General features: G+C 45.0%; 2 protein-coding genes across 2 annotated transcripts; one reads left to right on the plus strand and one right to left on the minus strand.

The window, feature by feature from the left end:
- Positions 1-27194: 27194 nt before the first annotated feature.
- Positions 27195-36613, minus strand: LOC147966229 (uncharacterized). Its single transcript, XM_087528748.1, has 3 exons — positions 36417-36613; positions 33830-33921; positions 27195-29810 (listed from the first exon to the last, which is right to left on the minus strand). Exons 1-3 carry the CDS (start codon positions 36543-36545, stop codon positions 29684-29686), a joined length of 348 nt encoding a protein of 115 aa, XP_087384874.1. The 5' UTR covers positions 36546-36613; the 3' UTR covers positions 27195-29683.
- LOC147966230 (uncharacterized) lies at positions 29821-31624 on the plus strand. Its single transcript, XM_087528747.1, has one exon. It carries the CDS (start codon positions 30384-30386, stop codon positions 31587-31589), a length of 1206 nt encoding a protein of 401 aa, XP_087384873.1. The 5' UTR covers positions 29821-30383; the 3' UTR covers positions 31590-31624.
- Positions 36614-72089: the final 35476 nt, after the last annotated feature.

A 72089-nucleotide genomic window follows, 5' to 3' on the forward strand; every position in this document is an offset into this window, starting at 1 on the left:
TGATCACGTTGGTTTCTTATAAACCACCCCTTCTCCAAAAATCTGTGTTGGATACCCTGAGCTAGTTGGTTAAGCTAAACAACAACTTGGAGAGTTGGAAGATAAAAGCTTGTTTGACTTAGTTCGTGTTAAGGGATATCTTTGTGTGTGTGTGTGTTGAAGAAAGATGATATCTTCATCGATTGTTCCTCGTGACCGGTTGTTGGATCTATTGTCTTGTCAAAACTTTGACTTGAGTATGGGCTATCATCAAGTCAAATCAGAACCAACGATATTCATAATGTTGTCTTGCTTGTGGCTGATCCCTCGAGCATACACCATTACATCTTTTGGTCTGACCAACATTAGCACCGTGTTCACATGATGGTGGAAGTCCAGTGATATGGAAATTCCGATGAGTTGTTGTTGAGCCCATCAGCAGCATTTTGTCTCCCCCATGATTCATGTTGAACATCAACCTAGTGTTGGAAACTTTATAATAAATGCCTTCGTGATCCGTTCATGAAGCTTATGCTTGGATGGAAGAAGTGACTTCCTCGAATTCATGTGCATTTGGTGCAAGTTGCCTCCGTGAGTTCGAGAAAGATTGTTTTTGTTTCCCCTGGTACCATCCCAAGTCAGTTATGCATGTGTGAATGTATTCTATGGTTTGGTAGATTAATTACCTCCACTCCATATGTATTCCCTAGCACACCAATGCCACTGATTGATTTGTTCAAGGCAAAGAAGTCTATGCTTGGGATCTAATCCATGGACTTGCGTAAGACTTCAAAATCCTTGATGATGGTTCCCCACCTGAACTCGATAGTGTTTTAAGACTACTACATGGTCATGCTCGTCTTGGATAGCGTGTTCACAGGCTTGTAGCAGAACCAGCTCATGTTTTGGAGCTTGCTATCGCAGTTCATTCCCCGAGAATCTCACAACGTCATCTCGTCAAATTGTGTTGCAAACTCTCATTCTCTTTCTAGACTGGATGGGTCTGGAATATCCTAACACCAACCAAATCTGAATCTCAGGCAGATATGATGGTTGGAATGTACCCCAAGAACTATAATATTGGTCTCTCTGTAACCGGTAAAGTGGATGTCGTGGCCAACACACCCAGCCGGAAGACCTATTACTGAAGTATCTTGATTGAGGAAGTTGGCCACCTCCCCATAAGGATTTCGTATGATTTACTCCAGAAGTTGTTCCCTATGGATCCTTTGTATTCCGAAGTCCGACCACTACTTGATGGTTATGTTGATGCTTTAAAACATGACCGTGGTAACCAGTACATCAAGGAGAACATCATGAGCGGAGTGCTAAATGTCTCTCGGTCGATCATCCAGATTTCGCTCCCTTGGCCTCGCTAAGGTGAAATCTGAGAAAGGGTTGTCTTTCTATGCATCTGCATTGTCCATCACTATACGTCAAGGTAGTAAGATGTGTTGCCAGGATCCTCGACACGGATGTTGGTAGAACCTTGATGAATATGGAAATGCTCAAGTTCTTGAGAGCACGCGCAAGCAAATCATCCCTTGCGTTGTCTTCAACAAGGTAGTTCACATCGTCCTTTCTAGCCCGAGTGTGTTGTTCTCCCGAACTCCCTCGAACGATCGTTTGTGACTGCCTTAGGCTGGCATAAAGAGTTTCAATGATATTTATATCAAAAGTAATTCTTTTTGCCACCCGAGGGAATAATTCTACGAGTCACCTTCCCCAAGGTGCTCGTTATGGTTTCATGGCAATTATTTCCGCGCCACCTTGACACCATCCACCATCTCTCTAAGCATGGAATTGTTGCCCACCAAATCAAACCTCGTTGTTTGTCCTTCCATACCTCTCGATGTGTTTTGTGTCTCAACTCGAGATGTTCCAACATCTCATTCCATGAGTTGATCTTGAGTGCTCGATCTTCGAGGAGATCGTGTCCTATGGAGTTTCTTTCTGTCGCCATCATGTTAGATAAAGATCTCAAAAGCAAGGACGTCCAGATCAATTGGAGCAATGAACCAACATCTTCGGGAAGGGTAATTGGATCGACAAGATTGTGATAGTTTTGTGCCCCTCTGTCCTCTTACCTCACGTCTTGAATCTCGAGACGAGATTCTTGTTTAGTGGGGGTGAGTTGTCACAGCCCTAGAATTGGTTGTAACTAGTTGCACAAGCATTCATGCATCATGTATATATTTATGAAAGTTGAATTGGGGAAAGTGGGAAGCCTCGGAAGTCTTTTACAAAAATGATCAACATTAAAAAAATTGTTTCAAATAAACCCAAGAAAATGTTCCTGTCAAGCTATAAAAATATTGGCAAGAGGTAAAACTCAAACCAATATTTTTGGAGTCCCAGACATATTTATTTTGGGCCTTTGAATTAATTCAATAACTATTTGCATTGGATATATATTCTTTATATAATTAATATATGTCCAATAATTCTGGAACATTTTATGTGGTTTTGTATATTTTAGTTCTAGCCACATAATTATATTTAGGATTTTATAAAATGGTTTGGTGTTAAAACTAAAACCAAAACAAATTGCAGAAAAGAAAATAGAAAACAGAGAAGAGAGAGAGTTTTACCTAGGCTTACCTGGCTGGCCTAGTGGACAGCCCAGCCCACTGGCCTGCACTATTGGCCAGCCCACCAGGAGCCCCACCGTCTTCAACCTCTGCCAGTAGGCAGAGGCGTGTCGACGTGCGCGCGCCCGAGCTCCACCTCCTCCTTCCGCCGCTTCTGGAGCCAGCCCCGAGCGTCACGCGGTCTCCTGCTTCCCCTGCACCTCTCCTCACTCTCCCCGTGCTCTTTCCCCTCCCCTGTCTCTCTTCCTCACGCGCAGTCCGAGCGCTGCCGTCACCGCCGTTCGCTGCTGCCGCAGCCACCGCCTCCCCCTTGCTTCCCTGGCCGGTCCATGAGCTCCGCCACGACGTCCTCGACCTCCTTGCTCCGCCACTCGTCGCCGGGCGCGCTCCTCTGGCCTCATCGAGCTCGTCCCCGACTGCCATCGCCGGAGATCCCCCTCGCCGCCCCGACCGCTCCAGCCCCTCCCCGAGCTCGCCGTTCGCCTCGTCGCAACCGCCGTGAGCTCCTTCCCCTGCTCCCCCTCTCTGCTCCCTCTCTCGCACGTCGTAGCTGCCGCACCGCGTCCACCCGCACGCTCCGCCGCCTGCTCTCGTCGCCGACGTGCTTCTGGCCAACCAATGGACCGGCCGTCGTGCCCAACCTCCTCGCCGTGTTGCGTAGAGCACGTAGGTGCCACGCTCGCGCCGCTACGGCCATCGCAACCGCATCGCCGCGCACACCCGAACGCCGGCCGCCGCGGGCGAGCTCCTCGCCGTCGTCTCCGGCCGCCCCAGCCCTTGCAACCACCACCGTTGGACGCACCGCATCGCGGCCATTCCAACGAGACCAGCCGCGCATGCTCTCATCGCCGGAGTCGCCCGGACGAGGAGCGCCGCCGCGTCCTGCTTAGCACCGGCGGCTAATCGTCGTTTAGCTGACGTGGCTGGTTTAGATTAGGCGCTAACTAACCCACACAGCCGCTGACAGATGGGCCCCACGCCCTAATTAATCCCTGTTTCGTTTCTGGTTAGGTTAGTTTAAACCCCAGCGGGACCCACGCGTCGGAATTGACTGTGCTGACGTGTCTGTTGACCGGACCCACCTGTCATTGACCCTAGGATGCACTGGCTCACTGACCAGTGGACCCCACTGGTCAGGTTTGACCTGGGCTGGCGCCGTTGACATGATGACGTCACCATGATGTCATGCTGATGCAGTATTGATTTTCTGGATTTAAAAAAATTCAGAAAATTGTAGAAAATATCCAAAACTTCAAAAATTCATAGTAATTCAACCGTAACTCCAAATGAAATAAATTATATATGAAAAATGATCAGAAAAATATGAAGAATCTGTTTATGGCACTTTCATACATGATTGAACAAGTTAACCTAACTGAATAGGATAAATCATGATTAGGGCAATTTATGAACTAGCATTTGGAGTTGGAGTTTAACCCTGTTTGAATTCCACTTCAATTAACTTGGCTTACTGCTGCATTAGGTCAATTTAGTTCCTTAACATGACATGGCATTCATTTGATTGTGCATTGCAGTGAGTGTTGGTTCTTTTGTGTTTGCTGGTGATTGTCCCCTCTCAGTAGACGTTACTTCGATGATGTGATCGATGACACCGATGAAGAGTTATACTATATTCAGAAGTGCCAGGCAAGCAAAACCCCCTTGTTCATTCCAATACAATCCCACTCTCTCGCTCCTGCTCTCTTTTACTGCATTAGGACAACAACGATTCATCTGTTACTTTCTGCGGTAGTTGAACCCCTTATCCTCTGCATGACCTGTCATTGCCACAGTAAATAGATGAAACCCACTAGCATGAGTAGGAGTTGTTTGAGCCCTGATGTGCCTACTCATTCATGCTTGTTTGTCATGCCTGCTATTGCTTAGAGTTGTGTCAGGTCTGATTCATCGGGGATGAATTGGAAAGTTGTGAACATGTCCTACTCTGTGTGAGCTAAGTGTGTTGAACACGATTTGGTAAAGGTATCGATGAGAGGCCATGTAGGAGTACATGGTGGGTTGTTTCATTGGAACCATCCTTAAGCACCGAGATCTGTATGTGTGATTTAAGAACCAGTTACTACCATGCATTGCGATCCTTAATTGACCCTCTCAGCTTCTTAACCACCCTAGTCCTCTGTCCAGGAGTTGCAACTAGTTTCTGGTGTTTGTAGGATATGTGTTGGCGGCCGTGCGTAGTGCTGACCCCAGGGGTGGGCTATGATGCGGTAGATACACCGTGGCCGGGCATGCCGGGCGCCCGTTTGGTGTCTTGAAACCCTGTACACATCGTTCGGGGCCGTATGTGGAAACCTCGGCCGGACTCCCTGCGGATGGAACCTAGATAGGCGATAAACCTGGACTAGAGACTTCAGTGTTTAGGTAGGCCGTGACCGACACCCTCGTTGGGCTTCTGCTTGAAGATTGCCGAGTCATGTCGTGTAAACGGCGGTAAGTGGTGAGAGCATGTGTGAAGAAGTACACCCATGCAGGGTTAACATCATCTATTCGAATAGCCGCGTCCGCGGTAAAGGACTGCTTGGTTGCCTATATAGTTCATAGATAACTTGAAGTGGATACTCTAAAACTCGCAAGATAAGCGTGAGTGCTATGGATGGCCTTCTCGTAGGGAGACGGGAGCGGATCCATAGTGGAGTATTGATATGGTGAATATGTGGACTCGTGTGCGCCACCTCAAAAGAGTTGCTTGCAGTCGTAGTTCAGGTTAGCCACTGAGTCAAAGATGGCTTGCTGCAGTTAAACTCCACTACCCCTTTTGTTGATACTGATGCATATGTAGTTAGTTCTGATGTAAGTCTTGCTGGGTACATTTGTACTCACGTTTTCTTAATTTATGTTTTGTAGAGAGACTTCAGTCTCGCTAGTAGTTCCGTGTGGACTTCGACGTTTAGCTTGATACCTCAGCTATGATCTTGTGCCCTCGACAGGATCTGGTAGATAGTCAGGCTTCTTAGCCTTTTTCATTTGTAGATGTCTGTACTCAGACATGTTAAGCTTCCGCATGTGCTTTGATTTGTATGCTATGATTGTTGGGTCATGAGACCCATGTTTGTATATCTCGCTCCTCGGAGCCTAATGAATAAATACTTGAGTCGTAGAGTTATGTTGTGATGCCATGTTGTATTTACACATATCGAGCATATTGTGTGTATGATTGAAATGCTTGGTATGTGTGGGATCCGACAATCTAGTTGTTTATCCTTGGCAGCCTCTCTTATGGGGAAATGTAGTCTAGTTCTTCCATGAGCCATAGTAGTCCGCTACAGCCCGGTTCACCGAAGTCCTGCTAGCCCAGCACTACTGCTCAGGACACTTGACTGGCCGGCATGTGTTTCACTTCGTTCCTGTGTCTGTCCCTTCGGGGAAATGTCACACGGTGACATCCGGAGTCCTGCCTAGCCTGCTACAACCCGGGTTCCCGGAGTCCTGCTAGCCCAGTGCTACAGCCCGGATTCACACGCTGCTAACCGACATGCTCGATGTGATTCATGTATGCCTGTCCCCATAGGTTGGTGCCGCTTTGGGTTCACGACTAGCCATGTCGGCCCGGGTTCTCTGTCATATGGATGCTAGCGACATTGTCATATACGTGAGCCAAAAGGCGCAAACGGTCCTGGGCCAGGTAAGGTGGCACCCGTGGGAATACCGTGCGTGAGGCCGCAAAGTGATATGAAGTGTTACATGCTGGATCGGTGTGACTTAGGATCGGGGTACTGACACCAATTGGATGTAAGTTATCATGAACTATTATTGTTGACATTACCCTTGAGGTAAAAGGTTGGGAGGCGAATCTATAAGTCCCTATCTTTCTCTGTGTCCGATTAAAACTTTGAACCCATAAATATCACGTGAGTGTTAGCAATTGTGAAAGATTAAATGATAGTTGAGTATGTGGAGTTTGCTAAACCAAAGCTTCGACGTAGACCCATCCTGAAAATAAGATGAATTGCAATTGTTTGATGACTGAGAATATAGTTTGTTAGTTTCAAGAAAGTTTATGATCTATACTTTAACATGTGAATAGCTTGTTACTTGATCATGAAAAGTTTTATGAAGATGAGCTACTGTTATGATATATAATGATGTTATAAAAAGTGATTGAAACTATCATTGATGAAACTTATGCACTTGCTAGCATTCACACTTCATAAATTATTTCTTTTATCATTTACCTACTCGAGGACGAGCAGGAATTAAGCTTGGGGATGCTGATACGTCTCCAACGTATCTATAATTTATGAAGTATTCATGCTATTATATTATCAACCTTGGATGTTTTATATGCATTTATATGTTATTTTATATGATTTTTGGGACTAACCTATTAACCTAGTGCCCAGTGCCAGTTTCTGTTTTTTCCTTGTTTTTGAGTTTTACAGAAAAGGAATATCAAACGGAGTCCAATTGACGTGCCAATTTTTGATGATTTTTATGGACCAAAAGAAGACCCTGGAGTAAAAGAGTTGGGCCAGGAGAGTCCCGGGGCGTCCACAAGGGTGGGGGCGAGCCCACACCCCCGCCCACCCCCCACGCGTGTGGTCCTGCCTCGTGGATGCCTCGGGCACCTCCTTGACGTGAGACCGATGCCAAAAATTCCTATAAATATAGAAACCTTGGAAAATTAACCTAGATCAGGAGTTCCGTCGCCAGAAGCCTCCGTAGCCACCGAAAACCAATCTAGGACCTCTCTGGCATCCTGCCGGAGGGGGGCTGTCATCACCGGAGGGCATGGAGGAGGATCCCGGAGGGGCCATCATCACCATGAAGGCCAAGGACCAAAGGGAGAACCTCTCCCCATCTGGGGGGAGGCCATGGAGGAGGAAGCACAAGGGGGAGAACCTCTCCTCCTCTCTCTCGGTGGCACCGGAGTGCCATCGGGAGGGGAATCATCGTCGCGGTGATCGTCTTCATCAACATCACCACCATCATCATCACCCTCATCTCTTTTACGCGGTCCACTCTCCCGCACCCCGCTGTAATCCCTACTTGAACATGGTGCTTTATGCCACATATTATGATCCAATGATGTGTTGCCATCCTATGATGTTTTGAGTAGATATCTTTTGTCTTTGGGTTGATTGATGATCTAGATTGGTATGAGTTGTATGTTTTACTTTGATGTTGTCCTATGGTGCCCTCCGTGTCACGCAAGCATGAGGGGTTCCCGCTGTAGGGTGTTGCAATACGTTCATGATTCGCTTATAGTGGGTTGGTGAGTGACTAAAACACAAACCCGAGTAAGGGGGTTGTTGCGTATGGGAATAAAGAGGACTTGATGCTTTAATGCTATGGTTGGGTTTTACCTTAATGATCTTTAGTAGTTGCGGATGCTTGCTAGAGTTCCAATCATAAGTGCATATGATCCAAGTAGAGAAAGTATGTTAGTTTATGCCTCTCCCTCATATGAAACTGCAATAGTGATTACCGGTCTTGTTAACGATTGCCTAGGACAATTCCGCACACCGATCCACCATTATTCCACACTCGCTATTTATAATATTTAGTAATATATTCTAACTTCATGATAACAGCACCTACTTTTATATTTTAGCTCTCCGATATCATAAAAAGTTGTCCTCTTCATACCCACAACCTAGTTTTATTTCTCGTTGCTAGTTGGAAGCAAATGTTCGGTGTACGTAGAGTCGTATCAGTGGCAGATGGGGCTTGAGAGAATATTGATCTTACCTTTAGCTCCTTGTGGGTTCGACACTCCATACTTATCACTTCCACCTTTGGAAATTGCTACGATGATTCCTTGCACTTGGGGATTATCACTGGATCAGAAATCAGTGTCTTCAACTCCTCCGGCGCCGCCTTCTTCACCACCTCTTCCAACTCTTTCTGGATGTATGCCATGCTGGTGAAGTTGGAGCAGACTTCGATGGTGTTCTCGAACTTGGTGCGGTCACCGAGCGAGCACCCGAGGAAGAAAGCCCTCCATACAATGCCCCGAGGGAAGGGTTGGGGATGGGGTTGGAGTTGCTGCTGGAGTTCATGGCGGTAGATAGGAGGAAGAGTGAGAGACAGAGAGATGACTGAGTGAGATGGTGGGTAAGTAGTGACCGTGAGGGTGGGTAAATAAAGGGGTTATGGACGATAGGTTTTAATGGCGATCAACCTCGGAACTTTGTGCTCTTCATAATGCACGCTCTTCGTAGTGCAGATCGACATGGACAACAAGGGCAAGGAGGTGGTGTCGCCCATGTAGGTTGTGCCGACCACGCCGGAGGAGGTGGACACGGATGAGGACGTGGTGCCGGAGGAGCCCCCTAGCGGCAAGCACCGTAACTACGGCCACTACCATGAGGAGGGAGGTCCAACCCACTTCTGCAAGGTCATCCTTGCCCCTTAGCTTGAGTGCATCCCGATGCCCCTGGACTTCACCAAGCACTTCCCGGCGGTGCTGCAAGGGTTCAAGCTAAGGACCAACTAAAGGAAATATGCTCTAGAGGCAATAATAAAGTTGTTATTTATATTTCCTTATATCATGATAAATGTTTATTATTCATGCTAGAATTGTATTAACCAAAAACTTAGTACATGTGTGAATACATAGACAAACAAAGTGTCCCTAGTATGCCTCTACTTGACTAGCTCGTTAAAGATGGTTAAGTTTCCTAGCCATGGACATGTGTTGTCAATTGATGAACGGGATCACATAATTAGAGAATGATGTGATGGACAAGACCCATCCGTTAGCTTAGCATAATGATCGTTCAGTTTTATTGCTACTGCTTTCTTCATGACTTATATATGTTCCTCTGACTATGAGATTATGGAACTCCGGAAAACTGGACGAACACCTTGTGTGCTATCAAACATCACAACGTAACTGGGTGATTATAAAGATGCTCTACAGGTGTCTCCAATGGTGTTTGTTGAGTTGGCATAGATCGAGATTAGGATTTGTCACTCCATCTATCGGAGAGGTATCTTTGGGCCGTCTCGGTAATGCACATCACTATAAGCCTTGCAAGCAATGTGACTAATGAGTTAGTTGCGGGATGATGCATTACGGAACGAGTAAAGAGAATTGGCGGTAACAATATTGAACTAGGTATGGAGATACCGACGATCGAATCTCGAGCAAGTAGCATACCGATGACAAAGGGAACAACGTATGTTGTTCTGCAGTTTGACCGATAAAGATCTTTGTAGAATATATAGGAACCAATATGAGCATCCAGGTTCCGCTATTGGTTATTGACCGGAGATGAGTCTCGGTCATGTCTACATAATTCTCGAACCCGTAGGGTCCGCACGCTTAACGTTCTATGACGATTTTTATTATGAGTTATATGATTTGATGACCGAAGTTTTTCGGAGTCCCGGATGAGATCGGGGACATGACGAGGAGTCTCAAAATGGTCGAGACGTAAAGATTGATATATTGGAAGGCTATATTCGGACATTGGAAAGGTTCCGAGTAATTCGGGTATTTTTTGGAGTACTGGAGAGTTACGGGAATTCATATTGGGACTTAATGGGCCATATGGGAAAGGAGAAAAAGGTCTCAAGGGTGGCCGCGCCCCTTCCCCATGGACTGGTCCGAATTGGACTAGGGAAAGGGGGCGCCCCTTCCTTCCTTCTCCTTCTCCCTTCCCTTTTTCCTATTCCATGTGGGAGGTGGAATCCTACTAGGATTAGGGAGTCCTAATTGGACTCCACAGTTTGGACGCGCCCTAAGAGGGCCGAACTCCTCCTCCCTCCATCCTTTATGTACGTGGCCAGGGGGCACCCCATAGACACACAAGTTGATAATTGATCCCTTAGCCATGTGCGGTGTCCCCCTCCACCATAATCCACCTCGGTCATATCGTAGCGGTGCTTAGACGAAGCCCTATTCCGGTAGCATCATCATCACCATCATCACGCCGTCATGCTGACGAAGCTCTCCCTCGACACTCAGCTGGATCGAGAGTTCGTGGGACGTCATCGAGCTGAACGTGTGCAGATCATGGAGGTGTCGTACTTTCGGTACTAGGATCGGTCGGATCGTGAAGATGTAAGACTACATCAACCGCGTTTTCATAACGCTTCCGCTTACGGTCTACGAGGGTACGTGAACAACACTCTTCCCCTCTCATTGCTATGCATCACCATGATAGATCTTGCGTGTGCATAGATTTTTTTTTAAATTACTGCGTTCCCTAACAGTTGTATCAGAGCCAGGTCTATGCGTAGATGTTATATGCATGAGTAGAACACAAAGGAGTTGTGGGTATGGGTATATACATATTGCTTGCCGTCACTAGTTGATTCTTGATTCAACGGTATTGTTGGATGAAGCGGCTCAGACCAACATTACGCGTATGCTTATGCGAGACTGGTTCTACCAACGTGTTTCGCACACAGATGACTGGTGAGTGTTAGTTTCTCCAACTTTAGTTGAATCGGATTCAATGAACAGGGTTCTTTCTGAAGATCAAAAATCAATCCCTATACCGTGTTGTGGCTTTTGATGCGTAGGTAAGAACGGTTCTTGCTTAGCCCATAGCAGCCACATAAAACTTGCAACAACAAAGTAGAGAACGTCTAACTTGTTTTTGCAGGGCATGTTGTGATGTGATATGGTCAAGACGTGATGAGATATAAATTGTTGTATGAGATGATCATGTTTTGTTGAAGTTATCGGCAACTGGCAAGAGCCTTATGGTTGTCTCATTATTGCATAAGATGCAAGCGCCATGTAATTGCTTTACTTTATCGCTATGCGATAGCAATAGTTGCAAAAGCAATAGTTGGCGAGATGACCATGTGATGACACATTGATAAAGATCAAGATGATGGAGATCATGGTGTCATGCCGGTGAAGATGGAGATCATGATGGTACTTTGGAGATGGAGATCAAAGGCACAAGATGATGATGGCCATATCATGTCACATATTTTGATTGCATGTAATGTTTATCTTTTATGCATCTTATTTTTCTTAGTACGTCAGTAGCATTATAAGATGGTCCCTCACTAAATTTCAAGGTATAAGTGTTCTCCCTGAGTATACACCGTTGCGACAGTTCTTCGTGCTGAGACACCACGTGATGATCGGGTGTGATAAGCTCTACGTTCACATAAAACGGGTGCAAGCCAGTTTTGTACACGCAGAATACTCGGGTTAAACTTGACGAGCCTAGCATATGTAGATATGGCCTCGGAACACTGGAGACCGAAAGGTCGAGCGTGAATCATATAGAAGATATGATCAACATAGAGATGTTCACCATTGAAAACTACTCCATCTCACGTGATGATCGGACATGGTTTAGTTGATATGGATCACGTGATCACTTATATGATTAGAGGGATGTCTATCTAAGTGGGAGTTCTTAAGTAATATTATTAATTGAACTTTGATTTATCATGAACTTAGTCCTGATAGTAATTGCATATCTATGTTGTAGATCAATAGCTTGCGATGTAGCTTCCTGTTTAATTTTGATATGTTCCTAGAGAAAAAGAAGTTGAAAGATGATAGTAGCAATGATGCGGACTTGGTCCGTGATCTGAGGATTATCCTCATTGCTACACAAAAGAGTTATGTCCTTGATGCACCGCTAGGTGACAGACCTATTACAGGAGCAGATGCACACGTTATGAACGTTTGTCAAAGCTCGGTATGATGACTACTTAATAATTTAGTGCACCATGCTTTACGGCTTAGAACCAGGACTTAAAAAATGTTTTGAATGCCACAAAACATATAAGATGTTCTAAGAGTTGAAATTGGTATTTCATACTCATGTCCGTGTTGAGAGGTATGAGACCTCTGACAGTACGTTGCCTACAAGATGGAGGAGAATAGCTCAACCAGTGAGTATGTGCTCAGATTGTCTGGCTACTACAATTGCTTGAATCAAGTGGGAGTTAATATTCCAGATAAGATAGTAATTGATAAAGTTCTCTAGTCACTATCACTAAGTTACTAGAACTTAGTGATGAACTATAATATGCAAGGGATGACGAAAACGATTCCCGAGCTCTTCATGTTGCTGAAATCGACGAAGGCAGAAATCAAGAAAAGCATCAAATGTTGATGGTTGACAAAATTGCGAGTTTCAAGTAAAAGGGCAAGGGAAAGAAAGGGAACTTCAAGAAGAATGGCAAGCAAGTTGCCACTCCCATGAAGAAGCCCAAAGATAGAACCAAGCCTAAAACTGAGTGCTTCTACTGCAAAGGAAATGGTCACTGGAAGTGGAACTGCCTTAGATACTTGGCGGATAAGAAGGATGGCAAAGTGAACAAAGGTATATTTGATATACATGTTATTGATGTGTACTTTACTAGTGTTTATAGCAACCCATCAGTATTTTATACTGGTTCAGTTGCTAAGAGTAGTAACTCAAAATGGGAGTTGTAAAATAAACAGAGACTAGTTAAGGGCGAGGTGATGATGAGAGTTGGAAGTGATTCCAAGGTTGATAAGATCACCATCGCACACACCCTTTACCTTCGGGGTTAGTGTTGAACCTAAAATAAATGTTATTTGGTGTTTGCGTTGAGCATAAATATGATTGGATCATGTTTATTGCAATACGGTTATTCATTTAAGTCAAAGAATAATTGTTGTTCTATTTACATGAATAAAACCTTCTATGGTCATACACTTAATATAAATGGTTTATTCAATCTCGATCATAGTAATACACATATTCATAATATTGAAGCCAAAAGATGCAAAGTTAATAATGATACTACAACTTATATGTGGCACTGCTGTTTAGGTCATATTGGTGTAAAGCGCATGAAGAAACTCCATGTTGATGGACTTTTGGAATCACTTGATTATGAATCACTTGATGCTTGTGAAGCATGCCTCATGGGCAAGATGACTAAGACTCTGTTCTTCGAAACAATGGAGCGAGCAATTGACTTATTGGGAATAATATATACTGATGTATGCGATCTGATAAGTGTTGAGGTCGCGGCGGGTATCATTATTTTCTGACCTTCACAGATGATTTGAGCAGACATGGGTATATCTACTTAATGAAACATAAGTCTAAAACATGTGAAAGTTCAAAGAATTTCAGAGTGAAGTGGAAAATCATCGTAACAAAAAAATAAAGTTTCTACGATCTGATCACGGAGGCGAATATTTGAGTTACGAGTTTGGTCTTCATTTGAAACAATGTGGAATAGTTTCGCAACTCACGCCACCTGGAACACCATAGAATAATGGTGTGTCTGAACGTTGCAATCGTACTTTATTGGATATGGTGCGATCTATGATGTCTCTTACTGATTTACCACTATCGTTTTGGGGTTGTGTATTAGAACAACTGCATTCACGTTAAATAGGGCACCATCTAAATCCGTTGAGATGACACCGTATGAACTATGGTTTGGCAAGAAACCAAAGCTGTTGTTTCGTAAAGTTTGGGGTTGCGATCCTTATGTGAAAAAGTTTCAAACTTATAAGCTCGAACCCAAATCGGAGTAGTGCGTCTTCATAGGATACCCAAAAGAAACTATTGGGTACACCTTCTATCACAGATCCGAAGGCAAGATATTTTGTTGCTAAGAATGGATCCTTTCTAGAGAAGGAGTTTCTCTCGAAAGAAGTGAGTGGGAGGAAAGTAGAACTTGATGAGGTAATTATACCTTCTCCCAAATTGGTAAGTAGCTCATCACAGAAATCAGTCCCAGTGATTCCTACACCAATTAGTGAGGAAGCTAATGATGATGATCATGAAACTTCAGATCAAGTTACTACCGAACCTCGTAGGTCAACCAGAGTACGGTCCGCACCAGAGTGGTACGGTAATCCTGTTCTGGAAGTCATGTTACTAGACCATGACGAACCTACGAACTATGAGGAAGCGATGATGAGCCCAGATTCCGCAAAATGTCTTGAGGCCATGAAATCTGAGATGGGATCCATGTATGAGAACAAAGTATGGACTTTGATTGACTTACCAAATGATCGGTGAGTCATTGAGAATAAATGGATCTTCAAGAGGACGACGGATGCTGATAGTAGTGTTACTATCTACAAAGCCCAAATTGTTGCAAAAATATTTTCGACAAGTTCAAGGTGTTGACTATGATGAGATTTTCTCATTCATATCGATGCTTAAAAGTCTGTCTGAATCATGTTAGCAGTTGCCGCATTTTATGAAATCTGGCAAATGGATGTCAAAACTGCATTTCTTAATGGATTTCTTAAAGAAGAGTTGTATATGATGCAACCAGAAGGTTTTGTCGATCCTAAAGGTGCTAACAAAGTGAGCAAGCTCCAGCGATCCATCTATGGACTGGTGCAAGCATCTCGGAGTTGGAATATATGCTTTGATAAAGTGATCAAAGCATATGGTTTTATACAGACTGCGGTGAAGCATGTATTTATAAGAAAGTGAGTGGGAGCACTACAACATTTCTGATAAGTATATGTGAATGACATATTGTTGATCGAAAATAATGTAGAATTTTCTGGAAAGCATAAAGGAATGTTTGAAAGATTTTTTCAAAGAAAGACCTCGGTGAAGCTACTCACATATTGAGCATCAAGATCTATAGAGATAGATCAAGACGCTTGATATATTTTCAATGAGTACATACCTTGACAAGATTTTGAAGTAGTTCAAAATGGAACAGTCAAAGAAGGAGTTCTTGCCTGTGTTGCAAGGTGTGAAGTTGAGTAAAGACTCAAAACCCGACCACGACAGAAAATAGAAAGAGAATGAAAAGTCATTCCCTATGCCTGTGTCATAGGTTCTACAAAGTATGTTATGTTGTGTACCAGACCTATTGTGTACCTCACCATAAGTTTGTCAAGAGGGTACAATAGTGATCTAGGAGTAGATCACTGGACAGCGGTCAAAAATATCCTTAGTGGAATAAGGAAATGTTTCTCGGTTATGGAGGTGACCAAAAGTTCATCGTAAAGAGTTACGTCGATGCAAGCTTTGACACCAATCTGGATGACTCTAAGTCTCGATCTAGATACATATTGGAAGTGGGAGCAATTAGCTAGAGTAGCTCCGTGCAAAGCATTGTAGACATAGAAAATTTGCAAAATATATACGACTCTTTATGTGGCAGACCCGTTGACTAAAGTTCTCTCACAAGCAAAACATGATCACTCTTTGGGTGTTAATCACATAGCGACGTGAACTAGATTATTGACTCTAGTAAACCCTTTGGGTGTTAGTCACATGGAGATGTGAACTAATCAAATAAAGATGTGAACTATTGGTGTTAAATCACATGACGATGTGAACTAGATTATTGACTCTAGTGCAAGTGGGAGACTGAAGGAAATATGCCATAGAGGCAATAATAAAGTTGTTATTTATATTTCCTTATATCATGATAAATGTTTATTATTCATGCTAGAATTGTATTAACTGAAAACTTAGTACATGTGTGAAAACATAGACAAACAGAGTGTCCCTAGTATGCCTCTACTTGACTAGCTCGTTAATCAAAGATGGTTAAGTTTCCTAGCCATGGACATGTGTTGTCATTTGATGAACGGGATCACATCATTAGAGAATGATGTGATGGACAAGACCCATTCGTTAGCTTAGCATAATGATCGTTCAGTTTTATTGCTACTGCTTTCTTCATGACTTATACATGTTCCTCTGACTATGAGATTATGGAACTCCGGAATATCGGAGGAACACCTTGTGTGCTATCAAACGTCAAAACGTAACTGGATGATTATAAAGATGCTCTACAGGTGTCTCCAATGGTGTTTGTTGAGTTGGAATAGATCGAGATTAGGATTTGTCACTCCGTCTATCGGAGAGGTATCTTTGGGCCCTCTCGATAATGCACGTCACTATAAGCCTTGCAAGCAATGTGACTAATGAGTTAGTTGCGGGATGATGCATTACGAAACGAGTAAAGAGACTTGCCGGTAACAAGATTGAACTAGGTTTTGAGATACCGACAATCGAATCTCGGGCAAGTATCATACCGATGACAAAGGAAACAATGTATGTTGTTATGCGGTTTGATCGATAAAGATCTTCATAGAATATGTAGGAACCAATATGAGTATCCAGGTTCCGCTATTGGTTATTGACCGAAGATGAGTCTCGATCATGTCTACATAGTTCTCAAATCCGTAGGGTCCGCACGCTTAACGTTCTGTGACGATTTGTATTATGAGTTATGTGATTTGATGATCGAAATTTGTTCGGAGTCCCGGATGAGATCGGGGACATGACGAGGAGTCTCAAAATGGTCGAGACGTAAAGATCGATATATTGGAAGGCTATATTCAGACATCGGAAAGGTTCCGAGTGATTCGGATATTTTTTGGAGTACCGCAAAGTTACGGGAATTCGTATTGGGCCTTAATGGGCCATATGGGGAAGGAGAGAAAGGCCTCAAGGGTGGCCGCGCCCCTTCCCCATGGACTGGTCCGAATTGGACTAGGGAAAGGGGGCGCCCCCTTCCTTCCTTCTCCTTCTCCCTTCCTTCCTTCCTTCCTTCTCCTTAATCCTGCAATTTAAACTCTACAATCACTATTTGTATGTTCATCTAATAATATACTAACAATCACTATCAAGATATTAGTTAGACATTATTGTTTAGAAACCTCTAACATGATATTTTAGGGAAACTAACATATACACAACATCTGCACATACATACAAATACGTATGTATGTATGTATGTATGTATATAATTTATGGAATTGTCACAAAATATTGTTGAAAGATAATTTTTGTTATACCACTTAATTTAAATTTATCTTAAATAAAAGGATCGGTAAAATACACTAATACTGATAATAAATAACAATGATTAATTATGCAAACTAAATTATGTGGTTGACTATACCGGCTAAAAATAAAAATCAAAGTCCGTAAATTGTAGTATGACATAAAATAACATTAAATAAGTATAAATTTTTGTTATAAAACTATTTATTTATTTTGCTCCGAGTCCCAAATTAGTTTGGGTCGTCTCTGACAACAAGGTCAAGTTGGAAGAAACAATGAGCATATCCTAAGAAAATTCAGATATGATGTCAGCGCAAGAACCTCTGGGAATAATCGAATGCCACTTCATCTAGAGGCAAATCTCCCTAATCGCAGTAAGCGAGAGCGGTATCCATTGTCTCGCGAGACCAGCCTCCGTGTCCCTATAATGCCAAACAAACATGAACGGATGAACCCCTTATAGGAGAAAGTGAGGGCATGCTTACGACTGGTCCTAGCAAGGAAAACCAACATGAAACCCTAATCGCGTAAACCAATAGCCCAAAACCATAACACACCCATCCCTTGTCTAACCAACCTGCACTGACGGCGTCAGCCACACCCACACTGGTGGCATTCATCTACCGAACAGGATGGAACTCTGAAACTTTGCCATAGGAGAGATTGGGAAATATCTCGTTTGTATCCGGTGGCCCGCTAATGAAGTAGCAATCCCTTGGACGCCGAAACGCTTGGATCCTGGTAGGCGAGGGCCGTGGGGATGAGCGGTGGCATGGAACGGAGCCGCGCGACAGAGCGGAGCGACGACAAGTATCAGGATGGTGGCGCGAAGCAAGAAGACGTCCCGGAGTGGGGCGAAAGCATAAAGGTGCGGTGATGTGGAGTGTGGCAACACATTGAAGCGCGACAACAGTTGCGGTAACTGTGATCGCCATTGCTCTGGTGGCCTTGGCCCCTCTAGTTTGTTGGTCGCGGTGAGAGAGAAAGAGAGTGGTTAGGCGTGGGCGTGAGGCAAGGGGCCACAGATATAGGGGGCCGAGGGAGCTTTTTTGGGCCGAGCCCATGAAAATGAGTTGAAGAGGTTGTTTAGCTTGTGGAGGGGATCTCCTAATCAGTGCTCTCAGTGCCGGTTTATGATACTGGCGCTCGAAGGGACACACTACTGGCTCGTCCCAACTAACCTTCAGTCGATCACACGGAAAGTGAAAATTCGCTCGCTCGCTTCCACCTAGTCTGGTTGACTCCCTGATACGTCTCCAATGTATCTATAATTTTTTATTGTTACATGATGTTGTATTATTATTCTTGGATGTTTTATATTTATTTTATAGCAACTTTATATCATTTTTTTGGGACTAACCTATTGACATAGTGTCCAGTGTCAATTGTTGTTTTTTGCTTGTTATTTTTACTTCGCAGAATATCCATATCAAACGGAGAAGAGAAATTTTTTGGAGATTTTTTCCACCAGAAGATAACTTGGAAGCCAAGGAAGTGGACGAGGGAAGGCCTATGGGGCCCACAACCCACTAGGGCGTGCTAGGAGGCCCAGGCACGCCCTGATGGGTGGTGGGGCCCACAGAGCTCCGTTGCACCGCCTCTCGGCTCTATAAATTCTTATATATTCCAGAAACCCTGAGGGAGTCGATGAAACACAATTCTAGGCGCCGCAAGTTCCAGAACCACGAGATCCAATCTAGAGCCCTATTCCAGCACCCTGGCGGAGGGGAACACGATCACAGAGGGGTTCATCATCCTTATTGGTGCTCCTCCGATGATGCGTGAGTAGTTCACCATAGACCTACGGGTCCGTAGGCAGTAGCTAGATGGCTTCTCTCTTTTTGATTCTCAGTACAATGTTCTCCTCGTTGTTTTTGGAGATCTATTTGATGTAATGACTTTTTACGGTGTGTTTGTTGGGATCCGATGAATTGTGAGTTTATGATCAGATCTATCCATGAATATTATTTGAGTTTTCTTTGATATCTTATATGCATGATTGTTATAACCTTGTATTTCTTCTCTGAATCTTTGGTTTAGTTAGGCCAACTAGATTGATTTTTCTTGCAATGGGAAGAGGTGCTTTGTGATGGGTTTGATCCTGCGGTGTCCTCACCCAGTGATAGAAGGGGTAGCGAGGCACGCATGTATCGTTGCTATTAAGGATAAAAAGATGGGGTCTATTCCTACATGAATAGATCTTGTCTACATCATGTCATTGTTCTTATTGCATTACTCTATTCTCCATGAACTTAATACAGTAGATGCATACTGGATAGCGGTCGGTGTGTGGAGTAATAGTAGTAGATGCAGAATCGTTTTGGTCTACTAATCTTGGACGTGATGTCTATATACATGATCATTGCCTTGGATATTGTCATATTATTTGCTCTTCTATCAATTGCCCAACAATAATTTGTTTACCCACCGTAAGTTATTTTCTCGAGAGAAGCCACTAGTGAAATCTACGACCTCGGGTCTATCTTTTTATCATATTGCTTTCAGATCTATTATTCCAAAAACCCAAAAATACATTGATGCACTTTTCTTTATTTATTTTATTTTGTGTTCTTACTAGATCTATTTATCCAATCCCATATAATTTAATCTATCTTTTTTACCAAGGAGGGATTAACAACCCCTCTTACACGTCGGATTACAAGTATTTGTTCTTTGAGTGCAGGTACCGTTTACATAGTGTTGCTTGGTTCTCCTACTGGATTGATAACCTTGGTTTCATAACTGAGGGAAATACTTACCGTAGCTGTGTTGCATCATCCCTTCCTTTTTGGGGAAATACCGACACAGTCTCAAGCCACATCACTCCCCTAAAAAAGTTGGTCGGTAATCTCCATATGCATGTAAATATTGCAAATTAAGAGAGAAAAGGCATTAGATTTGCATCATAACGTCGAATAATGACCAAAAACAATATAAATAACAGTAGTAAAACATGATGCAAAATGGACGTATCGGTTTACCATCGAGGTTTGCACGTGCATGGTCCCTTGGCTAATAGCACATTACTATGCAATTGTAGGAACCATTCTAATATTTAGGTTTTTAACAATTTGATCTTGCACATGTAGGTACTATTGTCAGAGGTTTTGACCCACTGTTCGACCCATTTTGCATATGGGGTAATGAGATGTCCATGAACATTAGTCAAGTCAAGAAACTTAGAAAGATTGTTAAGATAAAGAAACTAGCGACGAAGAACAACAAGATGGTAAAAGACATTAGTCAACTACAAGATGGTAATAACTCTTATACTTTTTTTTCTTTGCGCCATTTCAAAATTTAGCGAAGATATTTATGCATATCTTTGTATTCAGGCCTTTCCAAAGTAGTTCACCGATGATTACATCACAAACCAGCTGTATGGTCAAGAGGCGAGGAAGGTATCCATACAACACTCATGGTACAATATTGAAGTCTTCCTCAAGAAGAAGAAGGATGAGCAGTCAATCATCCACATGCACTGGCCTAAAGTTGCAAGGACCTTCAACATGATTGAAGGCTCAATATTCGCCTTCCGCTTCAACAGTTTTCCCAGATGAGATTCATCTGTCTATCTACCGTCTAAGATGCTAATTTCCAAAGGTTTTAGATGATGCATGTGAAACTTGGTGTTGTTATGTAATGGAGTAGCTATCTATATGCCTATATGGTGTAACTAAGTGCTGAAGCTATATAATGTTGTACTATGATATATTTCCATTATGAAAACTTGGTTGTCGCAATACAAAAGTAAAATATATTGTGTGTTTGATATGAAATGTCAATTTGATTACTAAATGGATCAAACATAATAGGCCAATTAGCTTGTTTATTGAGTTTTTCTGTTGCACACGGTTACTAAGACAACATCGTGGGCGATGATCTCAGACAACCCACATAGTTTTTTGAAAGTAGGTGTGTTGGATCAATTAATAATCACACACGACTTCCTGCGGACAACTGCTTGCGTTAGGCCACCTTGCACATACGTTTTCATAGAAAAAGTATGTGTAATGGACAACCTATGCCAGACAGTTTCTTCTAGGCATCGTCCATGATGCATTCAAGAACGCAAACAATAAAATTATATATATCGTCTGTGATGACAACGCTATCACACACGATGTGATGTAGAAAATTGTGTGTTATGTACATACGAATGGAAACCTTTGTTTGAGATTCAATGTCTGGGATGCTAGGAACACCTCACACAACTGGACCCGTATAATTGTTTGTGATCGCTTGCACGATCGCACACGAGATTTTTTTGCCCCGCGTGTGTGACCAAACGAACTATCATCACCAACGGTTTTTGGATCGTGTGGGATGGATCCCCCCCCCCTCTATCGCACACACAGGCAAGGCAACGGTTTATAACTTTGTAACGGAAAGGGGGTAAAATCCATTTGTATAGGACATCTCTGTCACTAGTGCTAGGTTTATCGAACCAGTAGGAGATTCATGCAAACAAAGATAAACAGTACCTGCACACACACAAAACAAATATTTGCACCAATGCGGGTAAGAGGGTTGTCAATTCACTTGAATTTGTTAATTGCAATTGTTAATTCTGGTAATGTTAGATAGGTAAATTGCAAAACAAAATAAAAGATAAATAATTGCAGCAAGTTATTTACGGTTTTATTAATATAATATGAATGGACCCAGGGGCCATAGCTTTCACTAGAGGCATCTCTCTCATAAGCATAACAATGGTGGCTACACAAAATAATGTTGGGCAATCGATAGAAATGCGCATAGTTATGATTCTACGTCTACTACTATTACTCCACCCCCCGACCACTATCGATCATGCATCTTATGGTATTAAGTTCATAATGAACAAAGTAATGCTCAGAGCATGATGACATAATGTAGACAAAGTAAGACCAATCAATATGACTGAGCCCCATCATTTTACCCTCAGTAGCAACAATACAAATATGTGCCTCGCTACCCTTTCTATCACTGGGTGATGATACCGCAAGATTGAACCTACTACTATGCACCACTTCCACTAAAGATCTACTCATCAACTTAGCCAAAGAAAACTCATAGATCGGAAAGCATTACATAGCTATAACGATCACACATAATAAAGTTTGGAAAAGACTTAATTACTTTCAACGAATAATCTGATTATAAACCCACAATTCATCGGATCCTAACAAACAACCACAAAAAGATTACTATGAATGATCTCTGAAGAGAACATTGTATTGAAGATGAGACTGAGTGAGAGAGAGAGAGAGAGACGTCTAGCTACTGCTATGGACCCGTAGGTCCTGTGGGGAATTACTCACGCATCATCAGAGAGGCATCAAGGTTGATGTAGAGGCCCTCTGTGATCGGTTCCCCCTCTTGCAGAGTATCGAAAAAGACCTCCAGATGGGATCGCGTAAGAATAGAGACTTGCGGCGGCGGAATAATTGTTTCGGATCTCACTCTGGGGTTTTGGAATATTTCTGAATTTATAGGATTGGGATTAGTTCAGTCGGAGGAACAGGGGGCCCACAAGGGGGGCAGGGCGCGCCCACCCCTAGGGGCGCCCCCTGCTTTATCGTCCTCTTGTGTATCGTCTGGTCTCCCCTCGAAGTTTCTACGGTCCCTTCTGGTCTAGAAAAAATTGTCAAAAAGTTTTATCATGTTTGGACCCCGTTTGGTAGGGATTTTCTGTAAAAACCAAAAAAGTACAAAAAACAGAAACTGACAGGGCACTGAGTTAATAGGTTAGTTCCCAAAAATGATATAAAATTGTGTATAAAGCATACATGATTGATAATATAATAGTATGAAATAATAAAAATTATAAATACATTGAAGATGTATAGGGGGCGCCTCATCCACTTCCGCCCAGTCCACATCTACGCTTCTCTCCCACCGGCTGACACCAACCCTAGTTGTTGCCGCCAACATGGCTTCTTAAACACGCACGACAAGCACGACCACAAGGCCGACTCGTCGCACCGCCTGGCCAACTTCAGGGCGCCCAGGGCACGGCAGGCACGCGAACGTGACCGTCTGTACATCCCTGTGCACCAGTCACACTATCGGAGGAGAAGCGGTCCTTGCGCGCGCCGTAGGCGAATCGGAGTCGGTGTTGCGGCGTACGAACGACCAACGGTGAAACGACCGACTTCCTTCAAAATGCCTCAAGAACCTGGGTCACACCCAAAAGCTGGCGGTCTGCGCACCCTCGCATATAATGGGCCGGCCCGTTTAGTCCTATCCTCTTTTCTTTTTGTGCTAAAAAATGTTATGTTGTTTATTCTTTTTATTTTCCTTTTTTGGTTATTTAGGCAACTTGCAAAGCCTTATTCATCTAGGAATAATGTGTACAGAAACAAGAATAGGATTATAGGGCTGGCCAAACCAGACATGCGACCAAACCATACAATAAGGAAAAAAGTTCATTTTACTCCCCTGAAAAAAGTGGTTGGTCCGCATAACCCCCTCACTTTTCTTTTGGCTCACTTGACCCCCTAATCTAATCAATACCGTTCATAAGTTGTTTTTGGTGGGTTTGCTAAGGCAGTTTGCTGATGTGGACGAGGTCAAAGTGGTCTGTTGACTAATAGGGCAAATTTGATAATTTTGACCTGTGGACGAAAACATTTCATAAAATGAACTGCTTTCAAAAAAAAATCACCTAGCTGACCGTTTTGAGTGGCGCCCGACATGAAGGCGCCACACCCTACGGTACATCGCCTAGCTCTCAGGTGTTGCACGTCTGTCCAGCGTAGCACCCCGGGCCCCACTCTTGGTTGTGCAGCGCCTAGCTGAAAGGAGCCGCACAGTGTAGTGCAGCGCCTATCCGAAAGGAGCTGCACAGTGTAGTGCAGCGCCTAACTGAAAGGAGCTGCACTATCTTATATTAAAACCGTATAACTTTTAATCCGTGTATCCGATGAAAATGTGCCTTATATCAATGTTGTGCATTTTTCTATGTTCTACACAATGGTGGCATTTTCATCTATGTTAGGATCAATTTGCTTGATGAAAACTCTGTGGTAAAAGTGCATCATAATATAACTGACAGAATCTGTTAAAACTTACAAACTTGGCATGATGATATCCATTGACCTATAGCTCTTATGCATTTGCATCCTACATGAGTTTTGCACTACATAATGTGTACTTTCATGCCATGCATATCCTTGCCATGTTAATCATCTTTAACATGTTCATTTCTTGCATGTAAGTGGCTGACATGATATAAATGAACTTCTGTTACAGAAAGTTGCATTTTGTAAGATCCATAGTAATTAGTCTTGGCATCATATGAATATGATCTAACTATGAAAGTTGCAAAATATTATGTCTACTTTATGTCCATGTCATTTTCATACCCGCTAAATATTTGCATCACTATGTTTTTGAGACACTAAAGTACCTAAGGCAATATTCTACCAGATTAACACTTATGAATTTCACCAAGTCCCTGGATGTCAAGAGAACTCCGCATTTTGTAAAATGCATATTAAAACAACCATGCTTCATATGGAATAATTTTATATATGAATTTGAGCATCTCCATGTCTACTTTCAGTATATCCAGCATGTTGCCACAAAACATGTTCATATCTTGAGTTTTACCAAACCCCTTGGCATGAACTTGATATATTTTCCATTTAGAATTTTGTACAAATCGGTTTAGTTTTCCTGCTAACTAAACTTTGTTTTTCATTATTCTAGAAAGATAATCCTTCTGACTTCCAGCTAGTAGCACCGAAAACTAGTTTTTCTGCAAACTCTGTTTTGTCATCCTGGTTAGAACTAGGGTGTCCTAGGCTATCAAGTTCAAACCGACTCACTCTGTACCGACCTTATACCCTATATATATAGCAGTAAGCAATACAACCAGCTGCAACTTTTTTCAGTAGCCTAAAAGCTGAGTTCAAATCAAAGAACATGTGCTCTTGCTATTGACAGCAAACATTATAAGTGCTAAATTTTAAGAGTATATAAGTATATATCTTTACAAAATGCAAAGTTCTGTTGACATCCAGTGACTTAGTGAAATTAACGTGTTAATCTAGCAGAATATTGCCTTAGGTACTTTAGTGTCTCAAAAACATAGTGCTACAAATATTTAGTGGGTATGAAAATGACATGGACATAAAGTAGACATAAGATTTTCCAACTTTCATAATTAGATCATATTCATATGATGCCAGGATTAATTACTATGTATCTTACAAAATGCAACTTTACGTGACAGAAGCTCATTTATATCATGTTAGTCACTTAGATGCACGAAATGAACATGTTAAAGATGATTAACATGGCAAGGACAGGCATGGCGTGAAATTACACATTATGTAGTGCAAAACTCATGTAGGATGCAAATGTATAAGAGCTATAGGTCAATGGATATCATCATACCAAGTTTGTAAGTTTTAACAGATTCTGTCAGTTATATTATGATGCACTTTTCCCATAGATTTTTCATCAATCAAATTGATCCTAACATAAATGAAAATGCCACCATTGCGTAGAACACAGAAAAATGCACAACATTCATGTAAGGCACATGTTCATCGGATACACGGATTAAAAGTTACAACTCCTTTCAGCTAGGCGTTGCAATACACTGTGCAGCTCCTTTCAGCTAGGCGCTGCACAACCAGGAGTGGGACCGGGGGTGCCACGCTAGACAGACGTGCAACGCCTGAGAGCTAGGCGCTGCACCGTAGAATGTGACGCCTTCGTGTCGGGCGCCACTCAAAACGGTCAATTGGGTGAATTTTTTTGAAAGCAGTTCATTTTGTGAAATGTTTTCGTTCATAGGTCAAAATTATCTAATTTGCCGACTAATAGGGCCATGTTGTCAGGTGAGAAAACAGAAACAAGTGAGCAAGAAGCAAGCGACTGTAGAGGAGCACGCTAGCATCAAATCCATGGAGTTGAAGGCCGCCCCGCAGGTTCCCAGGAGAGATGAGAGGAAGCTTGTGAGGTGCAGAGGCTGCAGCTGGACGCCAAGATGGTCGCGCCTGTGGAGTAGTCTACCGGCACGCCCATCACTGATGCAGCGGCCGGCGCCACCACCAGCCATGCTGGTAGCGCGATGTGCGTCGAGATTGTGCTGAGCCACCCGGTGGTCGCAGCCGTCGCCTCCTGCAGCGCCTTTGCGCTGCCGCGCGCGCTAGAGCAACCGGGGAGCGGCAGCACGCGAAGAAGCAGGCGGCGGCGCTCGGCGTGGCTGCCGCGAGGCGGCCCGGATGGTTCCGCTCTGTTCCGTCGCCAGTCGCCATCGCCCTTGTGCTTGACGCCGACGGCCTTCTAGTGCCTCTCCCGAATCGCGCCAACGAGTTGGTCCTCCCCTTGGAACGAATTGGCCCAAGACCATCTCCTTCCTCGGCTCCGGCGAAGCTGCCGCAAACATTTCTCCGATTCCGGCAATGGTGAGCGTCCGTCGAGAATTTCCTTGAGGCTTTAGCATCCTTCCCTCGCCTCTCACTCTTTCCCTCTTTCAATTGCAGAGATTACCGACAGGAACGAGCTCCCCGTCGAGCTCCACCTCCGACCCCCACTCCGGAACAATGCTGCCGCAACTCTGGCCGCTGCGGGCGAGCGAGGCGTACAACAATCTGTCGCCCTCGAATCCCTGAAGATGATGGTGTCGCTGGTCAACAAACTGATTTGACCTCATCCACGTCAGCAAAACCGCCATGCAAACCCACCAATGACGATTTCCGAACGGAATTGGTTAGATTAGAGGGTTAAGCGAACCGAAAAAAAGTTTAGGGGTTATGTGAACCATCAATTTTCTTCAAAGGAGTAAAATGGATTTTTTCCTACAATAACACTGTGCGCTCCGAGGTTGTGAGCTCCAAAGTTAAAAGTCTCTGAGCTCATGAACACAACTATAGGAACTGAAAGCGAGGTTGTGAGCTCCAAAGTTAAAAGTTTCTGAGCTCATTGACCCAACTACAGGAACTGAAAGCTGAAGAGTGTTCTTTGATTCCTTAATGACTGCGCTATAGCTAGTTGAGGATCCCTGATCGATATCGTCGATCACCACCTTACAATCTGATGCAATGTGTATCCGCTGGACATAAAGATCTTCCGCAAAGACTAGCGCTTCTCTTACAGCAAGGGCCTTCAATGTTGTCGAATCGGTAATACCACGATAAATAATAGCAGAAGTTCCAATATAAGTGCCATGAAGATTATGGCATAAAACTCCTGAGTGTGGCTAGGTCTCAGTCAAGTGGCATAACATGTAATAAGAAAGAAAAAAGAAATGACAGAAAGGAAAATTTGCATAGATCTCAATGTAAGGTCTCACGAATATAGAATCTACTGAGACAAAGTCTCTGTCGACTAAGATTTAGCAGGAGCGAAAGCTCCTACATCACCAAAGTCACTGTTTCTCGCCAATGCAGCATCGACATTGATCTTTGCCATCTTTATGGAGCAAGCCATCGAGATACTCTGCTCGTGCTATTTCTCATTTGTGAAGTAGGAGCCTCACGCCAGCTGCCTGGTCTGCCCAGAAGCACCCCTGAAGTCGGCGCAGCCGCCGTCGTCGCCCCAGCCGTCGACAGCCCTGAGCTACGTCAGCCTGAGAGGCTGCAGCGCCTTCTCCTGTGCCAACTCGTTGTGCGCGTCGGATGCGGAGCTCTTCCTCAAGTTCGGCGAGGCGATACCACAGAACACAGAGTAGACTGACGTGCTGATAGTCCGAAAATGTAGGCTGGGGTGTAGCATTCATTTTCGCTAAGGGCTCATTTGGTAGTCAAGCGAGAATCACCCAGGGCAGCAAATCCCCAAAGGAAATTTTGACCAGCACGTGGGGATCCCTTCTCTCCTTGGGGGAGACCAGTCGTGGTAGTTTGGCAGCAAGGAAAGCAGGAGGGGGAGAGCTAGGGATAGATACTACAGCAAGTGGGTGTGCTCCAGGAGAAGGTGGAGGTGGTCGCTCGATAGAGGAAGGAAAAGCAGAGGCGGAGGCGGACGATCGCGAGAGAGCCAGGGATCTCCTTCCCGATGCGGCGACGCGTGGATTATCTTTCCGTGGAAGTGGCGTGGATGAGGACAGTTTACCCCGTCTGGAGGACGTCCAAATGCACAGATGATCTTGCCCGGGCCTAAGTGGACCCGTGGGTTCCATGCCCTGGTTTTAGGCGGGGATCCCGGAGGAATCCGCTGCAACCATATTAGCCCTAATTGTTTCCATTGCCGTAAAAGAAAAATAGCAAGAGGACACTGAATTTGGGGAGGATGCTCAGTTCACTGTAAATATGCTGCTGCCCATTTTGAAACAAGTGTTGGGCTGGGAGCGTAATATGAAGTGTGGAAACTTGGCTGCGTGGAAGGAATGCAGCCAGGCACAGGCAGTGCTGCTTTTAACGGTGTCGCCGGCCTGGCTTGTTCAGTTGAGACGACACATACCGGCAGAACTGCAGAAGTAACTGTGCTAGTGAGTAGTGACATTCTGTTGTTTTATGAAGAGCCTACGCCACAATCATAGTAGTGTTCCGAAGTCAAAGAGATTTTGGTGGCGCTTCTGAACTCTGTCCAATGCTCTTATTAGCTCATGCCACTGTAGTAAGAGTAGTGCTAGCCACGGCTGCCGCAGGGCTGAGTTTCTACTCTTTGCAGTCAGAAGAATCCACCCCTTTTTTGCGTGAGTGGTGGTTTGATGGTGGCAACCAATCCTTGGAAGACATGGGGCCAAAATTATCTCTCTGCCTCTACCACGCATGGGGATGGGGTGGCCGCGACTGCCGAGTTCCTCATGACCTCCCGGCGCAGAGTGCTGCCTAGGGCAAGATGGCATGGGCATGGCTACCGCTGCCGGCGGCGGAATGTGCGCCGTAGGCCGCCAGCCAGAGGGGCGTACGTAACTCACGACATGTGCGATATCCTCATCCGCACTAGGAGGCACAAGCAACATCGATCAGAGGAGTTTATTAGCTCTGCAGCTACTCTGTCATAAGGTTCAGGATCTTCTGTTCCTTTTTTCCAACAGCAACACGACTCACACCACGAGACCAGGCTACCCGGCCGGAACATATGGCGAACTTATAAATGCAGAAGGCCATGTAATGTAAGCCAGTACTACATTCCATTCCAGCCAGTACTCACATTGCAAGCTTGTTTCAAACCAGCACCCGAAGCACAAGCTTGGAAGAAAATCCTTGCCTTCCTAATGCTACTACATAGGATTCTCCTTGTCAAGATACCGCAAAACAGAACTCTCCTTGTCAAGACACCACTAGCCAAGCTCCAAGTTCAAGAGGCACCCTAAGTTCCCGTGGCTGTGAGTAAGCACAGCCGCCTGAATACTCTCCAGCGCTCGATACAGACAACTATCACCACACGGTTAGATTCACCGCTATGAAAGGCTACATGACATAGTTCAGTGGACGAAGCTACGGCATATGCACATGGATACGCGCAAGGCTAAATGTCTGGTTGCTCCTCCTCCAACGGCTTGCCCTTCTTCTTCGGGCCAAAGATGTAGAATGCGATGGTGGCAGGAACAAGGACGCACGCCAGCTTCTTTTGCAGCTCCTGGCCGTGCTCGAAGCTGCAGGTTGAAAAGGAGCCACGAATCTGAATGTCAGAGAACCGCAGATGTGCTTACGTATGTCATGTGGGGCGCTGCGTACAGGCGCGGGTCGCGCGCCCAAGAGCAGCAGCCGACGGCCACAGCTGGCGAGGCATAATCGGGGCAAGGAGTTCTAATCCTACATTGGTTCCTAGAGTCCAGGAGTAGTTAGTTTCCTAGTTTGTTAGGAGTCCAGGAGTAGTTAGTTTCCTAGTTTGTTAGAAGCCCATAAGGCCTTTATATATCCTGTAATCTGCACCCTTTGACGCAAGCAAGAAATCATTATCTCCTACCTCCTCCTCTACTCCTAATCTCTTCTCCTGCACCATTGAGCAGTTAGGCAAAAACCCTAGCGCTCCTATCAACCGAGACTACGAACTATGTAGTCGAGGTCCTGCTGTCTTGGGCACCGAGGTCCTTGACAACTTGGTATCAGGTTCCAGGCGATCCTCTTCCTCGTCCGCGCTCCATCCGCAGCCCGCCGCCACCCCTGCGTCCGCGCCAAGCACACCTCCATCGCCACCATCCGCCGCCGCCTCAGTCACTTCCGGCATGGCAGAACCAACCACCGCTGATCTGGCCACGATGATCGAGGCCTTGACTGCAACGGTGGCGTCCCTGCAGACGTCCGTCGCCGCGCTCCAGAAGGACAAGTCCACCTCCTCGTCGAGCGCTGCCGGCGCCCACGATGGGCAGCACCACAATGATCGCCCGCCCTGGTTTCAGAAGATGGACTTCCCCAAGTTCGACGGCAAGTCAGATCCGCTCGCTTTCCTCAACAGATGCGAGTCCTTCTTCCATCAACAACGGATCGCCGAGGAGGAAAAAGTCTGGATGGCGTCCTACAACCTTGAGGGTTCTGCCCAGCTGTGGTACATGCAGGTCCAGCGTGACGAGGGCACTCCGCCGTGGCGCCGCTTCTCCGAGCTGCTCAACCTCCGCTTCGGGCCACCTCTACGCGCTAACCCGCTGGGCGAACTAATGGCATGCAAGCGCACAATGTCCGTAGTCGACTTCCAGGAGCGGTTTGAGGCGCTCCTCCCTCGGGCAGGCATCTTATCAGAGACACAGAAGGTTCAGATCTTCACCGCGGGACTCCAGCCACCCCTCAGCCTCGACGTGGAAATCCACAACCCGCAGTCCCTCGCCGTCGCCATGAGCCTCGCCCGCAAGTTGGAGCTGCACGACCAGTGCGTGCTCACCTCCGCGCCACCGGTGCGTTTTCAGCAGAAGGGCATCCTGCCGGCGCCCGTACCATGTCTCGCGCCCCCCGCACCGGCTCTACCAGCCGCACCCCCTGCTCCTAGTCTGCCGGAAGGGCGCCCAATCAAACGCCTGTCACAGACAGAGATGGAGGAACGCCGTCGCCTGGGCCTATGCTTCAATTGTAATGAGAAGTTTGGCAGGGGCCACAACCGCGTCTGCCAGCGCATCTTTCTCCTCGACCTGGCGCCGGACGACGACGACGACATGGCCTCCGCCACCGCTAATGCCTCGCCGGCCGACCCTCGGATCTCACTCCACGCGATCTCCGGCGTGCGCACGAGCGAGACCATGCAGATGCATATCACCCTTGGGGGTGTCTCCCTCCTCGCCCTGATCGACTCAGGCTCCACCCACAACTTCATCGCCGAGGAGGCGGCCGCTCGTGCTACACTGCCATCCCCCACCACCGAGAAGATGCGTGTCACGGTGGCCAACGGCGAGCGTGTTCCGTGCCAGGGCGCATACCGCGCCGTCTCCTTCCGCATCGACTAGGAGGTATTCTCGGAGGATTTCCTCGCCTTGCCGCTCGCAGGCTACGACGTCGTCTTGGGCACGCAATGGCTGGCGACGCTTGGACCGATCCTGTGGTATTTCCGCGCCCTCTCCATGACGTTCTGGCGGAGGGGCCATCGGGTCTGCTGGCGCGGCCTTGCCGGACCGGACGGGCCAGCCGTGCAATCTTGCAATGGCCGCGATTTCCTTGACGCCATCATCACCGAGTTTGACGGCATCTTCGCCGAACCCTCCGGCGTACCACCACTCCGCAGCCGCGACCACGGCATCACCCTGCTGCCCGGCTTCGCCCCGGTGGCCGTCCGTCCGTATCGCTACCCGGCCGCGCACAAGGACGAGCTGGAGCGTCAGTGCGCCGCCATGCTCACCCAGGGCATCATCCGAGCAAGTCGTTCCGCATTCTCATCGCCGGTACTGCTGGTCCGCAAGCCCGACGGGTCCTGGCGCTTCTACATCGACTACCGCGCCCTGAACGCCATCACCATCAAGGATGCGTTTCCAATTCCGATGGTGGACGAACTCCTCGACGAGCTCCAGGAGCTTCTCACCGCAGTGCACGATGACGGACACGAAGGCGTCCTGCGCACGCTGCATCGTCTCCGCCGCGACTTCCACGCACCTAACCTTCGCAAGACGGTGCAGGAGTATGTCCGCGCCTGTGGTACTTGCCAGCGGTACAAGTCCGAGCACTTGCACCCAGCCGGTCTGCTGCTGCCACTGCCGGTGCCCACGGCCATGTGGACTGATGTCGGCATCGATTTCGTAGAAGCGCTCCCTCGGGTGGGCGGGAAGTCTGTTATCCTCACCGTGGTGGATCGCTTCAGCAAGTACTGCCACTTTGTGGCGCTGGCCCACCCGTACACGGCGGAATCAGTGGCGTAGGTGTTCTTCGCTGAGATTGTGCGTCTCCATGGCGTCCCGCAGTCCATGGTCTCTGACCGCGACCCCGTCTTCACCTCGGCTTTTTGGCGGGAGCTCATGCGCCTCACCGGGACCAAGCTGCACATGACGACGGCGTTTCATCCACAGTCGGATGGCCAAACGGAGGCTGCTAACAAGATCATTGTGATGTACCTCCGTTGTCTCACCGGCGATCGTCCCAGGCGGTGGCTCCGGTGGCTTCCCTGGGCCAAGTACATATACAACACCGCCTACCAGACAGCGACCCAAGAAACTCCGTTCAAGCTTCTGTATGGCCGTGACCCTCCCACTATTCGCTCTTACGAGCCGGGCGATACACGGATGGCCGCAGTGGCCAGGAGCATGGCGGAGCGCGACGAGTTACTCGCGGACGTCCGCTATCGTCTACAGCAGGCGCAAGCGGTCTACATCCTACTACGACAGACGCCATCGGGACATTCGGCATGACGTGGGCGATTGGGTCTGGCTTCATCTTCGCCAGCGCGCCGCGTCCTCTCTCAACCTGCCAACCAGGGGCAAGCTCAAGCCAAGCTTCTATGGGTCATACCGCATTTCAGAGGTCGTCAACGACGTGGCCTACCGCCTTGAGCTTCCGGCACGCTCGCGCCTCCATGACGTGTTCCACGTGGGCCTCCTCAAGAGGTTCTTCGGCACGCCTCCAACTGCACCACCGGGATTGCCTCCGATCCACAACAGGGCGGCTGTTCCAGAACCGGAGCGCGTGACTCGTGCACGACTAGCACGCGGCGTTCGCCAGCTACTCGTCCACTGGAAGGGTGAAGCGGCATCATCAGCTACATGGGAGGATCTTGACAGTTTCGTCGAGCGCTACCCCGCTTTTCAGCTCGAGGACGAGCTGCTCGTCGAGGGGGGGAGAGATGTCATGTGGGGCGTTGCGTACAGGCGCGGGTCGCGTGCCCAGGAGCAGCAGCCGACGGCCACAGCTGGCGAGGCATGATCGGGGCAAGGAGTCCTGATCCTACGTTGGTTCCTAGAGTCCAGGAGTAGTTAGTTTCCTAGTTTATTAGGAGTCCAGGAGTAGTTAGTTTCCTAGTTTGTTAGAAGCCCATAAGGCCTTTATATATCCTGTAATCTGCACCCTTTGACGCAAGCAAGAAATCATTATCTCCTACCTCCTCCTCTACTCCTAATCTCTTCTCCTGCACCATTGAGCAGTTAGGCAAAAACCCTAGCGCTCCTATCAACCGAGACTACAAACTACGTAGTCGAGGTCCTGCTGTCTTGGGCACCGAGGTCCTTGACACGTATCCAAAACAACAATGATCTGCACGCTTTACCGTCTCTCCTGCTCCAGCAGAAAATCGAGTTGCGCATTCACCTCGCGCAAGTCTGCAGCAAGCTTTTCCATATCCTTGTCCATGCAGCACCCCTACGTGCAAATGAAAGTAGATTCCATGATAAACAGAAATGAAGCAGCTGATTATACCATATGCTAGTATATTTCGTAAATTTCCAGGACATTTATTGGACCATGCAAATATCGTCGGACTGTAGTGCCTCATGTCAAGTTGTGAGCAAGTGTGTTGAAGACAATGAAAGCAGGTAACTTATATACATTTTGTTTCGAGCTGCAAGTCATCACATCATAGACAATCCAAGTTCACAACCTCCCACATATGGTTTTCTCTACTCACCATGTTACATTAAGAATATCACTAGTTTGTCCTATTGGCAACCAATATGCATTTTATTATCCTATTGACTACTGCAGTACATAAATATTTATACACGTATAGTTAATAATCTAAAACTTTGAAATGATGTTGTCCATGTAGAGTTAGTCCACAATGACGTATAAAACTCTAAACCATATTCAACTACATCACGGCTGGCTAAGAGAACTATAAGTCTATAACTCGCGCAAAAATACAGTGTCTTAATTTGAGTGACACCAAACACGCTGTATATACCAGATCAAAGCATCAATTCTGGAATTAGTACAAACTGCATCAATTCTAGAATTAGTACAAACTGCAAAGCATCAATTCTGTAATTAGTACAAACTGCACTTGCCTTTCTAGAAGCTTTAGAAGGATGGAGCCATTACTTTTTGGGAAGCAACTCATTATCAAATCAGACCAGAAAAGTTCAAAATTGCTTGGGGATCAAAGAGTCACAGAAGGAATTAAACATAACCTCATGCTCACATTACTGGAATAGATTTTGCCATAAAATATAAGAAAGGAAAGAAAATATTGCAGTTGATGCTCTCTCCAGGAAACACTCTCTAATGGCAATGTCTGTCATTACTGCTAAATGGATAAATAAGATCACTGACAGTTATTCTTCGGACCATATTAGCCAGATATTGCAACAGTACCTCATTACACCATGAGCTCCTACCTCTCATTACTCTTTGCACAATGGCATACTCAGATACAAAGGAAGAACTGCACTAGGACATGATCCTGCTCTGAAAGAGAAAATTATGCAATCCCTGCATGCTTCAGCTCTTGGGGACACTCAGAAATGAGAGCCGCATATCAGAGAGTTAAAAAGATGTTGAGAGCTTTATGATAACTTGTTTGCGTGCTAAAGGTCCAAATATGAGAATTACCAATATCCTGGTATGTTAGACCCACTGCCCACATTGGGCATGGCATGGACACACCTTTCATTGGATTCCATTGAAGGTTTTCTTTACAACCTTAAAAAAATATTTGACCACCATTTCATCGAGGCTTTACCTAAATCCAAGGAAAAGAAGTAATTCTGGTGGTTGTTGATCAATTCACTAGGTATGCACACTTCATACCATTATCTAACCCATACTCAGTACAATATGTGTGGCCCATGCATTCATAGACAATATCTTTAAGCTCCATGGCCCTACTCCAGCAATAGGATCTTACTTGGATAGGATTTTCACCGGTGCTATGTGGAAACAGATCTATCAAGAACCTCAAAGTTAAACTGAAATATAGCTCTGCCCATCACCCTAAGTAAGATGGACACACTGAGAGGGTAAGTCAGTGTTTGGAGACATACTTAAGATGCATGACTTCTAATGAGCCCAAAAGGTGGATGTCTTGGGTATCTTTAGCTGAGTATTGGTATAGAGAAATATGCAGGTCAAAAGAGAACTGAGAGAATTTGGAACTTGGAGACATGGTCTACCTGAAGATGCAACCATATAGACTTACATCTTTTGGTTTGAGGTCACAATTAAATTACAAAGCAAGTATTGTGGGCTGCTTCAGAGAGTGGGGAACAGAGCATATAAATTACTTCATGAAGGTGTCAAAATTCATCCAGTGTTTCATGCGAGTCCGCTTAGGAAGCACATTGGCCCTGATGTCATTCCCCGCTCTGATCTGCCACTAGCTACTGAGGAGGGGTATATCAAACAAACTCCTGCTCTGGTTTTGGAGACAAGACAGATAACTTGCAACAATTTGCCGATAGTGCAATGGTTGGTTCAACAGGAAAATTTGTCCTAGGATGAAGCATCATGGGAAGATGCCCACTTGATCAAGCATGTCTTTCCAGCCTTTTTCAAGTCTACCAAGCTTGGTTTGATCCAAACTCTGTGCCTGGAGGAAGGGGCGGGCATTGTCAGGACTTCGCTCTGAAAATTAACACTGTCGATTAGCTTATTCGTCAGTCACTTCCTTGCCGCATGTAATAAAAACCGGGCTGCGCCTGGGATCGCTCCTCATCCCACAGGGCATATACACACATACAGCACCATTTGGCTTTATGCTTAAACCAACCCTAACAGGGCATGTACACATACTCTATATACTGCAGTTCATCGATGCGTTGTTTTCCCCACACGGTTTTCCCCTGAATTCGTGAGATCCAGTTCCCAAATTTCTAAATTAGACTGAGGACTGGGAGTGATGGGTGGGTGTGGGGGGTTACCTTCGTGGCTTCAACCCTCAGAGCACCACCGGAGAAGGAGCGGGGGCTGGAGCGGCGGAGGACGTCCGGCACTTGCGGGGTCGATCGGCGGAGGATGGCGACGGCGGAACGCAGAAGGTACGGAGCCATCGCCGGGGACGAGCGGGGACTGGCGGGCTATCGCGACGGGGATGGCGACGAGGCCGGGTCGGTAGGGACGGAAGGTGATCGCTTCGATGGCAATATCGCTGCAATTTCGCCGATTCGTCAGGGATAATTCAGACACGTGCCACGCTCGCGCGTGCTTCGGCCCATTGCACTGGAATCGCGCGTGCTCCAAACTGGTATACATACAACACTTTCGTCCGGCCCAACACCAAAAAAGAAATTGTGAACATGAAAAAAGATCGGTTTATTCTTTTGTGTTTTTTATTTCAGGTTTTTTCTACTTTTTTATTACATTTTATTATTTTATTTCCTTTTTCATGTTTGTTTTTACTTTTCTTTTATTTAAGTTTTTTTATTTCCTTTTCCTTTTTCCTTTTTCATTTTACGCACATCTTTTCAAATTTGTGATATGTTTTCAAAATCATAAATATTTTTATAAATTATCAACATTTTCTGAATTTATAAACATTTTTAAAAATCTGCAAACATTTTTCTTAAATTGTGAACATTTTCATACAAATTAGTGATTTTTTAAAATACTTTCCAACATTATACTCGTGAACATTATTTTTAATCCAAAAATATTTTTTCGAATTTGGAAATACTTTCAAAAATTCAAAAACATATTTTTGTTCGATGAACAATGCATGACATTTTTGGAGTTCATGAGAAAAATTAATCAATGAACTTTTTTTGTAATTCATAAACTTTTTGTATTTTTGTGTAAATTTTTGAAAAATCATGAACATTTTTTGAATTCATGAATATATTTTCAAATTCACGAACATTTTTTGATTTCCTCAACATTTGTTTTCAAGATCATGAACATATTTTTGAATCCACGAACATTATATGATTTCCACAACATTTTTTCAAAATTCACAATTCTTTCGAAATTTGAATTTTTTTATATCCAGAATCTCTATCTCTACTACCTAAAAGTAGGTAAGGTTTCATCTCTCGTCTTACAGCTACTTGTCCGCCCCCTCCTCCACACGAATGTTGGTTTTGTTGATTTCTCTCTCTAAAAAACGTGAAACAATGAGCGCATGTCTCTCTAGCTTTCTCTCCGGTCTTGATCCAATCTTCTCCCGCTCCCTTGCAACGAGAAAATGCACTAGCGCTACTTGCTCGCCACCACCACCAGCGACATCTCCACCTATCCCCCTCCCAACCCATGAATCTACCCCCATGATCTGATGCCAAGGAGGACGACCGTCCTACAATCCAGCGGTTGTTGCGCAAAATCTCGCTCAGACGAATCCGAATAGCCTTGTCCCGGCCGCCGCTATAAAAGGCTATTCTAAACGCACTGAGGTGAGCACGCCCACCTGCCTCCCTCCCCCCTTACCCCCCGCATCGTGGATGCTAGGACTTGTGGTTAAGTCAGTGGAAGGGCTTGAGAAAGACGGTCGGAAGACTGCGGGGAAGTTGATTGTATCGATTGTTGTTTATGTTGTTCTTCTTATTGTTGTTGCACTGTTATTGCTTCAAGTGTTTACTTAGCAATAGTATGGATTACAGTTGGTGGAAAGACTTTAGCTTATAAGTGATCATATTTCAGGAGTTATGACTTTAAGCTAGTGAGTCGAGTATTAAAGATGATTTGCAAGATGACAAAGTAAATCATAGTAATAATAAAAGTGGAAGTAGAGGAATAACTTTAGACTAGATGATCACCTTTCAGGAAAGACTTCACTTTAGCAGTGATCATGTTTCTGGAACAAAACTTTACCTCATCACAGTGGTGATAGTCGTTACTAGTTAAGCCTTACAATTGCAGTGTTATTTTTACTTCAGTAGTTAAACTTGGTAGGAGTCCGTATCAAGTGGTTGTTGATGATTGTTGATCTTAGAGCATTTTCCATGCTTGAGTAATTTGGAGTGTTTACTTGGGAGGTTTTACAAGGATTTGACTTGCGAGTACATTCAATGTACTCATACGACTTTTAACCTGGTCAGGTATAAGAATGGATTCGTCTTCCACTAGCGAGAAGCCTGAGCTGACGCGATGCTAGGAGAGTAGATGTGGGCATTTCCCGCCTTAAGTGTTTGGTGTTGATGACAAATGCGACATGTTCAACAATTAGGTGTGGCGGAGATGCGCATGTTGAGATGGACGTGTGGCCACACGAGAAAGGACTGAATCTGGAATGATGATATGCGAGATAGAGTTGGGGTAGCACCGATTGAAGAGAAGTTTGACCAACATCGTATGAGATGGTTTTGGGCATATTTAGAACAAGCCTCCAGAAGCTCCGATGCATAGCTAACGGCTAAAGCGTGCTGATGATGATAAGAGAGGTCGGGGGAGACCAAACTTGACATGGGAGGAGTCCGTAAAGAGAGATCTGAAAGACTGGAGTATCACCAAAGAACTAGCCATGGACAGAGATGCGGAGAAGCTTGTTATCCATGTGCCAGAACCATGAGCTGGTCGCGAGATCTTATGGATTTCACCTCTAGCCCACCCCAACTTGTTTGGAACTAAAGACTTTATTGTTGATGATGAACATTTTCTGAATCTCCAATTTTTTTTCGAATTGGCGAACATTTATGAATTGATGAACATTTTTTTAGATTCACAATCATTTTTTTGTGAACATATTTAAAATAAAAATTCATGAACATTTTTTAAATTAGCAAAAAAGTTCAAATTCATTAACATTTTTTTCAATACGCGATCATTTTTAAATCATGAACATTTTATAATCCACGAACATTTGATCACGTCAAGAACTTTTTCTAAAATTTCATAATTTTTTGAAATTTAATACTTTTTTGAAATCCTGAAATATGTTTAAGAAAAAAATAGGAAAAAACAAAATGATAAGACATGGAGCAATGCTACATTCACGGGGCACGGGGGCTTCACGGGCGTTTTACGGGGCTACGCTAATATGGGTTGCGCTAATTGGGCATTAGGCGACGCGGGCCCATCCTGAAAATCAGGGGGGTGATTAGTGGGGTGGGGGAAGGAAAGTCCATTGATTAAGTAAAAGTAGCCCGTGAGTGTAGCATTTTTGTAAGAGAGGAGAGGTGTCCCGGCCTGCTCATGGGCCGACCCAATTGGGGCACGCTAGCTCTAATTAGGAGGTGTATCCGGATATGCTTTGTTGTGGGATCTCCTAATCAGCGCTGTAGGCGCCCGCTTGCTGGCATGGGCCGGCCCAACGCGCTTGCACTCATTCACTGTTGAAGTAAAAAAGCAATAAACTAACTTTGTTGTCTACCACAAGAAAACAGTTCTAGTTAACCTTTTGTAACGTCCTCGATGCGGCTATATCTCCCACGTGTCGAAGCATGACTTAGAGGCATAACCGCATTGAAAGCAATGTCGCAAGTGATGTAATCTTCACACAACCCATGTAATACATAAGGGAAAGAGATACATAGTTGGCTTACAATCGCCACTTCACACAATACATGAATAAAGCATTACATCATCCAGATACACACAAGGTCCGACTACGGAACCAAAATAAAAGAAGACTACCCCAAATGCTACACAGATCCCCGATCGTCCCAACTGGGCTCCACTACTAATCAACTGGAAACGGAAACAACATAACGAACACGATCTTCATCGAGCTCCTCCTTGAGCTCGGTTGCATCACCTGCACGGTATCATCGGCACCTGCACACTGGTTTTGGAAGTATCTATGAGTCACGGGGACTCAGCAATCTCACACCTTCGCGATCAAGACTATTTAAGCTTATGGGTAGGTAAAAGGTATGAGGTGGAGCTGCAGCAAGCACTAGCATATATGGTGGCTAACATACACAAATGAGAGCGAGAAGAGAAGGCAAGGCACGGTCGAGAAACTATGATCAAGAAGTGATCCTAGAACAACCTACGTCAAGCATAACTCCAATACCGTGTTCACTTCCCGAACTCCACCGGAAAGAGACCATCACGGCTACACACGCAGTTGATGCATTTTAATTAAGATAAGTTTCAGGTTTTCTACAACCGGACATTAATAAATTCCCATCTGCCCATAACCGCGGGCACGGCTTTCGTAAGTTCAAATCCCTGCAGGGGTGTCCCAACTTAGCCCATCACAAGCTCTCACGGTTAACGAAGGATATTCCTTCTCCCATGAAGACCCGATCAGGCTCGGAATCCCAGTTACAAGACATTTCGACAATGGTAAAACAAGACCAGCAACACCGCCTGAATGTGCCGACAAATCCCGATAGGAGCTGCACATATCTCGTTCTCAAGGCACACTCAGATGAGCGCTCCATACAACTAAACCAAACCTCGAGTTTCCCCGAGGGGGCGCTGCACAGGGCTCTAGTTTGGACCAACACTCAGAGGAGCACTGGCCCGGGGGGGTTAAAATAATGATGACCCTTGAGTCTGCAGAACCCAAGGGAAAGAAAAGGCTAGGTGGCGAATGGCAAAACCAATGTTGGGCATTGCTGGAGGAGTTTTATTCAAGGCGAACTGTCAAGGGGTTCCCATTATAACCCAACCGTGTAAGGAACGCAAAATTCGGGAACATAACACCGATATGACGGAAACTAGGGCGGCAAGAGTGGAACAAAACACCAGTCATAAGGCCGAGCCTTCCACCCTTTACCAAGTATATAGATGCATTAATTAAATAAGAGATATTGTGATATCCCAACAATAATATTCATGTTCCAACAAGGAACAAACTCCAATCTTCACCTGCAACTAACAACACTATAAGAGGGGCTGAGCAAAGCGGTAACATAGCCAAACAACGGTTTGCTAGGACAAGGTGGGTTAGAGGCTTGGCTTAGCAATACGGGAGGCATGATAAGCAAGTGGTAGGTATCGTAGCATAGGCATAGCAAAAGAGCGAGCAACTAACAAGTAAAGATAGAATTGATTTCGAGGGTATGGTCATCTTGCCTGCAATCCCGCAAGGAAGAAGAATGAGTCCATAAAGAAGACAAACGGACGTAGATGAACGGTTCCTCACGAACGCGACGTTATCGGAACTAACCCGAAGAAGCAACACCGGAAAGAAGCAAACAACATAGTAAACAAACATCACATAAACTTGGCATGATGCACAATCAAGTATGATGCATGTCCGATTTAATGATGCATGACATGGCAAAGGGCACAAACAAAACTACAAGTTAAGTGGAGCTCAATATAGTTCTCTCTCGGTTAGGTACTCAACAATATTAAATGTTGGTTAACATGGCAAGAGGTGAAGCATAACAAAACTACACCATCTAAACAATTTAAATGGGGCCGGATATAACAAATAACGAATCCGGTAAATCCCCATATGCCTTAGTAATTTATTGCAACAACAATTTAAACATTTTAATTGTTGTTATCATGATGCGGATGACATGAACAAGTTTATGCAATTTTTATTAAAAGTTGACAAGAGCATTATGAAACATTTGTCACCGTGGTGGAAAGGAAAAGGGCCATGACGACGAATCCGAAAATGATGCCACAGCACCATATGGGTTCCGGTAGCTCACGGAGATACCGGTGCAAAGGAAGTGTGACGGGAGCGTGTCATGCAAGGATGGTGGGGTGCTCCCGGTTACCGGGTTCCCACGTGTCGACGGCATGGCAACGAGGAGGAACAACTAAGGTTCACGGGCGAATACAACAACCAACCATGCATCTCATACAACACATGCATTCGGTCCACGGTCGTCGTCTCGGGGTTATACCTTCGGAGCGTGCAAAGGGGACGATTCTCGTTCATAGAGGGAAGTAGGCATTCTCGCAACGGCGGTAGTTCTACACGGGTCTTCGGCCACGGAAGTAGTCGTACAACGTCCGGAGGGGTACTTGCATCTTCGGACTTGTCGGTCTCGATTCTTGCGACGGTAGTTGTATGTGTCATCGATAGCTGAACTTGGCGATCCAGAGAGGGTACTTGCCGGTCCCACAACACTGTAACCGTTCATGGCAGAGAACTTGATGTTCATGGGTCTTCCAAAATGGTGTGGTACTTGGCGAAGTGCACGTCGACGGCAGTTGAACTTGACGGTTTTTGTTCATGGGTCTTCGGCGTCGGTAGTCGTTCTAGGCGCCAGGTGTCGAGATACTTGGCGTTATTGGGATTCCGAAAAAGGCGGTAGAGGTACTTGACACGTCACAATGTAGTCGAACTTGACAAAAAACGGGTCTCCTCGGGGACTTGATGCATCCGAGTTCTTCTAGTTTGTAGATGTACTCGGCGTTCTGAGTCTGGGTCTTGCCGGTCTTGATGGTCCGAAACGAACAAAACGCAAAGGACCCCGGGTGGCAGCATCAAGGAAACGATGGTAGTGGTCAGCGGCAGGAAGCAGCAGCGGGTCCTGGTGGTTGGGGAAAGGATCCGGGCGGCGAGGAAAAGCTCAACGAGGCAGGGGCTTGGCGCGGGCTTGACGGGGTTCTCCTGGCGCTGCTAAACGTCGGGAGGACGGAGAGGACAGCGCAAGGCGGTGGTGGAGCAACTGGGCACGGGGAAATGGCCTGGTGGTGCGGTGATCGGTGGCTGTCCTCGGGTGGAGCTCGTGCTGAACTGCTGGGTGGCGCTACGACAAGGTGGAGTTGGATTGGTGGGTGGCTGCGAGATGCGGTTGGATCGAGGCGAGGAGGTGGATTGGATCTGGATCCCGAGGAAGATACGGTAGGTGGCGGTGGCTCGACGGGACAAGGTCCCTAGATTTTAGGGTTTGTCCAAAATGACTAAGGATGGACTATATATACCTCACAGATTAGGTTAGGGGCTACCTCGGTCCCTCTAATCGTAAACGGACGCTCAGGAAAAATAGGCTAGGGAGCCCAAATAAGAAAACAGAGACGTTTTGTAGATGTTTGGGGATGATCCGGACACAACAGTGGCGACAGTCCGGGTCGGGTTTGGGACAACTTTTGGATGCGCGCGAGGGGCCGATGCACTGTGCAAAGAGGGGTAGGCAAGGGCCTAGGTGTACTGTGGCGAGGCTGAGAGGAGAGAAGAGAGAGAGATAGGGCCCGACGGCAGTTTCAGGAGATCGAAAACGTCCGACGATAGACCGGTTATACTACCGCTATAGTTTAACGGTTAGGCTATCAAACGAACTCTGAATGCGATGAAACTTGACAGGCGGACTATCTACACTATAATAAGACCACACGCCAACTTTCAACCCAATCCGAGAACATTTTCCGGCCACTTATAAAATACTATTTCGGACATGCCGCGGGCGCGAGCAAGTGTGTCTGGGCTCAGAACAGACAACGGACGGAACGAGGAGACCGGGACGGATGCAAGTTTTGAAAACATGATGATGCAATTCACATGATGACATGACAAGATGCAACACGCAAGCGAATGACATGGCAACGACAGCGAATAACTGGAAGACACCTGGCGCAACGGTCTCGGGGCGTTACACCTTTTCATGCAGTAAAACATTAATATATATATATATATATATGTTGGGGAACGTAGTAATTTCAAAAAAATCCTACGCACATGCAAGATCATGCTGATGCATAGCAACGAGAGGGGAGAGTGTCGTCCACATACCCTCATAGACCGTAAGCGGAAGCGTTATGAGAACGCGGTTGATGTAGTCGTACGTCTTCATGATCCGACCGATCCAAGTACCGAACGTACGGCACCTCCGAGTTCAGCACACGTTCAGCTCGGTGACGTCCCATGAACTCCGATCCAGCAGAGCTTCGAGGGAGAGTTCCATCAGCACGACAGCGTGATGACAGTGATGATGATGCTACCGATGCAGGGCTTCGCCTAAGCACCACTACGATATGACCGAGGTGGATTATTGTTGGAGAACGTAGTAATTTCAAAAAAAATCTACGCACATGCAAAATCATGGTGATGCATAGCAACGAGAGGGGAGAGTATCGTCTAAGTACCCTCGTAGACCGTATGCAGAAGCGTTATGACAACGCGGTTGATGTAGTCGTACGTCTTCACGATCGACCGATCCTCAGTACCGAACTTACGGCACCTCCGCATTCAGCACACGTTCAGCTCGGTGACATCCCGCGAACTCACGATCCAGTATAGCTTCCGGGAAGAGCTTCGTCAGCACGACGGCGTGGTGATGGTGTTGATGAAGCTACCGACGCAGGGCTTCGCCTAAGCACCGCTACGATATGACCGAGGTGGATTATGGTGGAGGGGGGCACCGCACACGGCTAAAAGATCAATGATCAATTGTTGTGTCTCCAAGGGGTGCCCCCCTCCCTGTATATAAAGGAGTGGAGGAGGGGGAGGGGGCCGGCCTCCTATGGCGCCCCCCATGAGGAGTCCTACTCCCACCGGGAGTAGGACTCCCCCCTTCCAAGTAGGAGTAGGAGAAGGGGAGGAATGGAGAGAAGGAGAGAAGGAAAGGGGGGCGCCGCCCCCCTCGTCCAGTTCGGACTAGAGGGGGAGGGGGGCGTGCCTGCCCTTGGCCGCCCCTCCTCTTCTCCCACTAAGGCACATTAGGCCCAATATACTCCCCGGGGGGTCCCGGTAACCCCTCGGTACTCCTGCATATGTTTGAAACCTCCCGAAACACTTCCGGTGTCCGAACATAGTCGTCCAATATATCGATCTTTACGTCTCGACCATTTCGAGACTCCTCCTCGTGTCTGTGATCATATATGGGACTCTGAACTACCTTCGGTTCATCAAAACACAAAAACTCATAATACCGATCATCATAGAACTTTAAGCGTGCGGACCCTACGGGTTCAAGAACTATGTAGACATGACTGAGACAAGTCTCCGCTCAATAACCAATAATGGAACCTGGATGCTCATATTGGTTCCTACATATTCTATGAAGATCTTTATAGGTCAAACTGCATAACAACATATGTTGTTCCCTTTGTCATCGGTATGTTACTTGCCCAAGATTCTATCGTCGGTATCTCAATACCTAGTTCAATCTCGTTACCGGCAAGTCTCTTTACTCGTTCCATAATGCATCATCCCGTCACTAACTCATTAGTCACATTGCTTGCAAGGCTTATAGTGATGTACATTACCGAGAGGGCCCAGAGATACATCTCCGACAATCGGAGTGACAAATCCTATTCTCGATCTATGCCAACTCAATGAACACCATTGGAGACACTTGTAGAGCACCTTTATAATCACCTAGTTATGTTGTGACCTTTGGTAGCACACAAAGTGTTTGTAATCGGGAGTTGCATAATCTCATAGTCATAGGAACATGTATAAGTCATGAAGAAAGCAATAGCAGTAAACTAAACAATCAAGTGCTAAGCTAACGGAATGGCTCATGTCTATGGCTAGGAAACTCAACCATCTTTGATCAATGAGATAGTCAAATAGAGGCATACTAGTGACACTATGTTTGTCTATGTATTCACAGATGTATTATGCTTCCTGTTAATACAATTTTAGCATGAATAATAAACATTTATCATGATACGAGGAAATAAATAATAACTTTATTATTGCCTCTAGGGCTTATTTCCTTCAGTCTCCCACTTGCACTAGAGTCAATAATCTAGATTACACAGTAATGATTCTAACACCCATGGAGTCTTGGTGTTTGATCATGTTTTGCTCGTGGAAGAGGCTTAGTCAATGGGTCTGCAACATTCAGATCCGTATGTATCTTGCAAATCTCTATGTCTCCCATCTAGACTTGATCCCAGATGGAATTGAAGCATCTCTTGATGTGCTTGGTTCTCTTGTGAAATCTGGATTCCTTTGCCAAGGCAATTGCACCAGTATTGTCACAAAACATTTTCATTGGACCCGATGCACTAGGTATGACACCTAGATCGGATATTTACTCCTTCATCCAGACTCCTTCATTTGCTGCTTCCAGAGCAACTATATACTCCGCTTCACACGTAGATCCCACCACGACGCTTTGTTTAGAACTGCTCCAACTAACAGCTCCACCGTTCAATATAAACACGTATCCGGTTTGCGATTTAGAATCGTCCGGATCAGTGTCAAATCTTGCATCGACGTAACCATTTACGACGAGCTCTTTGTCACCTCAATAAACGAGAAACATATCCTTAGTCCTTTTCAGGTATTTCAGGATGTTCTTGACCGCTGTCAAGTGACCCACTCCTGGATTACTTTGGTACCTCCCTGCTAAACTAATAGTAAGGCACACATCAGGTCTGGTACACATCATTGCATACATGATAGAGCCTATGGTTGAATCATAGAGAACACTTTTTTTCTCTCTATCTTCTGCAGTGGTCGGGCATTGAGTCTTACTCAACTTCACACCTTGTAACATAGGCAAGAACCCTTTCTTTGCTTGATTCATTTTGAACTTCTTCGAAACTTTATCAAGGTATATACTTTGTGAAAGTCCAATTAAGTGTCTTGATCTATCTCTATAGATCTAGATGCCCAATATATAAGCAGCTTCACCGAGGTCTTTCATTGAAAAACTCTTATTCAAGTATCCTTTCATGCTATCCAGAAATTCTATATCATTTCCAATCAACAATATGTCATCCACATATAATATTAGAAATGCTACAGAGCTCCCACTCACTTTCTTGTAAATATAGGCTTCTCCAAAAGTCTGTATAAAACTGTATGCTTTGATCACACTATCAAAACGTTTATTCCAACTCCGAGAGGCTTGCACCAGTCCATAAATGGATCGCTGGAGCTTGCACACTTTGTTAGCACGTTTTGGATCGACAGAACCTCCTGGTTGCATCATATACAACTCTTCTTCCAGAAATCCATTCAGGAATGCAGTTTTGACATCCATTTGCCATATTTCATAATCATAAAAATGCGGCAATTGCTAACATGATTCGGACAGACTTAAGCATTGCTACGGGTGAGAAAGTCTCATCGTAGTCAACTCCTTGAACTTATCGAAAACCTTTCGCAATAAGTCGAGCTTTCTAGACAGTAACATTACCGTCAGCGTTAATCTTCTTCTTGAAGATCCATTTATTGTCGATGGCTTGCCGATCATCGGGCAAGTCAACCAAAGTCCATACTTTGTTCTCATACATGGATCCCATCTCAGATTTCATGGCCTCAAGCCATTTTTCGGAATCTGGGCTCATGATCGCTTCTTCATAGTTCGTAGGTTCATCATGGTCAAGTAACATGACTTCCAGAACAGTGTTACCCTACCACTCTGGTGCAGATCTTACTCTGGTTGACCTACGAGGTTCGGTAGTAACTTGATCTGAAGTTTCATGATCATCATCATTAGCTTCCTCACTATCAAAATGTTTATTCCAACTCTGAGATGCTTGCATGAGTCCATAGATGGACCGCTAAAGCTTGCGCACTTTGTTAGCACCCTTTGGATCGATAAAACCTTCAGTTTGCATCATATACAACTCTTCTTCCAGAAATCCATTTAGGAATGCAGTCTTTACATCCATTTGCCAAATTTCATAATCATAAAATGTGGCAATTGCTAACATGATTCAGATGGACTTAAGCATCGCTACGGGTGAGAAGGTCTCATCATAGTCAACTCCTTGAACTTGTCGAAAACCTTTTGCAACAAGTCGAGCTTTGTAGACAATAATATTACTGTCAGCATCAGTCTTATTCTTGAAGATCCATTTATTCTCGATGGCTTGCCGATCATCAGGCAAGTCAACTAAAGTCCATACTTTGTTCTCATACATGGATTCCATCTCAGATTTCATGGCCTCAAGCCATTTTGTGAAATCTGAGCTCATCATCGCTTCCTCATAGTTCGTAGCTTCGTCATGGTCAAGTAACATGACTTCCAGAATAGGATTACCGTACCACTCTGGTGCGGATCTTACTCTGGTTGACCTACGAGGTTCGGTAGTAACTTGATCTGAAGTTACATTATCTTCATCATTAGCTTCCTCACTGATTGCTGTAGGAGTCATAGGAACAGATTTCCGTGATGAACTACTTTCCAATAAGGGAGTAGGTACAGTTACCTCATCAAGTTCTACTTTCCTCCCACTCACTTCTTTCGAGAGAAACTCCTTCTCTAGAAAGGATCCATTCTTAGCAACGAATGTCTTGCCTTCGGATCTGTGATAGAAGGTATACCCAATAGTTTCCTTTAGGTATCCTATGAAGACACATTTCTCCGATTTGGGTTCGAGCTTATCAGGTTGAAGCTTTTTCACATAAGCATCGCAGCCCCAAACTTTAAGAAACGACAACTTTGGTTTCTTGCCAAACCATAGTTCATAAGGCGTTGTCTCAACGGATTTCGATGGTGCCCTATTTAACGTGAATGCAGCCGTCTCTAAAGCATAACCCCAAAATGATAGCGGTAAATCAGTAATAGACATCATAGATCGCACCATATCTAATAAAGTACGATTACGATGTTCGGACACACCATTACGTTGTGGTGTTCCGGGTGGCGTGAGTTGCGAAACTATTCCGCATTGTTTCAAATGTAGACCAAACTCGTAACTCAAATATTCTCCTCCACGATCAGATGTAGAAACTTTATTTTCTTGTTACGATGATTTTCCACTTCACTCTGAAATTCTTTGAACTTTTCAAATGTTTCAGACTTATGTTTCATTAAGTAGATATACCCATCTGCTCTAATCATCTGTGAAGGTGAGAAAATAACGATACCTGCCACAAGCCTCAATATTCATTGGACCACATACATCAGTATATATGATTTCCAATAAATCTGTTGCTCGCTCAATTGTTCCGGAGAACGGCGTTTTAATCATCTTGCACATGAGGCATGGCTCGCAAGTACCAAGTGATTCATAATCAAGTGATTCCAGAAGTCCATTAGTATGGAGTTTCTTCATGCGCTTTACACCAATATGACCTAAACGGCAGTGCCACAAATAAGTTGCACTATCATTATCAACTCTGCATCTTTTGGCTTCAACATTATGAATATGTGTATTACTGCTATCGAGATTCAATACAAATAGACCACTCTTCAAGGGTGCATGACCATAAAAGATATTACTCATATAAATAGAACAACCATTATTCTCAGATTTAAATGAATAACCGTCTCGCATCAAACAAGATCCAGATATAATGTTCATGCTTAACGCTGGCACCAAATAACAATTATCTAGGTCTAAAATTAATCCCGAAGGTAGCTGTAGAGGTAGCATGCCGACGGCGATCACATCGACTTTGGAACCATTTCCCACACGCATCGTCACCTTGTCCTTAGCTAATCTTCGCTCAATCGGTAGTCCCTGTTTCAAGTTGCAAATATTAGCAACAGAACCAGTATCAAATACCCATGTGCTACTGCGAGCTCTAGTAAGGTACACATCAATAACATGTATATCACATATACCTTTGTTCACCATGCCATCCTTCTTATCCGCCAAATACTTGGGGCAGTTCCGCTTCTAGTGACCAGTCTGTTTGTAGTAGAAGCACTCAGTCTTAGGCTTAGGTCCAGACTTGGGTTTCTTCTCCTGAGCAGCAACTTGTTTGCCGTTCTTTTTGAAGTTCCCCTTCTTCTTCCCTTTACCCTTTTTCTTGAAACTGGTGGTCTTGTTGACCATCAACACTTGATGCTTCTTCTTGATTTCTACCTCCGCAGCTTTTAGCATTGCGAAGAGCTCGGGAATTGTCTTATCCATCCCATGCATATTATAGTTCATCACGAAACTCTTGTAGCTTGGTGGCAGTGATTGAAGAACTCTGCCAATGACACTATCAATAGGAAGATTAACTCCCAGTTGAGTCAAGTGGTTATGGTACCCAGACATTTTGAGTATATGTTCACTGACAGAACTATTCTCCTCCATCTTGCAGCTGCAGAACTTATTGGAGACTTCATATCTCTCAATCCGGGAATTTGCTTGAAATATTAACTTCAACTCCTGGAACATCTCATATGCTCCATGACGTTCAAAACGTCGTTGAAGTCCCGGTTCTAAGCCGTAAAGCATGGCACACTGAACTATCGAGTAGTCATCAGCTTTGCTCTACCAGACGTTCTTAACGTTATCAGCAGCATCTGCAGCAGGCCTAGCACCCAGCGGTGCTTCCAGGACATAATTCGTCTGTGCAACAATGAGGATAATCCTCAATGTTATGGACCCAGTCCTTGTAATTGCTACCATCATCTTTCAACTTTGCTTTCTCAAGGAACGCATTAAAATTTAACGGAACAACAGCATGGGCCATCTATCTACAACAACATAGACAAGCAAAATACTATCAGGTACTAAGTTCATGATAATTTTAAGTTCAATTAATCATATTACTTAAGAACACCCACTTAGATAGATATCCATCTAATCATCTAAGTGATCACGTGATCCAAATCAACTAAACCATAACCGATCATCACGTGAAATGGAGTAGTTTTCCATGGTGAACATCACTATGTTGATCATATCTACTATATGATTCATGCTCGACCTTTCGGCCTCAGTGTTCCAAGGCCATATATGTATATGCTAGGCTCGTCAAGTTTAACCCGAGTATTCTGTGTGTGCAAAACTGGCTTGCACCCGTTGTATAAGAACGTTGAGCTTATCACACCCGATCATCATGTGGTGTCTCTGAAGGAAATATGCCCTAGAGGCAATAATAAAGTTATTATTTATTTCCTTATATCATGATAAATGTTTATTATTCATGCTAGAATTGTATTAAACGGAAACATAATACATGTGTGAATACATAGACAAACAGAGTGTCACTAGTATGCCTCTACTTGACTAGCTCGTTAATCAAAGATGGTTATGTTTCCTAACCATGAACAAAGAGTTGTTATTTGATTAAAGAGGTCACATCATTAGTTGAATGATCTGATTGACATGACCCATTTCATTAGCTTAGCACCCGATCGTTTAGTATGTTGCTATTGCTTTTCTTCATGACTTATACATGTTCCTATGACTATGAGATTATGCAACTCCCGTTTGCCGGAGGAACACTTTGTGTGCTACCAAACGTCACAACGTAAAAGGGTGATTATAAAGGTGCTCTACAGGTGTCTCCAATGGTAGATGTTGGGTTGGCGTATTTCGAGATTAGGATTTGTCACTCCGATTGTCGGAGAGGTATCTCTGGGCCCTCTTGGTAATGCACATCACATAAGCCTTGCAAGCATTACAACTAATGAGTTAGTTGCAAGATGATGTATTACGGAACGAGTAAAGAGACTTGCCGGTAACGAGATTGAACTAGGTATTGGATACCGACGATTGAATCTCGGGCAAGTAACATACCGATGACAAAGGGAACAATGTATGTTGTTATGCGGTCTGACCGATAAAGATCTTCGTAGAATATGTAGGAGCCAATATGGGCATCCAGGTCCCGCTATTGGTTATTGACCGGAGACGTGTCTCGGTCATGTCTACATTGTTCTCGAACCGTAGGGTCCGCACGCTTAACGTTACGATGACAGTTATTATGATTTTATGCATTTTGATTTACCGAAGTTAGTTCGGAGTCCCGGATGTGATCACGGACATGACGAGGAGTCTCGAAATGGTCAAGACATAAAGATTGATATATTGGAAGCCTATGTTTGGATATCGGAAGTGTTCCGGGTGAAATCGGGATTTTACCGGAGTACCGGGAGGTTACCGGAACCCCCCGGGAGCTATATGGGCCTTAGTGGGCTTTAGTGGAAAGGAGAAAGGGGCAGCCCAAGGTGGCCGCGCGCCTCCCCCCTCCCCTAGTCCTATTAGGACTAGGAGAGGTGGCCGGCCCCCCTCTCTCTCTTTCCCCCCTCAAGGAATCCTATTCCAACTAGGATTGGGGGGGGGGAATCCTACTCCCAAAGGGAGTAGGACTCTCCTGGCGCGCCCTCCTTGGCCGGCCGCCCCCTCCCCCTTGGCTCCTTTATATACGGGGGCAAGGGGCACCCTAGGACACACAAGTTGATCCTTGAGATCGTTCCTTAGCCGTGTGCGGTGCCCCCTGCCACCATATTCCACCTCGATCATATCGTTGTAGTGCTTAGGCGAAGCCCTGCGTCGGTAGAACATCATCATCATCACCATGCCGTTGTGCTGACGGAACTCATCCCCGAAGCTTTGCTGGATCGGAGCCCGGGGAGCGTCATCGAGCTGTACGTGTGCTAAGAACTCGGAGGTGCCGGAGTAACGGTGCTTGGATCGGTCGGATCGGGAAGACGTACGACTACTTCCTCTACGTTGCGTCAACGCTTCCGCAGTCGGTCTGCGTGGGTACGTAGACAACACTCTCCCCTCTCGTTGCTATGCATCACCATGATCTTGCGTGTGCGTAGGAATTTTTTTGAAATTACTACGTTCCCCAACAGTGGCATCCGAGCCTAGGTTTTATGGTTTGATGTTATATGCACGAGTAGAACACAAGTGAGCTGTGGGCGATATAAGTCATACTGCCTACCAGCATGTCATACTTTGGTTCGGCGGTATTGTTGGATGAAGCGGCCCAGACCGACATTACGCGTACGCTTACGCGAGACTGGTTTCCCCGACGTGCTTTGCACAAAGGTGACTTGCGGGTGATTGTTTCTCCAACTTTAGTTGAACCGAGTGTGGCTACGCCCGGTCCTTGTGAAGGTTAAAACGGAGTCTATTTGAGAAACTATCGTTGTGGTTTTGATGCGTAGGTGAGATTGGTTCTTGCTTAAGCCCGTAGCAGCCACGTAAAACTTGCAACAACAAAGTAGAGGACGTCTAACTTGTTTTTGCAGGGCATGTTGTGATGTGATATGGTCAAGACATGATGCTAAATTTTATTGTATGAGATGATCATGTTTTGTAACAGAGTTATCGGCAACTGGCAGGAGCCATATGGTTGTCGCTTTATTGTATGCAATGCAATCGCGATGTAATGCTTTACTTTATCACTAAGCGGTAGCGATAGTCGTGGAAGCATAAGATTGGCGAGACGACAACGATGCTACGATGGAGATCAAGGTGTCGCGCCGGTGACGATGGTGATCATGATGGTGCTTCGGAGATGGAGATCACAAGCACAAGATGATGATGGCCATATCATATCACTTATATTGATTGCATGTGATGTTTATCTTTTTATGCATCTTATCTTGCTTTGATTGACGGTAGCATTATAAGATGATCTCTCACAAATTATCAAGAAGTGTTCTCCCTGAGTATGCACCGTTGCCAAAGTTTGTCGTGCCCAGACACCACGTGATGATCGGGTGTGATAAGCTCTACGTCCATCTACAACGGGTGCAAGCCAGTTTTGCACACGCAGAATACTCAGGTTAAACTTAACGAGCCTAGCATATGCAGATATGGCCTCGGAACACGGAGACCGAAAGGTCGAGCGTGAATCATATAGTGGATATGATCAACATAACGATGTTCACCATTGAAAACTACTCCATCTCACGTGATGATCGGTTATGGTTTAGTTGATTTGGATCACGTGATCACTTAGAGGATTAGAGGGATGTCTATCTAAGTGGGAGTTCTTAAGTAATTTTGATTAATTGAACTTAAACTTATCATGAACTTAGTACCTGATAGTATCTTGCTTGTTTATGTTTGATTGTAGATAGTTGGCTCGTGCTGTTGTTCCGTTGAATTTTAATGCATTCCTTGAGAAAGCAAAGTTGAAAGATGATGGTAGCAATTACACGGACTGGGTCCGTAACTTGAGGATTATCCTCATTGCTGCTCAGAAGAATTACGTCCTGGAAGCACCGCTGGGTGCCAGGCCTGCTGCTGGAGCAACCCCAGATGTTATGAACGTCTGGCAGAGCAAAGCTGATGACTACTCGATAGTTCAGTGTGCCATGCTTTACGTCTTAGAATCGGGACTTCAATGATGTTTTGAACGTCATGGAGCATATGAGATGTTCCAGGAGTTGAAGTTAATATTTCAAGCAAATGCCCGGATTGAGAGATATGAAGTCTCCAATAAGTTCTATAGCTGCAAGATGGAGGAGAACAGTTCTGTCAGTGAGCATATACTCAAAATATCTGGGTATAATAATCACTTGATTCAGATGGGAGTTAATCTTCCAGATGATTGCGTCATTGACAGAATTCTCCAATCACTACCACCAAGCTACAAGAGCTTCGTGATGAACTATAATATGCAAGGGATGAACAAGACTATTCCCGAGCTCTTCGCAATGCTGAAAGCTGCGGAGGTAGAAATCAAAAAGGAGCATCAAGTGTTGATGGTTAACAAAACCACTAGTTTCAAGAAAAAGGGCAAAGGAAAGAAGAAGGGGAACTTCAAGAAGAACAGCAAGCAAGTTGCTGCTCAGGAGAAGAAACCCAAGTCTGGACCTAAGCCTGAAACTGAGTGCTTCTACTGCAAGCAGACTGGTCACTGGAAGCGGAACTGCCCCAAGTATTTGGCGGATAAGAAGGATGGCAAGGTGAACAAAGGTATATGTGATATACATGTTATTGATGTGTACCTTACTAGAGCTCGCAGTAGCACCTGGGTATTTGATACTGGTTCTGTTGCTAATATTTGCAACTCGAAACAGGGACTACGGAATTAGCGAACACTGGCGAAGGACGAGGTGACGATGCGCGTGGGAAACGGTTCCAAAGTCGATGTGATCGCGGTCGGCACGCTACCTCTACATCGACCTTCGGGATTAATATTAGACCTGAATAATTGTTATTTGGTGCCAGCGTTGAGCATGAACATTATATCTGGATCTTGTTTGATGCGAGATGGTTATTCATTTAAATCAGAGAATAATGGTTGTTCTATTTATATGAGTAATATCTTTTATGGTCATGCACCTTTGAAGAGTGGTCTATTTTTGATGAATCTCGATAGTAGTGATACACATATTCATAATGTTGAAACCAAAAGATGTAGAGTTGATAATGAAAGTGCAACTCATTTGTGGCACTGTCGTTTAGGTCATATCGGTATAAAGCGCATGAAAAAACTCCATACTGATGGACTTTTGGAACCACTTGATTATGAATCACTTGGTACTTGCGAACCGTGTCTCATGGGCAAGATGACTAAAACGCCGTTCTCCGGTACTATGGAGAGAGCAACAGATTTGTTGGAAATCATACATACCGATGTATGTGGTCCGATGAATATTGAGGCTCGTGGCGGATATCGTTATTTTCTCACCTTCACAGATGACTTAAGCAGATATGGGTATATCTACTTAATGAAACACAAGTCTGAAACATTTGAAAAATTCAAAGAATTTCAGAGTGAAGTTGAAAATCATCGTAACAAGAAAATAAAGTTTCTACGATCTGATCGTGGAGGAGAATATTTGAGTTACGAGTTTGGTGTACATTTGAAAAATTGTGGAATAGTTTCGCAACTCACGCCACCCGGAACACCACAGCGTAATGGTGTGTCCGAACGTCGTAATCGTACTTTACTAGATATGGTGCGATCTATGACGTCTCTTACTGATTTACCGCTATCGTTTTGGGGTTATGCTCTAGAGACGGCCGCATTCACGTTAAATAGGGCACCATCAAAATCCGTTGAGACGACGCCTTATGAACTATGGTTTGGCAAGAAACCAAAGTTGTCGTTTCTTAAAGTTTGGGGCTGCGATGCTTATGTGAAAAAGCTTCAACCTGATAAGCTCGAACCCAAGTCGGAGAAATGTGTCTTCATAGGATACCCAAAGGAGACTGTTGGGTACACCTTCTATCACAGATCCGAAGGCAAGACATTCATTGCTAAGAATGGATCCTTTCTAGAGAAGGAGTTTCTCTCGAAAGAAGTGAGTGGGAGGAAAGTAGAACTTGACGAGGTAACTGTACCTGCTCCCTTATTGGAAAGTAGTACATCACAGAAAACTGTTTCTGCGACACCTATACCAATTAGTGAGGAAGTTAATGATAATGATCATGAAACTTCAGAACAAGATACTACTGAACCTCGTAGATCAACCAGAGTGAGATCCGCGCCAGAGTGGTACGGTAATCCAATTCTGGAAGTCATGCTACTAGATCATGATGAACCTACGAACTATGAAGAAGCGATGGTGAGCCCAGATTCTGCAAAGTGGCTTGAAGCCATGAAATCTGAGATGGGATCCATGTATGAGAACAAAGTATGGACTTTGGTTGACTTGCCCGATGATCGCAAGCAATTGAGAATAAATGGATCTTCAAGAAGAAGACTGACGCTGACGGTAATGTTACTGTCTACAAAGCTCGACTTGTCGCAAAAGGTTTTCGACAAGTTCAAGGGGTTGACTACGAAGAGACCTTCTCACCCGTAGCGATGCTTAAGTCTATCCGAATCATGTTAGCGATTGCCGCATTTTATGATTATGAAATTTGGCAGATGGATGTCAAAACTGCATTCCTGAATGGATTTCTGGAAGATGAGTTGTATATGATGCAACCGGAAGGTTTTGTCGATCCAAAGGGAGCTAACAAAGTGTGCAAGCTCCAGCGATCCATTTATGGACTGGTGCAAGCCTCTCGGAGTTGGAATAAATGCTTTGATAGTGTGATCAAAGCATTTGGTTTTATACAGACTTTCGGAGAAGCCTGTATTTACAAGAAAGTGAGTGGGAGCTCTGTAGCATTTCTGATATTATATGTGGATGACATATTACTGATTGGAAATGATATAGAATTTCTGGATAGCATAAAGGGATACTTGAATAAGAGTTTTTCAATGAAAGACCTCGGTGAAGCTGCTTACATATTAGGCATAAAGATCTATAGAGATAGATCAAGACGCTTAATTGGACTTTCACAAAGCACATACCTTGACAAGATTTTGAAGAAGTTCAAAATGGATCAAGCAAAGAAAGGGTTCTTGCCTGTGTTACAAGGTGTGAAGTTGAGTCAGACTCAATGCCCGACCACTGCAGAAGATAGAGAAAAAATGAAAGATGTTCCCTATGCTTCAGCCATAGGCTCTATCATGTATGCAATGCTGTGTACCAGACCTGATGTGTGCCTTGCTATAAGTTTAGCAGGGAGGTACCAAAGTAATCCAGGAGTGGATCACTGGACAGTGGTCAAGAACATCCTGAAATACCTAAAAAGGACTAAGGATATGTTTCTCGTATATGGAGGTGACAAAGAGCTCACCGTCAAAGGTTACGTTGATGCAAGCTTTGACACTGATCCGGACGATTCTAAATCGCAAACCGGATACGTGTTTACATTAAACGGTGGAGCTGTCAGTTGGTGCAGTTCTAAACAAAGCGTTGTAGCAGGATCTACATGTGAAGCGGAGTACATGGCTGCTTCGGAAGCAGCGAACGAAGGAGTCTGGATGAAGGAGTTCATATCCGATCTAGGTGTCATACCTAGTGCATCGGGTCCAATGAAAATCTTTTGTGACAATACTGGTGCAATTACCTTGGCAAGGGAATCCAGATTTCACAAGAGGACCAAGCACATCAAGAGATGCTTCAATTCCATCTGGGATCTAGTCCAGGTGGGAGACATAGAGATTTGCAAGATACATATGGATCTAAATGTTGCAGACCCGTTGACTAAGCCTCTTCCACGAGCAAAACATGATCAGCACCAAGACTCCATGGGTGTTAGAATCATTACAGTGTAATCTAGATTATTGACTCTAGTGCAAGTGGGAGACTAAAGGAAATATGCCCTAGAGGCAATAATAAAGTTATTATTTATTTCCTTATATCATGATAAATGTTTATTATTCATGCTAGAATTGTATTAAACGGAAACATAATACATGTGTGAATACATAGACAAACAGAGTGTCACTAGTATGCCTCTACTTGACTAGCTCGTTAATCAAAGATGGTTATGTTTCCTAACCATGAACAAAGAGTTTTTATTTGATTAAAGAGGTCACATCATTAGTTGAATGATCTGATTGACATGACCCATTTCATTAGCTTAGCACCCGATCGTTTAGTATGTTGCTATTGCTTTTCTTCATGACTTATACATGTTCCTATGACTATGAGATTATGCAACTCCCGTTTGCCGGAGGAACACTTTGTGTGCTACCAAACGTCACAACGTAAAAGGGTGATTATAAAGGTGCTCTACAGGTGTCTCCAATGGTAGATGTTGGGTTGGCGTATTTCGAGATTAGGATTTGTCACTCCGATTGTCGGAGAGGTATCTCTGGGCCCTCTTGGTAATGCACATCACATAAGCCTTGCAAGCATTACAACTAATGAGTTAGTTGCAAGATGATGTATTACGGAACGAGTAAAGAGACTTGCCGGTAACGAGATTGAACTAGGTATTGGATACCGACGATTGAATCTCGGGCAAGTAACATACCGATGACAAAGGGAACAATGTATGTTGTTATGCGGTCTGACCGATAAAGATCTTCGTAGAATATGTAGGAGCCAATATGGGCATCCAGGTCCCGCTATTGGTTATTGACCGGAGACGTGTCTCGGTCATGTCTACATTGTTCTCGAACCGTAGGGTCCGCACGCTTAACGTTACGATGACAGTTATTATGATTTTATGCATTTTGATTTACCGAAGTTAGTTCGGAGTCCCGGATGTGATCACGGACATGACGAGGAGTCTCGAAATGGTCAAGACATAAAGATTGATATATTGGAAGCCTATGTTTGGATATCGGAAGTGTTCCGGGTGAAATCGGGATTTTACCGGAGTACCGGGAGGTTACCGGAACCCCCCGGGAGCTATATGGGCCTTAGTGGGCTTTAGTGGAAAGGAGAAAGGGGCAGCCCAAGGTGGCCGCGCGCCTCCCCCCTCCCCTAGTCCTATTAGGACTAGGAGAGGTGGCCGGCCCCCCTCTCTCTCTTTCCCCCCTCAAGGAATCCTATTCCAACTAGGATTGGGGGGGGGGGGGGAATCCTACTCCCAAAGGGAGTAGGACTCTCCTGGCGCGCCCTCCTTGGCCGGCCGCCCCCTCCCCCTTGGCTCCTTTATATACGGGGGCAAGGGGCACCCTAGGACACACAAGTTGATCCTTGAGATCGTTCCTTAGCCGTGTGCGGTGCCCCCTGCCACCATATTCCACCTCGATCATATCGTTGTAGTGCTTAGGCGAAGCCCTGCGTCGGTAGAACATCATCATCATCACCATGCCGTTGTGCTGACGGAACTCATCCCCGAAGCTTTGCTGGATCGGAGCCCGGGGAGCGTCATCGAGCTGTACGTGTGCTAAGAACTCGGAGGTGCCGGAGTAACGGTGCTTGGATCGGTCGGATCGGGAAGACGTACGACTACTTCCTCTACGTTGCGTCAATGCTTCCGTAGTCGGTCTACATGGGTACGTAGACAACACTCTCCCCTCTCGTTGCTATGCATCACCATGGTCTTGCGTGTGCGTAGGAATTTTTTTGAAATTACTACGTTCCCCAACAGTCTCGGCACGACGAACTTTTGCAACGGTGCATACTCAGGGAGAACACTTGTACCTTGAAATTTCTAATGAGAGATCATCTTATAATGCTACCGTCAATCAAAGCAGAACAATATGCATAAAGAATAAACATCACATGCAATCAATATAAGTGATATGATATGGCCATCATCATCTTGTGCCTTTGATCTCCATCTCCAAAGCACCGTCATGATCACCATCGTCACCAGCGCGACACCTTGATCTCCATCGTAGCATCGTTGTCGTCTCGCCAGCTATTGCTTCTACGACTATCGCTACCGCTTAGTGATAAAGTAAAGCAATTACATGGTGATTGCATTTCATACAATAAAGCGACAACCATAATACCATATGGCTCCTGCCAGTTGCCGATAACTCCGTTACAAAACATGATCATCTCATACAATAAAATATAGCATCATGCCTTGACCATATCACATCACAACATGCCCTGCAAAAACAAGTTAGACGTCCTCTACTTTGTTGTTCCAAGTTTTACGTGGCAGCTACGGGCTGAGCAAGAACCGTTCTTACCTACGCATCAAAACCACAATGATAGTTCGTCAAGATAGTGATGTTTTAACCTTCAACAAGGACCGGGCGTAGTCACACTCGGTTCAACTAAAGTTGGAAAAATTGACACCCGCCAGCCACCTGTGTGCAAAGTACGTTGGGAGAACCAGTCTCGCGTAAGCGTACGCGTAATGTCGGTCCGGGCCGCTTCATCCAAGAATACCGCCGAACCAAAGTATGACATGCTGGTAAGCAGTATGACTTGTATCGCCCACAACTCACTTGTGTTCTACTCGTGCATATAACATCTACGCATAAACCTGGCTCGCATGCCATTGTTGGAGAACGTAGTAATTTCAAAAAAATTACTATGCACACGCAAAATCATGGTGATGCATAGCAACGAGAGGGGGGAGTATCATCTATGTACCCTCGTAGACCGTAAGCGGAAGCGTTATGACAACGCGGTTTATGTAGTCGTACGTCTTCACGTTCGACTGATCCTCAGTACCAAACGTACGACACCTCCGCGTTCAGCACACGTTCAGCTCGGTGATGTCCCGCGAACTCACGATCCAGTAGAGCTTCCGGGAAAAGCTTCGTCAGCACGACGGCATGGTGAAGGTGTTGATGAAGCTACCGACGCAGGGCTTCGCCTAAGCACCGCTACGATATGATCGAGGTGGATTATGGTGGAGGGGGCACCACACACGGCTAAAAGATCAATGATCAATTTTTGTTTCTCCAAGGGGTGCCCCCTCCCCGTATATAAAGGAGTGGAGGAGGGGGAGGGGCCGGACTCCTATGGCGCGCCCCATGAGGAGTCCTACTCCCACCGGTAGTAGGACTCCTCCCTTCCAAGTAGGAGTAGGAGAAGGGGAGGAAGGGAGAGAAGGAGAGAAGGAAAGGGGGCGCCGCCCCCCTCCTTGTCCAATTCGGACTAGAGGGGGAGGAGGCGCGCGGCTGCCCTTGGCCGCCCCTCCTTTTCTCCCACTAAGGCCCATTAGGCCCAATATACTCCCCGGGGGGTTCCGGTAACCCCCTAGTACTCCGGCATATGTCCGAAACCTCCCGAAACACTTCTGGTGTCCGAACATAGTCGTCCAATATATTGATCTTTACGTCTCGGCCATTTCGAGACTCCTCGTCATGTCCGCGATCATATCCGGGACTCCGAACTACCTTCAGTTCATCAAAACACAAAAACTCATAGTACCGATCGTCACAGAACTTTAAGCGTGCGGACCCTATGGGTTCGAGAACTATATAGACATGACCGAGACACGTCTCCGGTCAATAACCAATAGCGGAAACACATCTCTGGTCAATAACCAATAGCGGAACCCGGATGCTCATATTGGTTCCTACATATTCTACGAAGATCGTTATTAGTTAGACCGCATAACAACATACGTTGTTCCCTTTGTCATCGGTATGTTACTTGCCCGAGATTCGATCGTCGGTATCCTTATACCTAGTTCAATATCGTTATCGGTATGTCTCTTTACTCATTCCTTAATGCATCATCCCGCAACTAACTCATTAGTCACAATGCTTGCAAGGCTTATAGTGATGTGCATTACCGAGAGGGCCCAGCGATTCCTCTTCGACAATCGGAGTGACAGATCCTAATCTCGATCTATGCCAACTCAGCAAGCACCATTGGAAACACCTGTAGAGCACCTTTATAATCGCCCAATTATGTTGTGACGTTTGGTAGCACACAAAGTGTTCCTCCGGTACTCGGGAGTTACATGATCTCATAGTCATAGGAACATGTATAAGTCATGAATAAAGCAATAACAACATACTAAACGATCATCGTGCTAAGCTAACGGATGGGTCAATTCAATTACATCATTCTCTAATGATGTGATCCCGTTAATCAAATGACAACTCATGTCTATGGTTAGGAAACATAACCATCATTGATTCAACGAGCTAGTCAAGTAGAGGCAAACTAGTGACACTCTGTTTGTCTATGTATTCACACATGTACTAAGTTTCCGGTTAATAGAATTCTAGCATGAGTAATAAACATTTATCATGATATAAGGAAATATAAATAACAACTTTATTATTGCCTCTAGGGCATATTTCCTTCAGTCTCCCACTTGCACTAGAGTCAATAATCTAGATTACACAGTAATGATTCTAACACCCATGGAGTCTTGGTGCCGATCATGTTTTGCTTGTGAGAGAGGCTTAGTCAACGGGTCTACAACATTCAGATCCGTATGTATCTTGCAAATCTCTATGTCTCCCTCGTTGACTTGATCGCGGATGGAATTGAAGCATCTCTTGATGTGCTTGGTTCTTTTGTGAAATCTGGATTCCTTTGCCAAGGCAATTGCACCAGTATTGTCACAAAAGATTTTCATTGGACCCGATGCACTAGGTATGACACTTAGATCGGATATGAACTCCTTCATCTAGACTCCTTCATTTGCTGCTTCTGAAGCAGCTATGTACTCCGCTTCACACGTAGATCCCGCCACGACGCTTTGCTTAGAACTGCACCAACTGACAGCTCCACCGTTCAATAAAAACACGTATCCAGTTTGTGACGTAGAGTCATCCGGATCAGTGTCAAAGCTTGCATCGACGTAGCCATTTACGACGAGTTCTTTGTCACCTCCATAAACGAGAAACATATCCTTAGTCCTTTTCAAGTATTTCAGGATGTTCTTAACTGCTGTCCAGTGATCCACTCCTGGATTACTTTGGTACCTCCGTGCTAAACTAATAGCAAGGCACACATCAGGTTTGATGCATGATAGAGCCTATGGCTGAAGCATAGGGAACATCTTCCATTTTCTCTCTATCTTCTGCAGTGGTCGGGCATTGAGTCTGACTCAACTTCACCTTGTAACACAGGCAATAACCCTTTCTTTGCTTGATCCATTTTGAACTTTTCAAAACTTGATCAAGGTATGTACTTTGTGAAAGACCAATTAAGCATCTTGATCTATCTCTATAGATCTTGATGCGCAATATATAAGCAGCTTCACTGAGGTCTTTCATTGAAAAACGCTTATTCAAGTATCCTTTTATGCTATCGAGAAATTCTATATCATTTCCAATCAACAATATGTCATCCACATATAATATTAGAAATGCTACAGAGCTCCCACTCACTTTCTTGTAAATATAGGCTTCTCCAAAAGTCTGTATAAAACCATATGCTTTGATCACACTATCAAAATGTTTATTCCAACTCTGAGATGCTTGCATGAGTCCATAGATGGACCGCTAAAGCTTGCGCACTTTGTTAGCACCCTTTGGATCGATAAAACCTTCAGTTTGCATCATATACAACTCTTCTTCCAGAAATCCATTCAGGAATGCAGTCTTTACATCCATTTGCCAAATTTCATAATCATAAAATGCGACAATTGCTAACATGATTCAGATGGACTTAAGCATCGCTACGGTGAGAAGGTCTCATCATAGTCAACTCCTTGAACTTGTCGAAAACCTTTCGCAACAAGTCGAGCTTTGTAGACAATAATATTACTGTCAGCATCAGTCTTATTCTTGAAGATCAATTTATTCTCGATGGCTTGCCGATCATCGGGCAAGTCAACTAAAGTCCATACTTTGTTCTCATACATGGATTCCATCTCAGATTTCATGGCCTCAAGCCATTTTGCGAAATCTGGGCTCATCATCGCTTCCTCATAGTTCGTAGCTTCGTCATGGTCAAGTAACATGACTTCCAGAACAGGATTACCGTACCACTCTGGTGCGGATCTTACTCTGGTTGACCTACGAGGTTCGGTAGTAACTTGATCTGAAGTTACATGATCTTCATCATTAGCTTCCTCACTGATTGTTGTAGGAGTCATAGGAACAGATTTCTGTGATGAACTACTTTCCAATAAGGGAGTAGGTACAGTTACCTCATCAAGTTCTACTTTCCTCCCACTCACTTCTTTCGAGAGAAACTCCTTCTCTAGAAAGGATACATTCTTAGCAACGAATGTCTTGCCTTCGGATCTGTGATAGAAGGTGTACCCAACAGTTTCCTTTGGGTATCCTATGAAGACACATTTCTCCGATTTGGGTTCGAGCTTATCAGGTTGAAGCTTTTTCACATAAGCATCGCAGCCCCAAACTTTAAGAAATGACAACTTTGGTTTCTTGCCAAATCACGGTTCATAAGGCATCATTGAGGGAGTCCTGGATTAGGGGGTCTCCGGACAGCCGGACTATCTCCATTGGCCGGACTGTTAGACTATGAAGATACAAGATTGAAGACTTCGTCTCGTGTCCGGATGGGACTCTACTTGGCGTGGAAGGCAAGCTAGGCAATACGTATATGGATATCTCCTCCTTTGTAACCGACCTTGTGTAACCCTAACCCTCTCCGGTGTCTATATAAACCGAAGGGTTTTAGTCCGTAGGACAACAATCACAAGATACAATCATACCATAGGCTAGCTTCTAGGGTTTAGCCTCTCTGATCTCGTGGTAGATCTACTCTTGTAACACCCATATCTTCAATATTAATCAAGCAGGACGTAGGGTTTTACCTCCATCGAGAGGGCCCGAACCTGGGTAAAACTTCGTGTCCCTTGCCTCCTGTTACCATCCGGCCTAGACGCACAGTTCGGGACCCCCTACCCTAGATCCGCCGGTTTTGACGCCGACATTGGTGCTTTCATTGAGAGTTCCTCTGTGTCGCCGCCGTTAGGCTTGATGGCTCCTACTATCATCGATAGCGATGCGGTCCAGGATGAGACTTTTCTTCCCGGACAGATCTTCGTATTCGGCGGCTTTGCACTGCGGGCTAATTCGCTTGGCCATCTGGAGCAGATTGAAAGCTACGCCCCTGGCCATCATGTCAGATTTGGAAGTTTGAATTATACGGCCAACATCCGTGGGGACTTGATCTTCGACGGATTCGAGCCACAGCCGGGTGCGCCGCACTGTCGCGATGGGTATGACCTAGCTCTGCCACCGGACGGTACCCCAGAGGCCGCGCCCACATCAGCTCCGACCCTTAGCTTGGAGCCAGCTGCGCCAATCGAGGACGGGTGGCTAGACACCGCCTCAGGGGCTGCAGTCTCGACGGCGATCGAGCCAAACACTAGCATAATCCTCTGCGCAGCCCGTGACTCCAAGGTGCCGAACTCTCTTCCCGACCCCGAACCATCCGCGCCCCTGCCGATCGAATCCGATTGGGCACCGATCATGGAATTCACTGCCGCGGATATCTTTCAGCACTCGCCCTTCGGCGACATTCTGAATTCACTAAGGTCTCTCTCTTTGTCAGGAGAGCCCTAGCCGGATTATGGACAACGGGATTGGGATGCGGACGACGAAGAAATTCGACGACCACCCACCACCCACTTTGTAGCCACTGTCGATGATTTAAGCGACATGCTCGACTTCGACTCCGAAGACATCGACGGTATGGACGATGATGTAGGATACGAACATGAACCAGCACCTATAGGGCACTGGAAAGCCACCTCGTCGTATGACATATACATGGTGGATACACCCAATGAAGGCAACTGCGATGAGATAGCGAAGGATGACCCCTCCAAGAAGCAACCCAAGCGCCGACGTCAGCGGCGCTGCTCTAAGTCCCGCCAAAGCAAAAGTGGTGATACCGGCACAGGAGATAATAACACTCCGGATAGCGCCGAAGACAACAACAATTCCCTCCAGCAAGATTTAGAGCAGGAGGATGAAGGAGCCAGCTCTCCTGAGAGAGCGGCTGGCGGAGAGGAGGAGGATGAAAATTACATGCCCCCCTCCGAAGACGAGGCAAGCCTCGGTGACGATGAATTCGCCGTACCAGAGGATCCCGTCGAACAAGAGCGCTTCAAGCGCAGGCTTATGGCCACGGCAAATAGCATGAAGAAAAAGCAGCAGCAGCTTCAAGCTACTCAAGATCTACTAGCTGACAAATGGACTAAAGTCCTCGTGGCCGAGGAATATAAACTCGAGCGTCCCTCCAAGAGTTACCAAGAGCCTCAAATTACTTAGCCATCTATTACTTATAGGGGCAAACCAGAGATAATTAATTTACGAGTAGTAAATTAAAGACCATCATGATTAGTGTTGTAATGAATTTTGCAAAATTAATGGATATTTAAAGAACTTAGCTTGAAACCATTAGTGTGAATCACAAATTGCTAAGTATGATATTTGAAGATAATCTCCAAAATGGAGTAGATCTCGCAGCACTAGGGAGTATAATCTGATGAAATCAGTAGATACTCACTCATAATGCCTTATGTCACGACATAGTAAAATATGCGGGAGAGCACTTTGTTAAGCAATCATAATGTCAAAATGACAAAATATAGGCTTTAACTATAGTGGTGATAATCTACAAAGTAGTAGATCTACACACTACCTTGTGATCTCAATACATCAATTTGAAGAAATCATTAAGAATTTTGCCTCTGTATTTGCAAGAAATTGAAAATCTCAATTGTAAATAGACGTATTAATCTCGACATGTGGTTAACATGAAAATAGATACATCATAGAAACATTCCGGAATACCTTGTACTCAACGGAGAAACAATACTCCAAAGATACTGAATTTATCTTTGCAAGAGATTCAAAATCTCAATTGCAAATAATAGATATAAATAATCTCAACCTTTATAGACATGGAAATTTTTTATATCTTAAATTTCTGGAGCATTATACTCAACAGAAAAATATTTGAAACAACGGGTCTAAAACAGGTAAATACTAGTAATTAGTACTCTTATTAGGACCGATTTAACCCCTGTTTCAGCCTATTTTGCCATTTCCTGCATATGGGAGGATCTTAGTGCAAACAGGCGAAGGGATAAGATTTCCCTGTCTTCTCCGGTGCAGTTACTGCAACTGCCACCGCCCCTCGGGCTCGCCGGCCACGGGCACAGCCTGGCGGAGGCCGGACGGCCGGGCGCGGGCGCAGCGCGGCGCACAACCGGGCGGAAAGACGCGGGGCGCGTCAACGGCACCGAGGCCGTGGTACGGCCGGGCGGCTGGGCAGAGCGCAGCCACGGGCACGCCGCACGGCCGGCGCGGTCATGCGGCGGCAGCGGGCGGGCGCGACGCGAAGGCCAGACAGCCGGGCGTGGGGTGCAGCGCGCGGCCACGGGTGCGGCTGGCGCGAGGCCTGCCGGGGCAGCCGGATGGCGCGAAGGCCGGGGGCAGCGCGAAGGGTGCGCAGGGCGGAGCGTTGCCGCCCAACGAAGCGCGGAGCAAAGGCTCCGTCAACACGCACACGCATGGTGTGCCGTGTGCGGGGTCCCGCTGTCAAGCAAGGGCTCGGATCATGGTCTATCCATGTTGATGGATTTCCTTTGTACAGGAGTATACATTGCATGCAACACATGCACGGCCAGCATGCTCGCTGCGTTCAGCGCCGATGGCGATGGTACCACGCGCAGGCTGTGGGAGAGGCGTCTCCGCGCGAGCCGCCGCTGTCTGGAAGACGAGCGTGAACTGGGAGGCCGGGCGGCCACTTGCGCGGCGCTGCAGGGCACATGACGGCCACGGAGCGCGGGCGGGCACGGCCAGAGGCTGCACGGCGCGGAGGCCGGTGAGCGCAACGGCCATGCTGCTTACCTCTTGTTCGCTCGTGGTAGAGCGTGCTGATAACGTATTGAGGATGAAATCAACTGTCCTCTTCATTGATGATGATTTACATTATATATCCTTTGAGGGGACGCATCCACCGGACACAGCGTTTGGAAGAGAAGGGAGAGAAAGATGTGACGGTTAGCATATGGCTAACTGCCTCCTAATTACAACATGGAGATTATCCATATAATTAATTGTAACAGTCATGGCGCGATTCTCGGCGGCGCTGCATAGCGCCCCTGATCGAGGCGCGAGACTTGCCTGCTCCCTTCCCATGCTTCCATCTGTGCTCTCGCATACGTGGCTTGATTTGATTGGAAAAAATAAGGTCCGGCTCCACCCTCTGAAAATTAGGAGGGAGATGATTAGATTAGAAAAGAAAAAGGAAAAAAAAACAGCTGTAGGATGAAGTGGGAGCACGGATGGAAGCATGGAGAGGGAGCAGGCAAGCCGGATCCCCAGCCTTTGGGCCCGGCTACCACGTTGGCAACGTCATGGCGCGATTCTCGGCGGCGCTATATAGTGGAGCATAGCCCATTCTGGCAGGCGCGATGCAAAAAGGTCAGATTCGAAAATATTTGCAAAGTAGGGTCAAATCATGATTAACTTTTTCAAAGAGGTCAAAACAGTAATTTTGTCCACCGTGTCTTAATATACTTTGACTCGAAACCATGTTGATTTTTTGGATACATAGTGTTCAGGAATCGATATCGATGACACCTGGACGCTAAACAAACTAGTAGTACTCTCACTACAAAGAAATACTATAAGACTGTTGTAGATCACTACTTTACAGTGATACTTACTTTTAATGTTCTTCTTCCCCACAACTCCGCCTCCCATCGCTTTGGCCCTGCTTCAAGTCGCATATCGGATCCGGTGAGTTGTCGCCGCTGTCTCATAGCCTGACTCGACCGTTTCGAAAAAAGATAGTAACCCGACTCGAGTAGCCGCTCACCCCTGCGCAAGGTAGCATATTGATTCGGGAGTTCCATTGATTCCTGACTGCTTCACAGACATGTCCGAGGCCTGCATTGAGTTCAGTAGGCTAGCATCGAGCCACAGTGCCAAGGGGATTCACGGCTTGAACGCCGCAGAAATGATATTAATGATGCTGGTACACGTCAACTCAAACAAAGTGCAGAAAGACCGCTTCAAGATTCTACTAAGCCCATCTGCCAAGCACGACTATACTTGCGTGGATCACTGGACCGCGCTGGTTGTACCGTCAGAGACAAACTCTTTCAACTAGTGCACATATGTTTGGAAAAACCTGATGAAAGGTGCTCGGAAGATCAGGGTGCCACCTCTTGCTACAGGCACAACAACATTCCAAAATTCCAACGCGACAACAACATTCAAATAGTTGGGTGCCACATGTTGAGCAATTCTGAATAATGGTTTTGAATGGTGAACAAAATTTGAAAAACATGAATAACAATTTAAACACACTTTGGAATTCTGTTTTTTCTAATAAACAAATTTTGGAATTCTAATATTTTGAAAATTGAAACAAAATTTGAAATTTATAACTTTTTCAGAACAATAAAAATTCTGAACATTCTCGAAAATGTAAGAACAGTTCATAATTCTGAACATTTTTTTGAATATTTAAGCACATTTTGGAATTTCATTTATTTTAAAATTTTAAACAAATCACGAAATTCTGTTTTTTTTGAAAATTTAGACAAAATTTTAAATTCTAATTTTTTTGAATATTTAGAAAAATCTGAACATTTAAATTTTTTTTGAAATACTGAACATTTATTAGAATTTGAACAAAATTTGAAATTTTGAATACTTTTTGAAAATTTAAACAAAATTAGAAATTCTGAACATTTGTTTTAAATGTAAGCAAAATTTGAAATCCTGAACATTTTTGAAAATTTAAACAAAATTTGAAATTCTATTTTTTAAGAATTTAAACAAATGTTGAAATTTTGAACATTTTATTAGGGTCTGGGTGAGCATGGCTGCCTCCATGCACCCTATCAGCATGGCTATGAGGCCTTTTTGCATGAGATGGGCATAGTCGAGGTGAGCCCTACACCCTGCCAAACACTCGAAAGTGGGTTTTGTAGGAAACTTTTGAGCTCTTGCACCCTACCAAACACACCCGAAGAAACCCACGACACCTCACTGCACACCTCTTTAGCTGCTGATTTTGCCGACCAGATGGGAAGGTAGTGCCCAAAGATGGTACGACAATTATCTCCCCGTACCTGGTTCCGTTGATATTCTACCTATTTTTTCTCAACCTCGCATCGAGTTGATCATGCGTCTATAACATGTTGAGACATGTTGCAGGCTAGCGAGCTACTTGGTATACTCCTGAAAGAGCACAATGCTTGTGTCATGGCCGATGTAAATGAGTTTAGGCAAACAACTCAAACGATGATGCCCAAATTTGTTGACAATCTAGTAGAACTAGATGATACCCTGCGCGTTGCTGTAGGAACTCTTGGTCCTATGCGCATGAGAATACATAAGTTGACTAAATTTGTTCGCATCGTAGATCTCTTATATATAGGAGAAAAAACTGCAATGTACATAGTACTTGGAGTATAGTTGTAAAGATAGCAAAGTGTATCATTTTTTTACTAAATACAGTGATATGACATAAGTGATCTCATAGGAATAAATAAGTTTAATATATATAAGCAAATTAAGAAAAGATATGGAATGGAGACGCCAGGAAAGGTTATGTATATATTGCCATTTTGAGATACTTCTTGTGAATTATGTTAGACTCTTGTTGTAAATCAATCTTATGCATGTCAGTACATAAGTTCTGCAAAGTATAGCCAAGTAGTTCATTTCAGCAATTGTAAAAATAGGTGTTACATTAAATAGTTGTATCTTCTCATAACCATAATATGAGATAACAAACAATTGGAAACAATGCTCTGGAAACATCACAGGTAGTAGGGCCTCGTCTTTGTTAATCAAACAAAATCTACAGTAGCAAAATAAAATAAAATAAGGTGCTTGGAAGAAGCAATGATGAAGATGATTGCAACATCTGAGTCACCTGGTACTTGAGCAGGAAAAGGACTATACCTATGTATAGCTCAAGGTTTGTTAAAAAAAATGTATAGCTGAAGGTAAAAAGCTGAGGGAAGTGTCTGCATTTCATGCGTATTTTTATATTCTGTATGAAGCATTGAGACAATTAGCAAGAGCACCACCCAAAAATAAAAACGGCACTGGAAATAGCACCTTAACCTGTCAAATACTCCCAATACAAAAATAAATAAATTTGCAAGTGGTTTGGATCTACGCCCACAACCTCAAAGCTTGTTTTGACCTTGGAGCCATTCAGTGAGCCAGGTCGGTACTAAAGGAGTAGAGATGCCAAGTTAGTTGAAAAAGCAAGTTCCTGCTGTAGAAACAATGACACAAATTTTACCAGTTGAAGAAAAATTATCTCTATAAACTATAAATTTCCATGGAAATGAAATAGCAATATTTCCTGGCATGGAAGCATGGAAGATAGAACAACAAATGCGCAAACTTAGGCAAAATCAGTTGAGTATGTAAGAATAAAATAAAGAAACAGAAAGTTAATCTTGGTAAGGTGAGATGATTCATTGTATGGGCCACCGAGATGGATCCAAAATCAAGAATTTCTTACTTGAAAATTTATGGGTGAGAAATCAGGTATAACCTCAGCACCTCCGTATAACATGCAAGGTGAGGAGCATGGAGCAGTGACACGAGTTGTGAAACTTTGAGGCAGATTTTATACCTGTAACATGCAAGGTTGAGTTAGCTATGTAGATCAAATTAGGCTAATTAATTTCGTGAGGCAAGCTGAGGCTGATTCCGAGAACGAAGAGCACCTATTATTCCTCTCGAGTGCAAGCCATGCCCACTGGCTGGTCAGGCTCCACGCTGGAGCAAAGGGAGGAGGTCCTATCCTTGGTGGAGCTGCTACGACCCCGGGTGCGCATGGAGTGCATCTGCGGACGAGCGAATCCGATGTGCACGGCCGAGCGAAGCTGATGTGGGGCACCGGAAGTCGCTGTTGTGGTTCCGTCAACCCGCGGCGGGTCTGTTGTGGCGTGATCCGGGGTGGCGTCGTGGTCAGGCGAAGCCGATGCGGTGCAATGGGGAGGCGCTACGGGTGCCGTCAACGCGCTACAGGCACGCAGCGGCGCCGTCCAGGCGTGGTGTGGTAGCGCGG

The sequence above is a fragment of the Triticum urartu genome, chromosome 6A, assembly GCF_056163025.1.
Source record: "Triticum urartu cultivar PI428250 chromosome 6A, HENAU_Tu73, whole genome shotgun sequence".
NCBI lineage: Eukaryota > Viridiplantae > Streptophyta > Magnoliopsida > Poales > Poaceae > Triticum > Triticum urartu.

Coding starts and splice junctions, on each gene's coding strand:
- LOC147966230 (XM_087528747.1), top strand. CDS start 30,384: ATGGCAGAACCAACCACCGCTGATCTGGCCACGATGATCGAGGCCTTG.
- LOC147966229 (XM_087528748.1), bottom strand. CDS start 36,545: ATGGCTCCGTACCTTCTGCGTTCCGCCGTCGCCATCCTCCGCCGATCG. Junction 33,922..36,416: donor TGAGGGTTGAAGCCACGAAG/GTAACCCCCCAC, acceptor ATTTGCACGTAG/GGGTGCTGCATGGACAAGGA. Junction 29,811..33,829: donor CTGCTGGAGCAGGAGAGACG/GTAAAGCGTGCA, acceptor TTCAACCTGCAG/CTTCGAGCACGGCCAGGAGC.